This window comes from Pinus tabuliformis, chromosome 3_2 (genome assembly GCF_031772625.1).
Source record: "Pinus tabuliformis cultivar Carrire ecotype Pingquan chromosome 3_2, CPIR1, whole genome shotgun sequence".
Taxonomy (NCBI): Eukaryota; Viridiplantae; Streptophyta; class Pinopsida; order Pinales; family Pinaceae; genus Pinus; species Pinus tabuliformis.
This window is the reverse complement of record NC_142302.1, coordinates 853,938,521-854,010,609: the sequence shown is the minus strand read 5'-3', so window position 1 is coordinate 854,010,609 and position 72,089 is coordinate 853,938,521. Positions and strand designations below refer to the sequence as shown.

The 72,089-nt window shown below is 37.9% G+C and overlaps 2 protein-coding genes and 2 pseudogenes across 2 annotated transcripts; 2 read left to right on the top strand and 2 right to left on the bottom strand.

The window, feature by feature from the left end:
* Positions 1-30,354: 30,354 nt before the first annotated feature.
* Positions 30,355-31,311, bottom strand: LOC149183354 (triacylglycerol lipase 2 pseudogene; annotated as a pseudogene).
* A 692-nt stretch (positions 31,312-32,003) lies between these two features.
* Positions 32,004-32,780, bottom strand: LOC149183353 (sucrose synthase 3 pseudogene; annotated as a pseudogene).
* A 22,905-nt stretch (positions 32,781-55,685) lies between these two features.
* Positions 55,686-56,054, top strand: LOC149183352 (aspartic proteinase NANA, chloroplast-like). The gene has a single exon (XM_089414919.1). The coding sequence runs from the start codon at positions 55,686-55,688 to the stop codon at positions 56,052-56,054; it is 369 nt and encodes a 122-aa protein (XP_089271045.1).
* Positions 56,055-57,750: 1,696 nt separating this feature from the next.
* LOC149183351 (uncharacterized) lies at positions 57,751-62,130 on the top strand. The gene is made up of 2 exons (XM_089414918.1): positions 57,751-58,390; positions 58,847-62,130. Exons 1-2 carry the CDS (start codon positions 57,751-57,753, stop codon positions 62,128-62,130), a joined length of 3,924 nt encoding a protein of 1,307 aa, XP_089271044.1.
* The last annotated feature ends 9,959 nt before the right edge of the window (positions 62,131-72,089 follow it).

Here is a 72,089-nt window from a genome sequence, read left to right as displayed (position 1 = left end):
TCACTTTCAAGATGATGTCTGATGTGGGCAGAGCATGTATAATCTCAGTCTATTGGGATGTTGTCGCCTACTCATCTATAGGCTTGGACTACTCATCCATGGATTTGGACTACTCGTCTATAGACTTGGACTCTGTATTCTCCTGGATATGCAGAGGAGTTTGACACTCCATTATCTCTTCGATATCTATTGTTTTGGGAGTGTCTTGTAATTCTTGATTAAACTGATTCCACTCTTGATCCAAACTGCTATCTTTGACTTCTGAACTGATTTCTTTATGTGGGGTGCTCATTTCTCAGCTGACTTCCTGCTGGATTCTGCTATATTATCTGTCTCTTGGGCCTTCCCTGTATCTAGTGTTTTCTCAGTATTCACCTGAGACTTTATGCGACAACTAGGTTCTTCATTGTTAAGAGTCACACTTGGTGTAGGTTTACCATCGATCTTCAACAAGTGAATTGGGATTGCTTCTAAACTTGCATTTTTTAATTCCTGAAATGTTTCAAAAAATTTCAGGACTCAAGTTCTCTTCATCCCATTTGAACGCTTGTTCAAAGGACTCCACCGACTATAACTAGTCCTCAAAATCGTTATCCTCAAGGTTGTATGTCTTTAGCTTTACCGTAGTAGTGATGTTATGTGCTACCTTGTTTGGATCAAATTGCCTTTTCAACAATGTATGAAGCACAAGGGCTTCCATCTTTACTGACTCCTTAATGGCATGATTAAAATTTTCTAAAGAAAAAGAACTGTACTTGATAGGAAAATAGGGCCATAATAACTTCTTTTTTTATTTGAGGATTTTAGTTAGGTCTTTTCCCAAAGTCGGGTGGGCGATTTCCCTTGCTAACAATTTATCAGAAACATACAAAGGAAGGACATGTGGGTCGGTTGTGCTACCAGAAACCCTAATGTAGGTGAACCTTTCTTCAATAAAGTATTTTCCAACAGCTAGAAGGTCTATTGTGGCTTCTTGCGAAAACCTAGGGCTTTCTTATTGAAAATTATTTGATGCAGGGGAAAAATAACAAAATAACATGTTTTATAGAAATGGGGTATATAATGGGATTCCCATATTTTCTTATGACTGAGATGGATAGGGTAGGGGTCTTGTAAGGTCCATTTCCAACCCATGGTCGGAAATGTAGTGCTGAAAAAAATGGCCTCCATAATGTAGGCACTAAAATAGAACGGGGGAACGTTCTCTAGAGAGGAGGCTCTCTTCTTTCGATATTCAGTAATGATGGTGGCTAGGTTATCAGATAGGATGGTGGCCCAATTCATGATGTGGGAATTAACGCAAGCATCAACTAGAGGAATCCATTCTATGGGAAACTTAGAATTATTGGGCAACCCATATAATCTACATAACATAACAGCTACATAGTTGTAGGGGTTTGCCAAAGAGGCTATAGCATACATACCCGATTTGTCAAATTTGAATTTGGTGTCCAATACTCTCCAGCCCTGAATCATCTTGAAGGGGTCAAGGTTCTTCTTTGTGGAGATGGGCACATATGTCTTATCATATATATCCTGAGGATCAGGTATATGGTACATTTTCTTCTTGTCCTCTGCTCTGAATGATCCCATGAGTTCCATTCTTGAATTCCTGAATTGCCTATATTTAATGGTGAGGTTTTCGACCACCCACCTGATCATATCTGTGTATGGGAGGATTTTATCCCTCGCTGCTATCCTATGTAGGAAAGATCAGGCAGCATCCTTGATTTGAAGCCCTGAAGGTCTTGTTGAGTCCGTGGTTGCTCTTGTAACAGTAATCTTGGGATGCTCGTCCTCAATCCTATTGTATATGACCTCCCAAGCTGTTGCTCCTCCATAATAGCTGCAAACTATTTCAGAGAATATGGGAGCCATCTCTGTAAACTCGCATTCAGCAATGTTGTGCTTTTTCTATTTCTGCATCACCTTCCTCAATGACATGTCTTTTGTAGCTTACCTAAAATGGAAAAGATATATTAGGAAGGACAATATCAAGCAATTAAGATTGAAATATTTTTTGAAATGACTTTGGATCGTGAGAAAGGTTTAATGAGATACTCAATGTTAACTACCCATAACTTGGAAAATGATTAGCTCTCCTCGGGCTACTAAAAATTTATTAACATGTCAATTCGTTCATTTTTGTGTTTAAAAGACAATTATTTGACATGATTACCACTCTTATTTGCACATCGCAATCCTTAAACGGATACAATATAGCATTGTGCTTTCTATAAGGTGAAATGTGATTGCGATTGTCACAATATCACATTTCATAAATCGTTAATGGGTGTTGTAGTGGAATAGCTTAATTACTTGCGAAATTTGCGAAGTGTGATTTGTGAAATGACAAGGTGCTTATAATCGGGATATCGCAGCAGGAGGTTTGATTGCACATTGCAAATTTTTAAAGATGTTTTATGATAGTCACATCGAAAAGCGCGATTTGTGATTTGCGATGAGGATCTCATCCATGGGTTGTTTTGCAAGATTTTTCAAGGCAATTTCATATAGTTAGGTTTTATTATCCTAAGACTAAAAATTTAAGAAGGGTCCCCATTTATATCTCTAACATTAGCTATTGTTATTTATAAATGGGGGGGTTGTTTCATAGTACAACAACTCTCATGATGTCCCAGTGCTAAACCTATATACGAATGCCTAAATGCATAAACAATATGGTGCACTGTTGTGGGGTCTTTAATTTAAAAATAGTGGTGTGCCTCTTAAATTATATGCACTAGTGTCATTAAAGTTAAAGGCCTTGATGCTTAGTATGAAATGGTGCACCATTACAGACTTATTTTTTATACAAATAAAAACAATGGTGCACTACATATATAAGGTGAACTGGTGTGTATACTATTCGATAGCACTAGAAAAGGGTAAAATTTTAAAACAATGTCGGCCATAAAATTTATTTGCACCATTTTGGGGACACCATGGAAAGGATTTTAATTTAGAAAGAATTCGTACGCTACTCATATAATAAGCATCGATACCATTAATAGAACTATACGTCCTGGTGCTTAATAGACAATGGTGCACCATTCGAGGGTTATTTTTAAAAAAATAAAAAATGTTATCACACTAAGTAACTCTAGAGAACTAGTGTGTATACTACTCGATACCACTACACTAATGTTAAATTTCAAAAATGTTGGTCATAAAATTTATTTTCAATATTCTGATGCTATACTCCCGCAAAGCCTAAGCGCTATAACCTTTTCTGAATGCCCCGATGTGTATATAACATGGTGCACCATTGTATGGCTTTTAATTTAAAAATATCGGTGCACTAGGTGAATTTGGAGCACCGGTGTGTATGCTACTCGATAGCACTAGAGAAGGGTTAAATTTAAAAAAATGTCGGTGATAAAATTCATTTTCACCATTACATGTTATACTCCCATGAAGCATTAGTTTTATTCTTATTTTCAAATACCCCGGTGCATAAATAACATGGTGCACCATGATAGGGATTTTAATTTAAAAATTGGTGGTGTGCTTCGTACATAATTCACACTAGTGTGTCACATACTCAAGTGCATTGGAACAAGATTAAATAGAAAAGAACTTACCGACCATAAAATTTAGTTTTACCATTTGCACTGTTGTAGATCTCTTAAGAACCGGTGCTACTTTTTCCTTTGTGAAGAGCCCTACCATTAGTGCTTCCCTTGGTTTTAATCCTTTAGTGCTTTGATCACAACCTTCCTTTCGAATGTTGTAAAATGGTGACCAAATTTGATTTTTTCAATTACATGGAAACCATGCCTCCCTTACAAGAAAATGTCCAGGTAATGTCTATGTTTCTCACTAACTTAAATTTTTAGCGGAGTAGAATTGAAAATTATGTGAAGAAATTCATATTATTTTTATCTTCTTTTTCGCGCACTTCATTCGAAAGGTTTTACTCACACCATTCATGGTGCACCCTATAAATTTACATGGTGCACTACAAATCAATGTGTAAATTTAATGAACCATAATATTTTAATAGTATGTGGTGCATTTCGTAAATGACAATCCATCGAGTCGTGAAGTTCATGACACACTACTTTAAAACTTTTAATTTTTACGACAATGCTTCGGGTAACAAATTGAAAACACTGCTAACTAGTGTGTAAGAACAATGCACTGGGAAGTTACATTCGAGGATGAACCACTGTAATTTTTTATTTTTTTTAACAGTGCATATGTTAAAAGTAACTTCCCGATGCATTTATTTTTACCAAACACACTGCAAAATATTAAAAAACTATATCTCATTGCGTTCGTTAACCTGAATGATCTAGTTCAGTGGGTCGACGTAAAATTAAGAAAGCAGTGCGTCAAGTCAATGTATGAACCATGTATGGTGCATTCATGTCTTTTTGGCACACCATAGTTGACTTTTTTGTTTTTAATTGAAGGTTATATGTTCATATTTATAAACACATTTTTCATTTAATAAAAAAAGTATGTTTTATGTATGAGGCTAATGTAATTTATATGTCAATCATGTAGATACATCAACGGAGAGGGGAGTGACAACAACAGGAGCAAAGGGTTGACCAATACAATGAGGTACAATAGTGGGAGGCATAAGACAGGGAGAAATATTTGTATCTTGAACCTATTATAGCAGTGACCCAAGAACTCTTGAATAATGTAGGAATTGTTAAGTATTATGAGAAGGCTACATCCATGAAGGAGAACTCTGGGTTGTTGGTGCAGCTGATCCATCTGTGGAGTGTCCATCGATAGGATTTTCATTCCAGTTCTAGCATGTGGTACTATCCCACTGAGGAGGACATATATTTTATCATTGGCCTATCAAGGAGAGGGGAGAATTTCCCTAGTTCCCTAATTTCCTCCTTAGTGTTGTAGTAGATACTAAAATTATCTACTCTCAAAGATAAGCTGGGGATCATGTAGTTTCTCTAGTTAATTTTTAGGTGTCAGGTGGACAACTACGAATCTCTATTTTTGGTGCAGAGGAGGTAGGGTGTCTCTCACTATTAGTGGCTACCATTGCACACTCTAATCAAATATGGGTAACACATTAGTTGCCCTCTTTTATTTTATGGTGATTCTTTGGTGTATATGCCATGATGTATCAGATGGTCTATCATTTTTTTTTGGCAGCTTTGTATAGCTTTTGTTAGATACCATGCTGTGACACATGGGAGGTCGAAGTTCCCTTTTTCTTTAGAGTTGTTTTTTTATTTTTTGAGAGGTTTCTGAAGACAAGGCTTACTTTTTACTATTGCCCTACTAGGTCGATGATTGAACTACGGATACACATGTGGGGTGAGATTATACCCAAGAGGGGTCATATGAAGTATCTAGCCAGGACTTCCACTGATGCACACAGGCTACTAGCTAGTGAGGTCAACCACATGCTCATAATGGTGTCATGTCCTTAAGCGCAAACAGATTGGTGACAATTTCCCAACATCTTCTTCACACAGGATGAGCCAACAGATGATAGAGGTAATATTAGTGTTTTCTTTAAATTAATCTAGTGTCATCTTATTGTCTTAATTAATTAGAATACAATTTATTCTAGCACATTATTTAACATGTTTTATTAAATTATTTAATGAAATTTTCTAATTATTGTTGTGTACTATATATTTTGTTTATATTGGCACATGCATTGGAGACATGCATCCTCCCCCACTAGATGCAGATGTGAATATGGTCAAGGTCATGGTGGGTGAGGGACGTCCTCGAACGCAGACACCAATGGATAGGTGGCCATGCATGCTTGATATTAGATTTAGGATGGAGTTAGGAGGCCGACCCTATACACTTTCGGTTGAGGAGGGAATCCACCCTATGATGACTCAAGACATCAGGGAAGATCCTAGGCTCATGGAGCTCTAGGGGGACTTGCCACATGATATGATGAGTCTTGTGTGTAATATCATCAGAGCTACTAGGCTACTAGAAATGAGGAGGGATGGACATGCAAATACATAAACTTCACCGAGTACTACCCCATCGGATGATGATCCTTATGGTGTTACTACACCTCCTCCTCTTTCACCTCACCCACTGCCTATTTCTCCTCAGAGATCAAACTAGCCACCTTCTCCTCCACCTCCTAGTTCGAATCTTGAGGCAGTTAGTCATCCATCATCTTCTACTACATACCAGGTCTCCACCAGTATTGTTGTACCACATATTTTATGGCAGCTATTTAACTTGTTTGTGTGTGTGTGTGTATCTATCTATCTATCTATCTATCTATATATATATATATAGATATTGCATTTTTTCTATTCATTTTGATGTACTTAATTTATATGTTGGTGTTGATGTGAATATTGTTAGGTCATGTTAGATATGTTCATTTAATGTGCTTGCAGATAGATGTGTACGTTATAGAAATTATTTGACAAGAGATGTATATTTTAGGATGTGTGTGGTGATGACATTATACAATGCCTATGTTTTGTTAGATGCGGTCATGATAATTATGCCTTATTATATTATTAGATATGTGTGCTAGCTAATGACATTTAAATGTGCTAGAGGTGTATATAATCAGATCATGTTAGTGAATTTGAATCTGTAGTTTAGACGATGTTGATATTTGTTAGATGGTTATCATTGTGATGTTTATTTTTATGAAATGATATTTATTATAGATCATGTATTGGTGAACTTATGTGAAATTTTATGTATGGAATTACATGCAAAATGATTTGCTTTGAATAAAAAATGCAAATATATTTTTTATAATTTACGAAGTTTAATATGGTTGAAACTAAAACTGTAAAATTACTATAAATATTTTTCTATTGAATAGATAGTTCATATATATTCATTCTAACTAAATTCTTATTCAAATAAATGTTGCGAGCAACATAGTCCTTGCCTATAGAAAACATAGCATTAAAAAAAAAAAAAATTATAAAACATGTCTAAAAAGTAGTCATTACAAAACAAAATCAATTTTACACACGATTAAATTGTACAAAGCTCTAAAGAAAACTACCTTTATAATCATAGTCTAGCATAGAAATTAGAAATTTGTGACTTATAATTATAATACAAGAGTTAGATAATATGTTATTAACCTTTGCAATTAATTTTCAAAATGTATATTGGCACATGTAATCATTAAATAAAAATTTTAAAATATTTATAATAAAATTAAAATATATAACTAATTGGTCTATAAAATCAACTATAATTAAAAAAATGTTTTCATAAAATATTGGATTATAAAAATAACATTAACCCTTGCATAACAAAAAATGTAGTGCAAAAAATTTAAGCAATTGGATCGATAGATTGAAGTATATTTCCTAATTTAGTAGATCAAAGAAGATGAGGCCAAGATCTAGTTAGCATCTCTTCGACTAAGTGGCATCACTCTCATTTGGTGGGGAATAAAGCTTAACAAAGGTAGTAAAAATGTGGGTACATTTATTTCCTCTTGGTCTAAATTTGTTTCTTTGTTGAAAGACCAATTCTAACATTTGGGCTATGAGAAAAAGGACATGATGGAATGGCAATATTTGAGCTAAGGAAAGGGCCAACGTGTGTAAAGTTTCACAGAAGAATTTAGGAAACAAGCTTTAACATTTGTCATTCCTTTAGATTCACCTGAGAGTATAACGAAGTATATTGGTGCATTACATAGTTATATCATGGATTCTTTATTATTGTTTGAACCTACTACTATTGATGCATCTAGTGTGAATTCCATCCATCTTGAAAAAAAGTGTAAACATGAGAAGGAGGATCATCCTATGAAATCATCATCCAAACATAATAACATCAAATTCAAAGTAAAAGGCAAGGGAAAGGGCACGAAGACAGGTACAAGACATAAAGGAGAAGGAGGAAAGCCATCTTGTACACATTGCAAAACAGAAGGCCACAATGATGGACATTGTTGTAAGTTGCATCTAGAGTTGAAGCCAAGGAAATTTGGTGGAAAGGACAAGAAAATTATGGTGGAAATTGTGCAATAGACCTTAGATCTGACTCTGGTGACGAAATACAGATTACAGTTGTTGGCATACAAGATAAGTATTTTCTTCATGTTAATGAAAATTCTGAAATTCATGCAAGTTCAAGTTATTCGAACGAGTCTCTTGTTGATGAACGGAAGAGGAGTGAATTTTTCAATATTTGGGTTGTGGTGAAACATACTAAAGTGGAGATATTATTTGACCCGAGCTCTCAAGTAAACTTGATTTTTGAATCCTTATTTAAAAAGTTGTGATTGGAGACCAAGCCTCATCCAAAACCCTAACCTCTTAGCTGGGTATGTGACAAAGAAAAACTTGATGTAACCAAGCAATGTAGGGTTGGGTTTGTTAATGCAATCAAAACTTGTAGATGAGGTTGATTTGGATGTTATACCATTGGATATATGTGGCATTTTTTGGGATTCCGTATTTGTATGACAGGAAAGCAATCTTCTTTTAGCATGAAAACAAATACCATCTCATGAAACATGAGGTGGAGTATATTGTTAGAGCCCACCGTGCAAAGATCAGTGTAAATATTGTTAGTGTAGTTCAAATGAAGAGGCTTATTAACTCCAACAAAGGTTTCATTCTCATGGTTGTGAGAGAAAAGGATGTAGAAGCATTTGAAGCTTTCCAAGGTTGTGATCGTGCTCACAAGAAAGAATTGTATGATATTGTTTCTAACTATGGTGGGATTTTTCAGCAACTAATTTGTTTGCCTCCAAAAAAGGGGTCCAACATGAAATTCATCCACATCCAAATCCAAGCTGATTTCAACTTTCTTTCTCAAATTAGTGGCCATGAGATTCTTCTTATTATTATATTTCTTCTTGTTCTTCAAGTTTAGCTCTAGATGCAACTTCCAACACCTCTCCTCTGTATGGCTATCAATGTTGCAGTGGTTGTTAGGATCTTTACACTAGTGTGTTGTGGCTGTCATCTTTTTATCATTTCCCCCTTTTTGTTTCTTCATCCCCTCCTTAGAAGCATCTTGTTTCTCCTGTTTCTTCAATATACTTGATTGCGCTCTTTTCAGGCCTATGTTTTCCAAGTACAGTGCCTATACACAAGCCTTGTCCACCATTTTGGGCTTGAACAACATCACTTGCTCATGCAGATGGTGATGCAAACCCCCCAAATATGTGAGGAGTACATCTGGATTCTTTGGAGTGATACCCAAAATTATAGCCATCTTTCTAAATTATGTGGTGTACTCCTACATGCTTTTGCCTGGCTTTTTCCTAAAGTAATTCCATCGATATTGGTCTTCCACGTGGCCAATGGGATAAAACGCTGACTTAATGAGGTTTTTTAAGTCCTCCAACTTAGTCACTAGAGGTTCTCCCTCCAACCTTAGGGTATCTGTGTGGCTCTCCCACCAATTCAGTGCATGGCCCTCCAGTTTCAGCCGTGCGAATGAGATCTTCTACCCTTCCTCAATCTGATGGACACTAAAATGAACTTCCAGTTGCTGCAAACAATTATTTAGCCTCAAAGCGTCGATCTCGATGTGGTATGCCTTGATATAGACTTTTTCATCGAACAAGGGGAAGAATAAACAAAAATGGGAGAAAGATAAAAGGACGGAAGTCATAGCACACCAGTGCAAAGATCTTAACAATCATTGCAACATCGATGACCATACAGAGGAGAAGTGTTGGAAGTTGCATCCAGAGCTAAACCTAAACAACAAGAAGAAAGATAATAAGAAGAATGATCTCATGGCCACTGATTTGAGCAACCTGTAAGTTGAAAGCAACTCAGACGTGGATGAGAAGATTGTATGTATGTCAGTGCCGAAGGAGGTGAATCTGAGTAGCCTTTAGCAACAAGGAGAAAAAGAAGTGACCAAACTCTTCCATGTAAAGGTATAGGTCAAGAAGATGATGATTGATGCTCTGTTTGTCTCAGGATCAAAGGAAAATCTCATTACAGCAAATCTGGTCAAGAAGTTGGGCCTGGAAGTTCATGATCATCTAAACCCATATCCACTGCGATGGGTACATAAGGATGTAGAGATGAAGGTAAAAAAATAGTGTAAAATTAGATTTTATATCAGTGTTGACTTTATTGATAAAGTCGATCTAGATGTGGTTCCCCTTGATGTATGTGGAGTCATGTTTGGGAGTCCATACATGTACATGCATGATGCAATATTCATGACAAAAGCTAACTAGTACCATCTCATCAAGGTTGGAAAATCATTCATCATCAACGTGCACAAAGGAAAGTAGAAAATTTCGCTGGTAAGTGCCAATCAAGCTAAGAAATTGATCAGTTCCCGCAAGAAGTATGTTTTATTGTTTTTAAGAGAAAATTAGTTTGTAGAGGAGTTAATAACAGGAAAGGAATCCCTAGAGGGGTGTACTAAGAAAAAAAAAAAAAATTGGAGGAATTGTTACAGTTATACAAGGATGTGTTCCAAGAGCCTAAAGGGCTACCCCTAAGAGAGAAGTGGAGCACAATATCCATCTATTAGCAGACTCCCCATTGCCAAATATTGGGTTGTAATGACAGTCTATTATAGAAGCAAGTAGGGTGAAGAAACACTTGCAGCAGCTACTGGAATAAGGTGTCATTCGACCAAATACATCACCATGTGGGTCACCCATCATCATTGTGACAAAGAAGGATGGGGCTTGGCGGATGTGTATAGATTACAAGGCGTTGAATAAAATCACGCCTAAGAATAGATACCTCCTACCCAAGATAGAAGATCTACTAGATCACTTGCAACAAGCAAAATATTTCACCAAACAGGACTAGAAATCTAGATATCACTAGGTTTGAGTCAAATAAGAAGATACATGGGAGACCTCCTTCAAAACCAGGCAAGGTTTGTATGAGTGGTTAGTTATGCCATTTGGCCTATGTAATGCACCGGCTACATTTATGAGATTAATGAATGATGTACTATGCCCTTTTATAGATTCATTTGTTATTTTCTATTTGGATGATATATTGGTGTATAGTGCTACCTGGGAGGAGAATATTTCACGTTTGACACAGGTGTTGGAAACATTGAGGAAGCACCAGCTGCTAGAAAATCTCAATAAGTGCGACTTTGCACAGCAGTCCTTGGTGTATTTGGGATATGTGATTGGTGGAGGAGAATTGAAGATAGATTATTCTAGGATGGAGGACATCATGAAATGACTAGTTCTTGATAATGTTACTAAGGTTAGGATTTTCATTAGATCAACATAGCACCTGAGAAAATTCATAGCCTCGTTTTCAGCTGTAGTAGCACTACCCCATGCCATAACAACAAGTGGAAATGGTTTCCAGTGGGGAAAAGGGTAGTAGAAGGCTTTCGATGAGTTAAAGAAGAATATCAGTCAAGAACCATTAGTGGTATTACCAAATCTACAATGACCCATTGAAGTGGAGATAGATGCGAGTGGCTATGTTATTGGAGTTGTCCTGGTGCAAGGAGGAAGGCTCGTTTGCTACCATTCTGAATTATTTCATGGGGTAGTTCTTAACTACCCTACCTACGGTAAGGAGCTTGTTGAAGGAAATGTATTTAGGTTCGGTCTTCATAAATGTACTTTTGATATTTGTACTTATCCAAGAAAAGAAATATTATTTTTATAATATATGTCAATGCGTTTCTTGCTCATTGAAATAGTTCTAGCACTAGTTAAAGTGCTATAGGTGAGTCAAATAGTCAATAGGAAATGTTGAAGGCCTTAAGGGCATGTTATACCTTGTATGTGTATGTATTATGTTCAAGATAATACCTCCAAGAAAAGTCACAAGCATCCTCCAACAAATGACATCCTAAAAAGAAGAAATCTGAAGCATAAAAGTCAGGTCAACCTCAAGTTATCTAGTTGGCCTCAAGTTGTCCTAAAAGAAGGAGTAGACACCTATATATTAGGGTCATTACACCACTCAAATATAACACATTCATAGCTCTAAAATTAGCACAGAAAATGAGGAAGAAAAAGGGTGATCAAGTGACAAGAAAGGGAGCCTTTAGTGTAGCCTACGAGGAGTCTAGGCCGAAGTTAAGAGGACTGTTTTCTATGGTAGAAAACAATCACACATGTGTGAAATAGAGCCTCTTCTTGCGGTCATTGTAGCACTATCATCACAGTCACATAACATCATTGGTTGGGAAATCTAAGTAGGCCTATAAGGCCACTCACTCAAGCGTAGAAGGATCCCTCTCAGCTGAAGAAGGAAGATGTCTAAATCACAAATAAAACAGGCATATGTGTGAAGGTAAAGAGGTTGTCCCTGTTTTCATAAAATCCCTTCCATTAGAGTCATACAATTTCATTGATTGGTGAAGACAAGAAAGGAATCATCATAGGAAAATTATCTCATCAAAGGTATCTCCTACAGAGCAATTGCAATAAGGTTTAATAACAAGTTGAAAGAATAACGAAGTGTCAGAAGGAGGAGGATGAAGTCTTGGGTAGCAAAGTGTCAGAAGAAGGAAGCATGTGTGCTGGGGAACAAAGTGCAAAAAGGAGAAAGGGTTTGACTTGTGCTCGAAGGATATTCTAGTTAAGGGTCTAGGGTTTGGCATTAATCAATAGAAGCTTCAATAAGAGAAATTCACTAAAGGGTTTTCCTCTCAATAGAAGAGAGGTTTTGGCCCTATGAGAGAGCCAACATCTTGTTTTCTTGTATTTATGTTTTGGTAGCAATTTGATGAAGTACACACATATGCACTAATAAGAAGAAGAAAAAGAATATGTTAATAAGGAAAAGTAAAAATACTCTACAAATTGTTATCAAGTAACAAAGAATCACACTACGCTATTTTTCCTTAAGATTCTTCAACAAAGCTCTATGCCATGGTGTAAACTGTGAAGAAGTGGGAGCACTATCTAATGGAAAAGGAGACAATAATCCACACGCATCACCATTCATTATAGTACCTGCAGGCCCAGAATAAGCTACAACAAACCAGGCATTACAAGTGGATGGGGTTTTTACAACAGTTCCATTTGGGGATCAAGTATAAGAAGGACAACGCAAACAAGTTGGCCAATATGATTTCAAGGCCACCCAAATCAAAGATTACATCTTTTGGGACTCTTATGCACATGGATCCATTCACCCATGATGCATACAGAGAGTCATATTCAAAATATGAGGACTTCAAGGACGTGTATCAATAGTTGCGGAGTCAGAGTCATGTGCACGATGGCGGCAACACCATTGACTACCATGTCCAGGATGGGTTACTCTACATGCTTGAAAAGTTTTGTGTACCTAAAAGTGATCATTTTCAACTAATCAGGAAGGCTCACACCTCCAAGGTTGTAGGGCACTTTGGTGTAGGGAATACCATGGCTAACCTGTAGAGGTATGTGTATTGCACCAAGATGCAAGAACAAGTAGCTAGGTTCATAAGAGGATGCATGCTTTGTTGTACCATCAAGCCTAGAAACACAAAATAGGGTCTATATCATCCCTTACCTATACCTACTCATCCTTGGGAAAAAATTTCCATGGACTTTTTGGGAGGTTTACTAACAACAAAGAAGGGACAAGACTACCTGTTCTTGGTATTTGATAGGTTCAGAAAGATGTGTGTTCTGATGCCCTGTAAAAATACCATCAGTAGGTAAGAAGTAGCAAACTTGTTCTTTAGATAGGTCTGGTTACACTTTGGGATACCAAGAAGCATCATTTTAGACAGGGATACAAGATTTCTTAGTGCATTCTAGACTACATTGTGGGAGAAGATGCACATGAATTTGAAGAGATATACAACATTCCATCCATAGACATATGGGTAGATAGAAGTAGTCAATAGGAATTTGGTGCAACTTCTCATGGGTTACAACCAGAATCATTCGAATACCTGAGAATAAAATCTGGTATATATACAACATTCTTATAATAGAGTAGTCCACACTTCTATAGGAAAGTCCCCATTTGAAACTTGTTTTGGATATTTTCCACCTTCACCTTTGGATATTGCATATGGGCAAAAGGAAGGAGTGAATGAAGACATTACAGGAGATGATTTGAGGGCTAAAAATTTTATAGATAAGATCAGGAAAATCCATCTACAAGTACAGGAAACATTGCAGAAGTCACAGGTGAAGTATAAGGCCAGACATGATCAGTACAGAACAGAGAAATCATTCAAGGTGGGAGACAAAGTATGGCTACAGTTTAACAAGGAGAGGTTGCAAGGGCCTAGTAAGAAAATCAAGGCTCTATGGTGTGGTCCCTTTGAGATATTATAAAAGGTGGGTGATAATTCCTATCGACTCAGTTTACCAAAACATATGCGCATTTACTCAGTTGTAAATGTAGAGAATTTGAAACTCTATGAGATTTCCATGTTAGACCAGGAATAAGAATAGGTCCTACCTTCTGTGGAGGATTTGGCACCAAACGCTCAACCATAGTTGACAGAAGATACAATTTTGTAGAAGAGGTCTAGAACTACAAGGCAAAAGCAACAAAACCTTTGGCAGATTGGGTTGAAGGGAAAACTTCCAGGAAAATCAAAATGGTACACCAGAGAGAAGGTGGAGGAAAATTTTTCTCACCTCATTCAGTAAAACATTTTGGGGACTAAAAGCCTCCCAAAATGGGGAGGTGTGACCTACATTAGATCATTATATTGTTTTTCATCCATCTTAATGCATTTCGATTGGAAAAAATGGAGTAATCAGCTCACGAGACCATTTTTACCAATGGGACCCAGTTTAGTGAAATAGGGTCTGAAACCTTTCAGGAGAATTTTTAGGCTTAAAACGGAATTTTTTAGGGGTAAACGTTTTCCCAAAAAGGGGCATCTTTTCATGCTATAATACATAGAGAGAGATTTCCAACAGTGCAAGAATTGTGTCAATCAGAGTCTTTATGCAAAAGTTATGCCACTCAGAAGTTGAACTTCATGTTTTCACACCTATAGTTTAGGAGGATGCCGCATCAGCCCCCATTATGTATGGAAAATGGGCTAGCCACGTGTTTCTGATGTAAAATACTCTAGAAGAGTCTATTTTGTAACTCTAGTTAAGGGTTCCTATAGTCAAACTTAACCACTAGTAGGCTATTAGGTTGTGTTATAATCGGGCCACTAGGAGGAAGAGGCATTCCATTCTTTCGAAATAATTTTGTTCCAAAGTTGAGAAAATATAACTAGGAGAGATAGGAGGTAGAGAACACCAAGAGGATATGTGCAATGTATCATCTCATGGGCCACAAACATTACTTCTTTGTATCTACAGCCAGATTTCTAGACAGAGAGAGAGCAAAGCGGCCTCACCTTCCAATTTGGGTTTCTCCTGAAAGGGTTTCCCAGAGAGCATATATTTTGTGTTATGTGTGTGAGAGATTATTTTTTCATTCTCTACTTTTCTTCTTGATTTAATTTTACATGCATGAACTAATTACCGTTAATTTTATAGAACTAGAAATTAAATAAAATTGTAAGAGTGTAGAATCTCAAATTTTTAATATAATGTTATCAGATCTGTTGTGATGATTTGTCCGGTCGAATATCCACGGTATTTTACAGATCATTGTTCCTAAAAATGGTGGGGTTTTTTAGGAACTAAGTGGTTTTCCTCCAAAAATAAGGATCCAATATGAAATTCATCTCCAATAATATTATCCTTTACCTAATGTGGGTATGTATAGGTTATCGATTGTTGAAATGGAGGAGATCAAGAACCAGCTGAAGGAATTGTTAAACCTGGAGTGTTGGTTCCAAAGAAGGATGACACATGGAGGATGTGCATGGAATATCATGTACTCAACAAGATTACATTTAAAAAATTCTACCCTCTCCCATGCATAGATGATTTACTTGATTAGTTGAAAAATGAAATTTATTTCCCAAAATTTGATTTGTGCAATGGCTACCACCAAGTCAGAATTGTAGAACATGATGTGTGGTAGAATGCATTCAAGAAAATGCAGGGTTTGTTCAAGTGGTTGGTGATTCCATTTGGACTGTGAAATGCTCCAACCACATTTATGAGGGTGATGAATTATATTTTTTAAACTTTTCTTGATGATTTTGTGCTTGTGTATCTTGATGATATACTTGTTTTCAATAGATATTGAGAAGATCATGTGATTCATGTTAATAAGGTGTTTGATTTTTTGCAAAAAGAAAAACTATATGTAAAAATGTCCAAGTGTGAATTTGGTAAGACTTCTTTGGTTTACTTAGGTCATATTGTTGGAGGAGGACAGTTGAAAATTGACCCTTCAAAAGTTGATGTGATTGTTAAGTGGCCTAAGCCTACCAATGTAATAGAAGTCCACAATTGTTTGGGTGTAGTATAGTATTGGAAAGGGTTCATAGAAAACTTCTCCATCATAGCATCTCCCTTGCATGCTCTAACAAATGTGAAACACACCTTTCAGTGGGGAGGAAAGCAATAGAAGGCTTTCAATACCATGAAAGAGAATATTAGTACCACACCAATTTTGGCCTTGCCTAACCTCCAGTAGCCTTTTGAAATTAAGACAGATACCAATGGTTACACCATGGGTGTTTTGTTGAGGCAACAAAGGAAACATACAATGTTTCCATTCAAAGACTTTCTCCCAAGATGTTGTGAATTTTACCACCTATGGAAAGGATTTGTGTGCTTTGGTGCAAAGCGAAAAGAAATGGAAAAAATAATTGATTCGTAATGAGACAATTATTCATACTAATCACCATCCCTTACAATACCTACAATCTCAAACCAAGTTGCAATAGGCACGCTATTTTAGGTGGATGGGATTTCTTCAACAATTTCACTTGGTAATCAAATATAAAAAGGGCACTAGCAACAAAGTAGTAAATATGCTCTCTCGTCCTCCTATTTTTGCATCTGTTATTTTGCAAAATGCTTCTTTGTCTCATGAAAGTTATGTTGAAAAATATGTTGTTGATGAATATTTCAAGGAGATTTATGAGAAGCTAACCCATGGATCGCAGGTAGAAAATTACCATTTGCAGGGCAAACTCTTGTACCATCTTGGAAAAATTTGTATTCCCACCAATGAAATATTCCATGTAATTAGAGATGTACAACATCGTCTCTTGTGTTGAGTCATTTTGGTGTAGGGAAGACTATGTCTCATTTACATAGGTTTTTCTATTAGCCTTATATGAAATAAATTGTATCGAAATATGTAAAGGGATGTGTGATGTGTTCTAAGCCAAATAATAGAAAATTGGGGCTATACACACCACTCCATGTTCCTTGTCATCCTTGGGAAAGTGTGTCTATGGACTTTGTTGGGGGTTTTCCTTTGTCTAGGAAAGTTCAAGACTATTTTTACGTTGTAGTGGATAGATTTAGTAAGATCTGTATCTTAATTCCAGGTAAGAAGTAGATAACTGCAGAGCAAATTGCTCCACTCTTCTTTCAATATGTATGGGTCCACTTCGGGTTACCCACATCCATTGTATCTGATCAAGACTATTGGTTCCTTGGGGAGTTTTTGGATAATTTTGTGCATAATGATGGACATCAAACTGAAGAGGAGCATGGCATTCCATCTAGAGACCGATAGATAAAAATAGGTTGTTAACTACATAATGTTTCACTTGCTATGAGTCTATTGTGGGAAGCATCCCAAGTTGTAGGATGAGTAGCTTCCTTAGGTGCAAAATGCATACAACAGAGAAATGCATTCATCCACCCATAGCTCATTGTTCAAGACATGTTTTGGTTACATGCCGAAAGATCCCTTAGCATGATCTCTGGTAAAGATGATTATTCCCGCAAAGAAAGTGAAAAGGACAAATCATGCAAGTTCATTCAATGGATCCAAATGATTCATCAAATATTGCAGGAACACTTGGAAAATATTTAGGCTCGATACAAAGCTCAACATGAAAAACACTAATTTAATCACTAGTTCTAGGTTGGAGACAGGTTATGGCTCCATATTAGCAAGGACAACATGAAGGGGGAAGACAAGAAATTGAGACCAATTCAATATGGTCCTTTCACCATCTTGGAGAATATTGGAGACAATGATTTTCACCTTGACTTGCCAGCATATATGCAGATGTATTCCATTGTGATTTTTGAAAATTTGAAGCTCTAAAATAATCCTATGATCATGGATACAAAATAGATTGGACATGTTCCTTCATTGGATGACTTTGCATTAGATTACTCGGACAAACTTCTTGAAGATATCATTCTTAACAAGAGGACCAGAACTTCATGATAGGAAGATGTGTGGTACCTTTGTGTTAGTTTCAAGGGGATGGATCGAAGTAAGGATGGTTATATTGAAAATGAGAAAGCGAGGGAACAAATCCCTCAATTACCAGTTGATTGATAAGGCTTTTGGATGCCTAAAAGCTCATCAGTGGGGAGGAATGGTCCAGAGGATCCTAAAAGGCCAAATTTTACAGGTCTTCGAAATGAAATGAAACCTATCACAAATATAATATCTCATCATTTTGAATCCAATGGAACAAACAAAACCTCAGTCCGACACCATATGTGAAAGTTATGGCCCGCTAAAGTTTTTGACAAATAAAAAAAAAATTGCAGATAAGGCCCATAAGCTGCCATGTGGCAGCTGATATCAATAGTATAGTCAGTATTATGGTTAGAAAAATATGGAATATTCCTAGCCAATCTAAAGATAACACATCATAGGCTCATAATGGTCACGTGGTGCCCAATCTGCGGTCAACACTTGGCCCAATGGCACGGTGCCACGTGGAACCCCATAATTGGCCAGTCAACCCTTGATCGGGCCAATTCTAGCAAAGATGCTAGTGAAAACTAGTTTATTAGTTCCATTATTATTGGGCTAAATTTGGTGGCCATTTGGAGAAGAGCCAGATATGTTTGATGGGTCTCCAAGTTGTTAGACGTGTAAAACCTATGGTCAAATTGTCAAACAGAATTGTTGGGTGGTTAGGTCAAACTCGTCAAATTGTTACCATGTTTGTGTTTTTATTTGAAAATAAATGTGTTGTATGGTCACTAGGGGTCGAACTCGTGATCACCGCATGACCAAAAAAACCACATGGACCCCGTTTCCAACGGGCCAAATGACACTACATTGTTAGGTCTGCCAAAAAAAGATATATTTAAACCACTTATTTGCACACCGACGGGGAGAGGCTGCATGACACAATGCAAGAGGGTTGAGGCCATGTTGTAGAGGAGTTGTTGGCTGTGTTGTGCCTGACCCAGGTTCATAGTTAGTTAGCCAAAAAAATCCCTACACTACTGGCCCTTTTGGCATCAGCCCGTGGAGCGCAGACCGAAGCCTCACCTGAAGCAATATGGGGGGATGTTGGAACCAGGTTTCTACACCTTGAGATGGTCGTGATGTTAGTTTATATCCTCTAGTCCTACTTTCGCGCAAGTCACTAAGTTTTAGGGCTCTGTTAGTCTAGCCCTTTATTCCACCCTTCAGTACCTCTGCAAAGGTGTACGATTGACCTTCACGCAGCCCTAACCTGCGATCTAGATACTTTCGTGCTGATATGACATCGTATTATGTAGGTTCCCAAGTTATCTTAAGTGTTTTAATTATCTTACTAAACAATCACAGTTAGCGCTGCGTAAACTGATATTCTTACTTATTTTCAATTAACCAATATAATCACATATATTCGTGCATCCCATAAGAATTGTAAATTAAACCCGAAATGCAATATAACCAGATGTAGTAACAGGAAATAAATACACAGAATTTGTAGAATACTTCTCTTTATTGATATCTCTAGTTTAATATAGACTCTACCTGCCCTGCACACATAGCTACAGGGTTCCATGCACTCAGCTGCAGACTTCCACCCTAGGCCTCTGTGCACTTAGCTATAGAGCCTCTACCTACGATAAGACCCGAAACACTTAGACTTCTCTACCAAGACTCCAGGAATTTTTTTCTTACCAAAAACTACTTAGAGATGACTTACTTAGCTCCTTTTATATAATCCCATGGTCCGGGGACCATGGGTGGATCTTTACAATCGACTTTACACTTTACAAAATAAGGGCGAACAATGCTTTATGACTCATGACACCTTCGTGCTCCGCAACAATAAAATGCAGAGATTGTATAACTTTATTACAAAACTTGTCCCAAAACATGGGCTTTTAGCCCAAAAATGTCCTTGGGGGATCCCGTTGCCAACACGAACCAAGAGTCAGAAATATGCATGGGCAAGCATGATTTTTGAGAGAATCTCTAGGGAATATTTTGTACCAATATTCTTAAGATATTCCTGTAGGAAATATTGCAAGTAATTGATCCGAATTGGATCCTAAAACAATTCCATGATTGTTAAGAATGAATGACAGACTTCAAGAAATCTTATAGCTATCAGAAATAACCTCTGAATGATGGTAATTTGCAACCAGCATGGAACAACGAGGACCTTCGGTCAAAGCGCATTGAACGTTGGCCTATGGAAACCGGGCATGGCGTAAAAATGGCAATTGGGAAGCTCAGATCTAGAAATGGAGGCTGTTTCTGATATGTGATTAGCACAATTGCGTATCATTGCGCAAAACCCCTCGAAGAGGAAAAGCCCCAAGCACTTGGTCACAAGGGAAACCGAAAAACCATGGGAAAACGCTAAAACCAACAAGGTGAGTCCTATGCTCAAAACTGGTACAATATCGAAGGCATTTCGAGCGGTAAGTGGGTTTGGCTAAGGACCAAGCGATTCCATACACCGAGTGATGCATGTCCTGTGGATGAGAGAGAAAAATCGCTTACATTGCGGAGTAACGATCCAGCAACTCAACCATGCGATATGAGCGAAGACCGTGGGATCTGGAGGCTCCAAATCAACGACAGAGGTTCAACCCGATGGATGACTGGACTTGAGGGTGAAATAAACTATGATGCATAAGATTTGGAGTCCGATTTGACCGATGAGTTGACGAAAGTATCCATTTCGCAGGCATCTAGGAAATAACTGAAAAACGACTGTTCAGGAAGAACTGACACTCAGTTTGCAAAGAGACAGGTGGCCACCTCTCTGCGAAGTGTTACACAGCGATGATGATGCAGGGCAGAGGAGTCCCAGTGGACAGAGGTAGGCGATCCTGAGAGATGGGAAGTAGAAACAAACAATCAGGGGAATGAACTAGCTTTAAATCCACGAGCTGATAGAGACAGTGAGGCAGAGAAGCAGTGAAGAAGCCGAAGGCCGAGAGACATAGAAAGAGAGGAAAAGTTGTAGATGACAGAGAAGCCAAGCTGATCGTCATAGTAAGGGTAGCATCAAGTAGATAGAGACTAATTGAGGTTGAAATTCGATAAGGGGAGTTTGTGAACTCTAAGGACTTGGGAATTCCAAGTGCCATTCTACTGATCATCCTCTGTCAAGTGAGACTCAGCTTGAGCTCCTTATTGTAAGACTCTACCTTAAAAACATAATAAAAATGCCACCACTAAAGGCTAGACCAAGAGACATAGCCCAAGAGGATTGGGTGAACTCCTTATTAAATTTTTTGGTTGTTTATGTTTTGCTTACTATGATCTCTTACTGTTTTAAGTTTCTGTGTTTTTCACAATCTTATCGATCCGTTGCACAAGATAACATAGACACACACACTAGCACATGAGTCTATAATACCTTCATTAATTTCCTGAGGTCACCTAGGGGTGATTTCAGATCAGTAATCTTTATATTCCCTAGAGCCCTAGAGGTCCCCAAGACATAAAATAATCAACTTTATACTCAAATTTTATGAAATTTCGCCAAGAATCCAATGATGCAGCTTTTTTCATATTTGAGTAGCCCATTTTTAGATTGTCCCCAGAACCAAAGGTATAAAGTGTAATTCTACCATGTATGCATTTTTTTTTTGCTGAGTTTGATAAACAAGCCTCCCAACTTTGAGCAGGGTCCAGAGACGTAGTCCACCTTGGATGAAATTCATTATCAAATTGTGTGTGTTCTCCTTATCTTTATCATTACCTTTTATTTTCCTCTTCTGTAAAGTGTATACACATGTGGTTTTCATTCTATTTTATATGCAATTTGAAATACATATATGAAGTAAAACTATATGGATCAATCACTACCGAGCACTAGAGTTGCTGCATGAGTGCACATTTGATTTTTCTGAGTGCAAGGAACTAAAGGGATAGATGTCATGTCAACTGGGTTCAATCAACTCTAATATAACTAAGGCAGATAGTAAAACTAGGAAGGATGAGAATAAGGCATGATGGCTAATGGACATAGAGGAAGGTGTTGAGGAAGAGGAGGATTTGGCTGAGGACAATGAACCATTGTTTGTTACAATTGTGGTAAGCAAGGACACTTACCTTAGGACTGCACTAATCCTTGTTGTACTTGTATCTATTACAAATCCTTAGATTTCCCGATGAAAAATTTCCCACAACTAATCACAAAATGGGAGGAGAAGAAGGGACCCAATGTACACATGATCGTTTTTTAACCTAATTGGACTCAACAATGAGTAGGTACAGTGACGTGTGGGGGATTCAAGACAAGAGAAGATGTTGTGAAGGCTTATACACCGTAGCCACACTGGGTAAGGAGAGCCCCTAAACCTCCTCTAAAGTTTGACCCTATACAAGAAATGGTTGCAGTAGAATGGGATAGGTCAGAGGCTATGCCTAAAATGACCATGCCAAAGGTATATGAAAACACCACGGGTGAGGAGACAAGGTTAGAAGAAGATCCTGTTCAAATCCTACTATGAACTTATTTGGAATTAGTAAAAGATCCTTAGGCCCTAAATAAATTTAGGAGGATGGTGGAGCAGTGTGCTAAGGAACGCAAGGTAAACACTATGTGGATTACGTCATATGAAGTGAACTAGGTGGCACGCAGGAAGAGAACCAATAAAGAATTTTGATTCAATACACAGGTCAAGGAGTATGAGATGGATAAATTTAGCTCAGACTTGAGATCGGATATAAATATTCTACCAAAAAGAACTTGGGAGATGATAGGGAAGTCAAAGCTCACTTGGTCTCCAATTCCACTTAGATTGGAAAACTAACATTGGATTTTTCCTATTGGAAAGTTTTCAGGAGTACTAGGGGACATCGACGAGGTGACAAACACTATTGATTTCAAGGTGATCAAGATTGTGGATAATATCAATCCCTATCCGTCTCTTTTGGAGATTGACTAGGATTTTGATAACCTAGTATTTATTAATTTAAAGAAAAGACATTTGTTTTTTGAAGGTAGAGATATCTGAGTGACAAGACCATTGGATTCCACATTAAGTAGATCGATATGATGAGCCAGTAAAAGGCAATCTTTTTAAGGAGGAACTAGAGAACACATATAATGTCACAACTTGGTTGGATAATTATATAAATCCTATAGCTGGCGAAGTGATGAGCTGGTGCAGTATTGGATCTTGTGCCTTTGTTTTGGAAGAACACTTGGAGAATTGAGAGAATCGAATACATGACATCAATACCCATAGATGTGCACATGTTATGAGGATGGTTTGTTGGATAGGGAGAGAGGTGAATAATCCATCTTGCTTTGATGGATTGCCAAAAGAAGATATTTTTGTTTGAGAGTATAAGGATCAGATATTGGACTATCAAAGGATTCTTGCATTGTACAATGCGTTACGTGCCACCTCAACCAAATGGTGGACCACACATAAGGAACACATCATGCAATGGATACCATGTAAACAATTGATGAAAATTAGATTCAGGACCAACTCTGGGGTCCCTAGAGAGAAATATTCAGGCATGGAATGCCCTAGAACTCTCTTGAATCAGTGTGTCATAGCATGGAGCAAGGGATGAGTGCCACCGCAAGAATGGGTACATCGATTTATACATACCTTGGAAATCATTATAGCTAGTTGTTATATTGAGTTGGAAGTGTGTAGAGGAACACAAGATTAGGATGAAATGGTGCAAAATTTATGGACTACATTTAGCTTTGAAGTAAAAGAGTCATTGTTGGATGAATCTTTGAAGGTGTTGTGATGGAAGATATTCACTGCTAACAAACCAATAATGAGCAAGAGTGAAACATTGTGTTCAATACATCAAAAATTAAAGTGGGTTCAGGAACTCTTGGAGTTCTACAATGTAGCAGAGAGGGGAGAGGACGATGATGATCCCTGAAAAATTCAAATTATAGAAGTAGAAGGTGAGCATGCAGTAGAAGGACCACCATTGTAGTTTGCGGAGTATTCACAACCAATTAATACTCAAAAGGTGAACATTAGGACTGAAAAAATTCCCAAGATGGCGGACATTGGAGATTATTGGGATGAAAACACCATCAAGAAGGTTGTGGACTTATTGAGTGAGTACTAGGACCATGCTCTTGATGTTTCTAAGGACGTGGGAAGCACTATCAAAGGAAAGGTCAAATTTGTAAGGGGAAAAGGGATGGTTATGCATTGCAAGAAGGTCGGTATGATCCCTAACTACACCAACTTCCAAGAAGTGGAATATTTAATCAAGCAATAATGGGAAGGGGTGGCATCCCCTATGTATATATGTAAAATTTGATGTAGATAAGTTCAAATATAGTAATAGTTAGGATGATGTTTGGAGATATTACAAAGGAGAGGTGAAAACAAATTCAGCATGTCGGTAGGAAAAGGGTCAGGCTAGAGTTAGGTCCGTAAACGTGTATGGTAAAAATAGACAACACGTTGTGTTTCGGGCGGCACCACCAAGGAGTAATAATGTGAAGAGTTCATGATTAGAGATGAGAGCCCCAATTCTATATACCAGGGACATCAGTGACGACGTATCTTGACATGTGAGGGTTCAGAGATTTAAGTGAGAGGTAGGACCACATGATAAAACTGCACTAGAATGGCCATTCCCTTTAGGAAAATCTTTGTTGAAATGCAAGAAAGCAGTTGAGTAGGTACAGGAATTGCATGACCAAATTCACCACATTGATCAAGAAGTGGGAAATATGAGCCCCAATGATAGAAGAAAAGTAATGCATGATAAGTTGTGACTCAGGGAATAAGTGGACAAACTTCAAGAAGAACAAAACCCCTAGATACATCTCCAAGATTACAAATTGATGAAAAATGTGCAGACAATAAACAATGAGGATGTCAACATTATCACTAGGGAAATGACTACCAGAACAAAGCCCCTGAAATCTAAGGTTGAAGCATAGGCAGAAGTGTGAAAAAATTGTTGAAGGCCAAAAATGAATATATCTCTTCAATGAAGAAGGACTGAGTGGCTCATGATGAGCCACATTTTTGTGTTGGGGGCTTGTTGGGGCCCAAAAAAAAATTGGTAAAATTTATAAGTATAGTACCACATAGTAGGGATGAGGAGCACGAGAGGTTGAGTGGAGCACAATATAGGGTTAGTGCAAGGAACATGGCATGGTGCAGTTGGACACCACACAACAAGGATAAGGATGGCCCCAAAGATAGGAGGCACATACAAAGGCAATATTGGTAGTTAGTATTTTTTAGAGGATGGAGCCTAACAAGGATATCTTGGAAAGTAGGAGGATGGAGATATTTTGCAGGAGGAGGAGGAAGGGCAGAGTGGAGTCGACTGGCATGAAGGATATTTTGAATGGTCGGTATTGCACATGGGATAACTTAAGAAGGGATGAGGAAATATCTTAACAAGCTTCAGAACAACTAGAGAATTCAGGAAAAAGACAGGAGGGTTCAGGAGGTTTCTAGATGAAGATAAGAAGGGTTGGTAAGGAAATAGCACAGGTTTAATGTTGGTTGTTGTATGTTGAACATTAGATGAGAAAGAAAAGGACATAAGAAACCTATGGATTATTTGTCTGGTCATTTGATGTCTATGTCTATCCATTTTGTATCTTAGGCATATGTTTGAGTCTGCAGATGTAGGGCAATATTTTTGTAAATAAATGTTCTTTATTTGAGTTTGGTCCCTATGATTCGGGTTTATGGTTTGTTCCTATTAGTATATGGTGTCTATTTGGAAGGCCAATCATCTCATCAGTCTAGTGAATGTAACTTTGGGCACAACTCCTCTTTCATTAATATTAATGTAACCTAATGGACAGACGAGTTTCTCCATATCTCGTACAAAATTTTATGTGTTATATGTTGTTTAGATGCATCAATTTCTTGTATGATTTATGATATTCATAATGTTCATGGGAGTGTTTAATAATATGAATGCTCATGATACTGATGCAGTGTTGGATTATTGTATGCAGACTGGATATTTTTTTTCTGAATAATTATGAATATGTTTGAAGGGTCGGATAGCTATTAGAGGGTTGAAGTAATAACTAATGTTGTCCGTTGGTAAGCAAATTAATCTAGTTTCAGTGTCAAGTTAACCTTTAATTACTAAATCTTCCACGTGTTTTCATCTACTACATGTGTTTATCTTAGACTCATGTGTTCTCTAATGAGCCAAGGTGCTTAACACCTTACGCAATGTGCGGTAATGGGTAGAAAGTGAAGGATGTATATTCTAGTAGTTGTACGTCGTGAGTCATAAGATAGACCTATCACATTATGGAAACATGGTCCAATAGTCAATCATTAGCATCTCTGGTGAGGCTTCATTCACTTAGCGGGTGTTTCCGAAATGGTTGATGCAAAGTGGGTATTTATTGGCCACTCCATAACAAATCTCAGGTCTGTCAGAATCCTACGTGCCAACAATTCCAAAGCTTGAGATGGAGTTCTTTCAAAGGGAAACCCCAACCAAAACAACAGATGAAAGAGGATGTCTCAAGGCCATTCTTCCTTCATCCACCAACTACATAAGCTTCCACTAAGTCCTCTCACACTTTCATACACAACAGACATCCAGGTCATGATATCACTTTAGAAAGAGTTCAACTCACTTTCAAGAGAAGAGAGTCCACAATAATGAAGGTTAATCATTGAATAATCTATTGATAGGTGGAATAAATAACCCCTCTAAGTGGTTCATCAGTGAGACAAACACAAGAGCTTCAACCCCCTAGGAAACTCTTGGTGGTTCACTATCCTCACATGCACCTGAGTGATTCTTCCCAATATAGTAGGTTCTTCAATCCCAAGATTTTGATGGGTTCCTTATCCCTTACGAAAGCCTCTTATCTTTGTAATATTTCACCCACCAATCCTCTCTCATAGGATTCCCTAGTTGTTACTCTTTTATAGTGTTTGATTTCTATTCTACTCTCTGTTAGCGCTCGAATCTGCCTCAGGCTGAAGGAAGGCAAGGTTCAAGGCAACACCAAACCAAGCTCATCCTTGTAGCTAGCCCTACGAGGACAGGAGAGGGCTCTCTCCGGGTCTATCTTGATAAAATGATCAATAGAGTCCGAGATGACTTAAATGGTAACTGATTTTAGGCTAGTAAATGAATTTGAATGAGGGATATTTGATTTAATGACTAAGTTGTTGGGCTGTATGGGACAAGGACAGCATGAGCAGAGATTTAACCAAAGGCATAGGATATTTCATAAGGCGAGATAAGCATGAGCTTTTAGCAATAGAATTGAATTTAAATGGGGTGAAAAGGCTGCTTAAGAAAGCTGAAAAGGGCATTAATGTATGAATCCTTTCCAGGCAGAAGAAAACACATAAACACTGAACACTTCCTCAAGGCAGAGCAATGACTAAATTCTACCTTTCTCACTTAAAAGTATTCAGCTGGAAACGATCATGAATGAATTGCAAAACATCACAAGATACATATGAAACAGAGAGAAAAAACACATGCCTAAACTCATACCGCAAGAATCTTATAAATCAGAGCTGCACCATTTAATTATTTCTCTGTCAAAACTATACAGTGATAGTGCTGGGTTTTTTCTTCCCACACTTTTTCTTAGAACTTAGAACCCTTGACACATAATTTTTCATACAATAAATAGACTCAGGAATGGGAAAATAGATCGATTGAGAATAGGGGCCGTTTCACCTAAAATCATGAGAATAGGAAAAGTCTGCTATAAAAAGGAGCAGTGTTACATTTTGTTTGTTGATGGCCAATTAAAAGACAAAATTTGGAGCGTGGACCCTTTGAATTGCAACTGCAGTTAAAAAATAGACCATCGTTTCCTATCTTTCTGCTGCGGTGACTCTTCACCTTACGCTGGCCCTTTGAATCAAAAACTAATTTTTCAATAAAAATGGTTTTCCACTAAAATTTTGCCTTTAATGAATGCACCCAACTACAATTTTCTAAGCTCGACACGAGTCTCTATTTTGCAGAAATTACTTATATCATTGGTCTGAGAGAGCTGGTCTAATGAAAGCGTAACAATGATCACCCTACACACCTCCACTATGAACCAAAACACTATGAAGAGTATATAAATTGCGCACACTTCTATCTGCATCTGGAGAGAGATATTTTCCATTGTCTCTGTCTAAGTCAAGTGAAGTAGAAATTCATATCGATCATTTATCTTGACCATTGTGTCTCGCATGAAATCATATTCAACGCTTCAACTGAATTTGTAGTACAGGAGGAAAACCACGAAAAAGAACACCTTCTCTTGCCTTTTGAAGTCCATACTGCTCTGCATGATATTTTTATCACCATCAAGTTTTTCAATTGCAAGATACTTATCAAATGAAGCATAGACATCTCGGCAGCCTTTAACATCAAGCTGTAGATCATAAAATGATTCCTTCCTTGTAGATTTATAAACCACATTTATGCACTCGATGTAGTTCATATGATGTCCTTCAAATAGATGCTTTATTGTATCCTCAACAGCTGTGCCCTTCATTTTATCTTCTAACTTCTCGCAGAGTACTTGGTTTAGCTCCTGCAAATCCTCTGTTGTAGCTTGCTCCACTTCCATGCTACAGAGAAGCATAGAGAAGCTTACATCATGCTTCTTTAGAAAAGCTCGAAGCCCACGAATGGATCTTGTGAGATATGCAGCACATGTATTCTCCATTTTCACATTTAAACTACCTCCCACAAACATGACTATAAATTGTTGAATGCAAAAATAAAAGATATCACATGTCATTTTCCTAAACTTGTAATATATATGGAACGAAATGAATCTTCCCAAACTGATTGTCATTTTGATAGGAACTCACTCTCTGCAACACTGACATGAGTAGCAGATAATGCCATAGTAGAAATAAGAGATGATGGTAACATAGATTGTGGGTACACCCACGAGTGCAACGCTTTCCAAAAGGAAATCTCCTTCTGTTGGGAGAACTGTGAGAAATAATTATAGTTTGCATGTACTTTATCATGTGAACAATCAAACCGAAACATGAATTCTTTCATCCCATGTACTTACAAGTATTATTCAACATATGGCACCAGTTAAGTGAAGAGGAAGAAATTAGGCGCATATTAACTTTCAAGCTCAAATCCAAAGGTACTCTACCTCCAGCTATTGGCAAATCATGTCCAAAACTGTTAGCATGCTAGGATGATCCTAAATTTCCCAATAAACCTGGAGGGTCATGAGGTTGAGTGACAATAGTTGAGGCCTTATTATTTTCCAATCCCTTAAACCCCTTGGCCATATCAACAGTCGTTCTTGAAGACAAAGTAGGAGAACTCGAAAAGAGCTCAGCGACATTACGAAAGTTGTTATATTCTTGACACTCAGCCTTTAGTTCAGCATTCTTATTTGTATATGCACTATTTATGGAGGTATCTGGATTACCAGATGAAGTGTGATTTCCATTCCTTCTCTAAATAAATTTTGATGAAAGCTTCACATCAGATGGTGTGGAACATTGGTTGGTATCTTTTATCTGTTTCTAAAACAAAGGAGCATCCTTAAACTTGTCTTTAGAGCTAAGTATTTTAAGCCTATCACTAGGCTTTGTAATAGGATAAATATGAGCAACACGAGTATCGATGTATCTAGGCAGCTTGGGCAACTCAACTTTCTTAGGCCCAGAAACCATTACATCATTGGACTTCTCTCCTTGTGATTTCATAAACCAGTAACGCTCCAGCTGCTCCTCTGTAACACTCCAGCTGCATCCTCGAAATGACACCTGTTCAGTCGTGTCCCAAATTTGAAGTTTTATTTGATTTGTTATCAATGGTAAACATGCGAGCATCATACTCCATGCCAATTGTCAAGTCATGGATAGGCTGGAATCTCTTATCAGTGAACTGGAGGAGAAGAAGTGCCCACTCCTGAGTATTTGGTAGCCACTTGTACAGCTGCAGTTCCATCTAATTCGAAAAACCTTTTTGGAGTAGAAGGAATGAGATTATTTTGATTTTTATTTGAAGCCGTGGTGAATTTATGGTCTTTGACTGTTTCATTTTCCTTTTGCCGTTGCGTTGTTTTGATAGTATGGTGCCTTGTGATTAGATAAAGAGGCATCGTACCATGCTCATCAAGGTAATCGATACGTTAAAATCTCGTACCCTCTTTCCCATGTAAACATCCTTATTAAAGTAATCAAAACGTTACTTTTAGTTGGAAAAATTATTATGCATCAATCTAGAAGATCTAGTTCTAAAAAAAAATGATGACGCTATAATAGAGCTTCTCCTTGCCATTGATGGAAAAGATGAAGTCCAAATGGGAAAATTTGGGTTTGAAAACATATTTGTATCCCGCTCTCAACTCGCACTTTGGTTTTTCCACATCTCGTAGGTTTGCAAGAGCATCTGCACCTCCAGAAGCGAGGAACAAGTTTTGGGTGGGCACTCTGGACAGATCATATGCCGGAGGATACATGGAATTATACCTCTGATTGTTCTCTGCAGCTCCATAATCATATTTCCGAAACTTGTTTGCTCTATACAATTGAGCTAAATGAATTAAGTTCTTAGCTGAGGTATCCTCTGAAGTCTCATACATCCCACTTCTAGAAATGTTAAGGCAGTAGTTTATTCTGCATAGATTCTGAAGTCTTCAAGTAGATTTAGAACGTTTCCAGCAACTGCTATCGGCGAAAACATATGAGAGTCATAAGCAACTGGAGCCAATAATGCCACTTTGTCCACAATATCCACTAAAAGCCCTTCACTTAAAGCAGCCAGGGTGCATTGAGCTCCCTGAGAGTGGCCGATGAGATGAACTTTTCGATTTGTAATGTTGTGCACAGGTACATCATGCCGGGAAGGTCAAAGGCTGCCAATTCATCCGAGATCCAATCCCAGTATTCCTTATCTAGTTTGTCAAGTATTCATGGCCATAACTGTAACTCGTGGTGCGACCATTCCCAATCCAAACATCATAACCTGCATCTGCCAGAACAAACGCAGGGGACACATCGGCTTGATCAGGGGGATTCACCACCCATGAGATTCCACCAGTTAAAACGTCGTGGTTAAAGAAAATGGGACTCTTTCAATTGGATTTAGATGGGAATGCCCGAGAATAGATCCTCTGAACTCCCAACCGAAAGCCATCTACAGTTGTAGTCTTGTATTCCTGGCAACCATATTTAGAATAATAAGGTTGCATGAGTGTGGCGCAGAAATGGCCTGGCTCCTACGCTCCCCTGATAAAGAGGGTATTTGAATTGAAACCAATACAGAAAAGTAAACCAAATATCATTTTCCACGCTTCCATGAATGCCCGCCCACCAGAAGAATAGTGAAAGGCTATACTTCTCACAGATGCTCTCATATCTGTCGATTTGAGGGGTTTCAAAGGTGACTTGATGCAATTTGGAACAAGTTTCGGGCCTTTGTGGGTGTGCGCCGTGCGCAAAACCTAGTGCGCCGCGCCCTGGGTGTGCGTCGCGCCCGTTGAACAAATGAACTAAGGGTTGGCTCTGTGTGCGCCGCGCCCTGGGTGTGCGCCATGCCCCTGAGTATATGTGCCGCGCTGCTTGCAAACACCCATTCTACTCTTCTAAAATGCATTTCCATCCCTCCAGACTTCAACTCGGCTTTTCTTTTGGGCGTTTTGACAATTTCTTGCTTGATAATTGTGAGAAGTGCTCGAGGTCTGCAAACATTGCCTCTGAACCAGTGATGCACAATTTTATCAAGGTGTTCAACCATCCTAATTTAACAAAATTGGCCCCCACCTCTATGGAAAATAGAAATGCATAAGAAATATCACATATTCTAAATCGTGAATGATAAAACAGCCTTCTCTGGCAACTTATGGTGGCACGAAACATGTATTAAGCAGAGGAGAGGTGTCACTCAATGTTTATGAGAAGATCCATTGGGCAGCACATCTCCCCCCAACATTTCATCTTCAATCCCATCAACATTTTCTTCAACAGCTAAGGGCACAGTTTTAACCAGATTTCTATACTTTAGGCTGTAAAACATCTCCAGATAACGGCGTGTCTCTCGTCTTTCAAGTTTTGATACATACTTCCAAAATCCATAAACCCCAGACAGCGTCATTAATCTGTCAGCATAAATCTGCCATGTATATTTTTCATAGATACGCTGTAGACCAGCATCAGAGATCTTGTTCCAGTAGGTGGGATCTGTCTGGCACCTCTCAAAAAGGTCAGCAATCTGTTCACTTGTAGAATTCCCATCCACAATGATTTCAACAGGACCTCCATTACATGTTGCAAATGTGGGAAGACCACGTGTCATTGCCTCAACAACTGTAAGCCCAAAAGCTTCATAAAGTGCAGGCTGTATGAAGGCACCTCTTGTGTCACAAATGTAGCGGTACAGCTTTGCATTCCGTACTCTATTCTTTTGTGTACATATCCACCGGAACTGACCATTCAGGTTATACTCTTTGATAAGTCTATGCATTTTTTCAATTTCGGCCACTTCTTCTCTATCTTTGGACTTTGATGGGTCAATATCACCAGCAACCACAACAAGGTTAACCAGCTCCCTCAGGTGTTTGTTCTTTGCAAACCATTCAACCAATCCTGTCATATTTTTCACTCGGTCGAGTCTTGCCATAGAAAATATAATGGGTTTTTTATGGTCATTCAAGGCACACATATGTTCAGTTGTCTGCTCAGGATTAAACAAGAGTTCCTCAATTGAATCATGTAAAGCAGTAAGGCGGCGCTGCTTTTCTGTGTAAGGGAAATAAATCTGCATGTCTGCTCCAGGAGAAACAATGTTGAATTTTGGATCAAAAACATTAATTCCATTAACCACACGGTAGAGACCAGGAAGGGTGAAAGCAATGTGGCTTTCATACTGTCCAACAATATCCTTACTTCCTGCAATCTCTTGATATGTTAGTGATAATGAAATCTGCGTGATTCATTGCAATTAGATCTGCAGTAAACTTGCAAGAAAAGTAGTATTTTTCCTCAAAATCCCTCCAATATATGTCTGAATCTGGTTATTTCGTCCTCTCCAAAGCATGAGCAATGTTGCACTGAGTAATTCCTTGTTTATGTGCCATCAAAGATGCAACTAAATTCCCATCACTGTAATTTCCAATAATCAGATCAGGTTGACCTTTCAGCTCTGCACTTACTTCATTTGATACATCCTGTGCATTTGACAATGTTTCAGTTGTCAGTGAACTTGGTCTCAGATTTCAAATTGTCCAACTTCATTCTTGTATAAGGCACTTCTGGATAGCTACAAGCCACACAGGGTTCACTTTCAAGATAATAACCATCAAACTCCACCAAACTGTTGAGCGTGTTGTATATTCGACAATTAGGATGATTTTCCAAGAGTTCGTTTTGTGAATGGAGCGTATCATAAAACAAATTTGACAATTTCTTCTTCAAAACAGAGTTTTGAAGAAGAAATATCTTTGAGCATTAATGATGATGAAACTCTTGAAATAAGAAACTTATTGAACCTCCCTCTGGCCTGCAAGCGTTATTTCACACTTCTGGAGACAAAACCCTGGACTCAAGAATTAAAATGACTCTTTTTGACCAAATTGGCATTTGATGACTGCAAATGATGAGAAATGAACCTTGGTGAATTTGATTATGACAGAGGACTGACAAGACAGAGTCTAACACTCTCTATGACACCTCTAATCTTTGGAGGAATTTTCACAGTGCTCTTGCCCTGTTCTCTTCCACTACACATACACACCATAATCTTTGTATGTTCCCCCTCACTCACTTACCTATTTTTGTTCCTTCTAACAGACCAATCATCTGTCATTTCCCAAGGTTCTATGTAGTTAGCTACTGGACAACATAGCCCATGGTTGTCTTTAAATTTTTTCCTTTTGTTGCTTATGGTTGGAGCTAAAATGACAGCTTGGATTGTCCTTTTATTTTATTTTAATTTATGACACAATCAACCCCATTTAAAGCCACTCATTCAACCAAATACTGATATTTCAAACAACATTCCCCTCAAGTAATCTCCTTCCTCAAAAAATGGAATTTTTGTCCATCTCCCATCCATTTAATAATTACAATTACTTAATATGAGATAAATATTAACCAAGGGATATCACAGTCTCCTCCCCAATGAGAGAATTATTAACTAGGGGATGTCACAAATAGCCAGTTTCATATGTCAAAGATAAATTATTGCTATAAGATGTGCCATTGTTATACCTAGAGAAGTTTGTTGATGCAAGATGCCTTTAAATCTAGTGATGCCAATACTATACTAGAGGATGCAACACTGATCTGATGTATATTGGTTTACATTCATTGCCCTTATATTTGTTACATATAGCATCCACTACTGAGTGATTAGTTAGGGTTTTATATTTTCATTGAAGGTTTTAGCTAATCGTAATTCTCAAACAAGACCTAAAAAGAATAACTTCTTGATAACTCTCATATAAATCCTAATTCTGAACATAAAACATTAGACCATACCTCTATTTGCAACAACAATTATATCTTAAAAATGTTTCTTCAAAATTACAATAAGAGGCCTTCTGAAAAATGTAGATACTACCTTCAGTCCACTGATCCTCAAGTGAATAATGTAGTGATGCAGTAATAGATGTCCATTGAATGCCATTGATTATAAATATAGTGATGTAGTCTTCAACATCCTTCAAAGCCTACAAACTCAGCGAAATTTTTGTCATCAAATGGAGCCACATGAAGACACTAATGCAATTCCCAGATACATCGAGGTTGGCTTCGAGAAAACAATGAATTTAGGCTTTAAATGATGCCACAAAATAAGCTACAAAGCTTCCCTAATACACACAACAAAATTCAAATGTGCTCTAACAATAATACTTAGAAATGGTCGAGTCATAAATATGTCACCGCACTTCAATGCATGGTGAAAAAATACCAAGCCAACCTCAAATTTTGAATCGAATTTGTCAAACCCTCGTCATAAGAAATATCCTTAAAGATACTTCAAAATATGCTCTATAAGATGTAGATAGATAGTCCACATTGAATAAGAGTGATACAAAATTTGGTCCTATATCGATATGATTGCTAGGCTTTCATAAACAAACTTTAGAAAACTATCATAGTCATCTGCTAATAGGCCTGAGTAGGTCTTAGAGGTTCACCACAATGAATAAAAAATATGTCACAATTTGCTTCAGAATTTCACAAAGAATAAGTATAGATTTCTCTTAGAAGAGGTTGATTAACCTTTGAAAATCCTCAATGGCTAACAGATAACCATGACCAAGAGATAAACTTTAAATTCCCAAAAATAAATCTCAAACATTGAATTTCTCCTTTAGATATTCAAGACAAATCTAGGCCCCAAAGATCATCGTTAAGGATTCAAATATATGCATCCAATTTTTTTTTGTTTGAGGGTAGAAATTCCTTGAATTTATAGATGTTGAAGTTGCTTCTAGGAGCCAGCTTGAAAACGAAGGGAGGTCAACTTTTGAATTTCAAAATTTAAACAATCCTTGGAGCCAAAAGTATGTAGGTTGACTTGAGAAAACAATTTTCCTATGAAATTTTCCTTTTATTAAGAAAAAATTGGTTAAGATAGAACAATTATTAAATTAATTCTTGAAACACAAATAAACTATTGAACCTCACAATTACCTTCCCCTTAACATTTGTTCTCACCTTTTTCTCTTGATTTCTCAGAAGACTACAGATCCAATCAATGATAAATGCTAGATTTTGTCTTAGGAAAGCATTAAAATGATCACCATATTGTATTTTAATGTTCTTGGTATTTTAATGGATTTTTACAAATTAGCTATAGAACGCAGCCTATTCTACAGCTAACTGTGGGTTTCGCAGCTACTCTCATGGTTTGGTAGGTTAAAGGTGTCAAATGAAGAACTGGGCCACATGGGCATCTCCAGAATAATCTCTACATGGATTCTATCCTACTCACTCGATCCAGATCGATAGAAAAGCATGCCTAAATTCATGGTCAAAGATGGAGTCAAATATGTTATGTAGTAGCAGTAGGAATCTTGATATTTCATAGTTAATTAGGAGTCTAACAGTTTTGTTGAAGAGTTAATGCGTATTAACCCACTTTCAGTTGATCAGAAGTGGAGGAGTTAATGCAGATCAGGCCACCTATAGCTGCTCAAAAGATTAACAGTCTCATTACAATTTGAATTAAGTCATTTGTAGCATGTCTTTCTATAAACAATCATGGTAGATTCGGATCAAGCCACCTGTAACAAGATTTTCTCTTAGATAGTTATGTTGTTTTTCTATAAATGTCGGTTAAATGAGACCAAGAAGCAGTTAGAAGCTAGTAGGAATTACAGGCTTTTTGTTAAAAAATCTATTCAGACTTTGTTTTGTTGATAATACAGACTATGTATTGCCAATGGTGGTTTAAAAGTGCATCTTTAATTAGCTGGTATCTAGCCACATCAGTTGTAGAGGGCCCCTGCACTGAAGGAGGTTTTTCACTCGTTTTCATTTTAATTTCTACTACTCTGTTTTCTGCAAGTCCATTTTCTCTAGTTTTGTTTCATTTCAGTTGGTAACCAATAGTGTAAGGATAAAAATCACAACTGTGAAAGTATTATTCTTCTAAGATATTGTATGAGAAATGACTGAATGAAAAATGGAGAAATGAGAATACACAGTTGCTTAGCTTCTTACTATTTTGATTACTCATTTTCCTAGCATAGAACAATCAATTATCTGTATTAATAGATGTTCTCAAAACCATTTCGAAATAATGACAATTCTAAATTAATTGGTTGAATATCTAATTCATCCAGTGATTGAGCTTACTCAACATATTGTCAGTTTTACAATCTATCATCTTTTCTTTTCTGTTTTCAGGTCATTACTTAGTTGCATCACTTGACATTCCAAGAAATCATTTCAAGGAGTTTGATTCTATCATGTTCCAAAATTGAATGGTTGAACGGTTAAATAAATGCAATTATTTAGTTACCTTCTACGTTAGTATTACTTTTGGTTGTAAGAATTAGATCCATGGATTAGGACTAAATGGTAGATAATTTGTTTATCTTATTAGGTCCTAACTTGTTAAAAATGATTCTTGGTTCATTTTTAGGAGATTAGACTAACTTAGGAACCTACCCTTCCCCCAAAAACTCATTAGATCCATGTAAATCTCTCATAGATTGTATATTCTTAGACATCAAAGAACAGAAACCCCCAAAATAAACATAAAAAAATACAAAACAACGAACTAAGAGAAAAGTTAACTAAGAACATATAGTGCATCACTCTTCATCAGTCTACAAACCTCAGTTGATAATTCATGCAAGCAATATAGGACACTAAATTGACTAAAAATTTTGGCGCCGCTGCTGAGGAAGCGTAATTAGGTAACCTTATCTCTTAGATTGAAAAAAAAAAAATTTGATATGCATAGAGAAAAAGACTCTAGGGGTAGATTTATAGCTAGAGGCAGGAGTTTAATTCCTACAACACCACCTACTCCACCAAGACTAAGAAGAGATACACCTCCATCTCAAGCTCATATTCCTATCCATAGACCTCTTGAAGTTTTAAGGTCAAAAATTCAATATAGAGGATCTCCTACTTCATCTACTGAGGCAGTCCTAGAGGAGGAAAATCTTGGATCTCCAACAGAAGGAATAGATTTTTTCACCTCCACAGGGGAACATATTTTAGTTGAAGAATTAAGAATACCTAATAGAGAAGAAGAAGTAGAACCTCTCTTCCACATACCATTAATAAAGGAACCAGAGGAAGAGAAATTAACCTTGTAGGTCGAATCTTATATTGATTCTGAAGAAACTATAATGGTAGAAGAAGGAGAGGATGGATAATTCTCACTATTTGGAGGAGGAGGAGGCAAAGGAAGAGGTAGAGGAAATATTGAAGAAGGTAGAGGAAATAATGGAAGAGGTAGAGGAAATAGGGAAGTTGATAATTATTTTGGATTCCCTATAGTTGATGAAGAAACAGATGTCACAATGAAAAATAGGCCACCTTCTGTCCTCCAAAACTTTCATGGATTAAAAATTGAAGACACTGAAACCTTATTATTTGAATTTGAAGTCTTGTGCAAAACTTATGATTATTTACAAGACTCTCAAAAACTCAAATTTTTCCCTTCAACGTCGAAAGGAGTTGCTTTAAAATGGTTCATGGGGTTGGTCACTCAGTCCATTAGAACATGGAATGACATGAAGAAAGTGTTTTTGGACAGGTATTTGGATTATTGCATGGCTATTAATCAAAAGGATGAAGTGTTCAAAATGATGCAAAGAGAGGATGAAATTTTAGAGGATTTAATTGAGAGATTGAACTATAACTTAAAAAGAGCAAAAATGGATAACTTAGATCAAGACACTTTAAAAGATCTTTTATTAAAAACCATTAGAGATGAGTGGATAGATATCCTTAACATGATCGGGAAGGGAGATATCTCTCAACTCCCATTAAGTGACATAGGAGAATTATGTGTTTATCTCTCCAGAGGAAAATCCAAAACTGGGAAAGGTCCAAGAGATACTTCTCTTGTTAGGGTGAATAAATCTGCAACTGGATTAGTGAGTAGGGCAGAAATTGGAAACATGCTTGATGAATTTAAAATAGATATCCTAGGGAGCCTTAGTGAATAAATAGACACCCTTAAGTTACAAAACAAGCAGAAAACTAAGACTGATGCTCTTTCTATTTTCTGTCCCAAATGTAGAAAGAAGCACGCTTTCAGAGAATGCCCTTTAGATGCAAAAGTCATAGAGACTTGTGTGATTTGTTCAGAAAACCATGAGACCAAATGTTGTCCTTCAATCCCTAGTCTTAAGGCCGTTTTTCAAGAAGAAACAATTTCAAATCCAACAGAGTCCCTTTGCTTTATCTCTAGAAGACCTTGGCAAGGGCGGAAAAATGAGGGTTTCAACAACGAAATGTATATGCAATCCCCTCCAAATTGGAATTCTTGGCAACAACCTCGCCCTCAATCTCAATCCCAAAATAAACCTTGGGCTCAAGGAATGAAGAATCCTTATGGAAGATTCTCTCCATACTATCAATATCCTCTAGCATATCCAACCTATCCTCCCCAACAAATTCCTCAACAAAATCAACAGCTCCAACTTCAAAACCAAAACCCTCAAATTTCACTGCCATTTCCACAAAAACCAAATAAGTTACTTGCCCAACCATTACCTAACCCCAACAATAAAAATCCTCAGAATACCTTATGGTGGAAGGACAACAATTTCCAGCTTACATGATCACTCCATTAGATCTCAATGATGTCCAATTGAGATCCAGTAGGATATTAGAAAAGAAAAAACCTTTTGTGGTTATTCAAGAACAAGATTCTGAGGAAGATTCTCTACAGCTCAAAACTAGAACACTGAAAATGAAAAACAAAAAGAACCAATAAACTCAACTCCTATCATAGAGAAACAACCAATATCTACTTCTACACCTTCTTTTCTAGAAAGATTACAAGTTGATAGTGGGGTAAAAAATAATATTATGGTGCCTAATTATGATTTTCTAGATGAATTGAAAAATGTCTATATCAAAATCCCTTTGTTACAAGCCACTAAGGAGATTCCAATTCTAGCTAAAACAATAAAATAGTTGAGCATGAAGAAACCAGGAAGAAAAACAAAAGAAGTAAAAAGAATTCACCTAGCAGGAAAAATAGCAGACATAATGATGGGAAAAATTGTCATACAAAAATATGTAGATCTAGGAAGTCCAATTGTAAAGACAAATATCAATGGAGTTGAAATCCCAAATACATTGATTGACTTAGGAGTAACAATAAACATCATGAGCAAACAAACCATGGAACAACTCAAACTTCCCAATCTTCTTTATACACCTACATTACTACAATTGGGAGATAGATTTGTAATCAAACCATATGGTGTGTTAGAAGATATTTCAGTGTCCTTAGACTCTTGGGAGTACCTTTTTTATTTTATGATCCTAACCCCAAAGAGCAATCTAGGAGGACATCCACTTATATTAGGAAGACCTTAGCTGGCTACAGCTGATGCTTTCATTAGCTCTAGATCTGGTGATATGTATATCTTTGATGGTAATTCAACTAAGAAATTCACTTTATATCCTCCAACAAGAACAATCATAGAGATAGATGACAAAGAATGGATTTATGATGAAAATGATATTCAGCCTCTCTTTATTATTTCAACCATTAGTGAAGATAGTCAAATCTTGAATACAATGGAAAATTTTGAATCATCTCCAGAATATGAACATGATCAATTTCAATAAAAAACTAATATTGAATATTTGTCATCTAGGCAGATGTCTCTTTATTCTATGGAAGAATTTGGTAGCTCTAGAGTTGAAATCTTTCTATGGAAAACATTGAACATGAATAATAACTTGGAAAAATTACAACAGGAAAAGTTAATCAAAACTTTACAACAGCATTCTTCTGCATATGCATGGGAATACACTGACATAAAAGGAATTAGTCCTAAGACTTGTATACATCATATCTACATTGAGGAAAATTTTAAACCTATTAGACAACATCAAAGAAGGATGAATCCAAATCTTAGGGAAATTGTGAAAGAAGAGTTGCAAAAATTGTTGAATGTAAATTTGATCTACCCAATTTCAGATAGCCAGTGGGTTTCTCCTCTAGTGATTGTGCCTAAAAAGAATTGTAAATGGAGGGTATGTATTGATTATCAATAATTGAATAAAGCTACCCTGAAAGATCATTTTCCTTTGCCCTTTATAGATCAAGTGTTAGATGCATTAGCAAGTAAGAAGTAATTCTCATTCTTGGTGTTATGAAACCAGCTCACAAAAAGATAGAAAAGATAGATGAATGCTTTCGAAATAAGCCTCTTCAAAGGGGCAACCTCCTTTACATTACACAAATGAAAAATTCTTCAATGATACAAATGACAAGACCTCTTTTCTATATATAGGAGTCTAAGGGGTCATAACATAATCAGAGCCGACATAACAATAATAATGTAAGGGCACAATAATAATAATAGTGGGCTTCTACGGGGCACAATAATAACAATATGGGGACTACATGGGCATGACAATATAATAAGGGGGTTGTACTAATAACAATAAGGGGTTACACTAGTAGTATAGGGACCTAACATGCCCCTCCCCTTCAAAAAGTGTTGTTCTCAACGCTTGAGTAGTTCTTTATGCTTCTGTATAAAATTCTTGTCCTCCCATGTGGAATCTTCAGCGGGTAAGTTCTTCCAATTGATGAGATACTTTGAAATTGATTGATTTCGTAGCTACCATGTTCTTGTTTTTGTGACTGATCCAGGTTCCAATATGATTTTTCCTTCCTCATCAAGTTCTAGCAATATTGTTTGAACTAGGATCTTCTGCAACTTTTGAATGAGTGGCCACACTTCTTCATCCTTCTTCCATTCATCCCTTTCTTCGTTTATCCAATCTGGTTGGATAATAGAAATAGAACAAAACAATGCTTCAACATCCTCATCCTTTCTTGAGAGTGCATCTGCAACACCATTTTGATTCCCTTTTTTGTAGATGATTTCAAAGTCATAACCCAAGATATTTGTGACCCATTTTTTCTGTTCTTCTAAAGATAATCTTTATTCTAAAAAGTATTTAAGACTATCATGATCCATTTTTACCTTGAAATGTCTTCCCACTAGGTAAGGTTTCCATTTCTTAAGTGCATGTAGTATTGCCAATATTTCCTTCTCATAAATAGCTTGCTTGAGATGTAGCCATAAAAATACCCAATTGCCTACATCAAAAATTCTTTCACTGCGATGTTGATCTGCCTGTTGTTTCATTCGATTCTGCACCAAAGTGGTGTTATCCTTTCAAAGTTGGAGAACTTTTTGTTGATGCTCGATGCGATCTTTCACTGCTTGAATTTTCTTCTTGATATGTCCTTCTATCTTAAGAGTTTGAGGAGTGGTAATTTCTTCCAATGCATTACAAGATATGGTCAGATTCATTTCTTGATGCTCGATGTAATATTTCACTTCTTGAACATTTTTCTTCTTGATATGTCCTTCTATCCTGATAGTTTGAGGAGTGATAATTTCGGCCAATGAATTACAAGATGTGGTCAGATTCATTTCTTCTTCTTCGATGTGATATTTCACTTCTTGAACCTTTTTCTTCTTAATATGTCCTTCTGTCTTGAGAGTTTGAGGAGTGGTAATTCCTACCATTGGAGTACAAGATATGGTCGGATTCATTTGTTCTTTCTCTAGGGTTGGTTCGCAGTGTATATCCTCTTCTTTTGATGTTTCTTGATCATTTTCATCATTAGGAGGCCTTTATTGTAGCATCTTTGTCCCACCTTCCTTCAAACCTTCCATGTCTTTCTTCAAATCTTCCATGCCTTTCTTCCAATATGCTTTCATACAATCGATATCAGCTTTCATGGCATAAATAAAACTATTTATCTTTCGCTTCTCTAGAATATCATTTACCCTTATATTCAATTTTTGAAAGTCCTCAATATGCTCTACCATTGAACCCTTTTGTTTGACATTTATCTATTGGATAAAGAAGGTGTTTGTCTTTGTATCCTCATAATGTGCTGTTATTTCTTCCATGAAAATTGACCACATAACAAGTGGTTTATGAGAACAAATCCCTTTATACCATAAAAATTGATTTGGTTCTAAATATGAAAACGAAATGCATACCTTTTGTAACAATGGTACACCATGTAGATCAAAATATTTCTCCATCTGTAGTATCCAATTTACCGGATCCTTGCCATCAAACTTCCTCATCTCGCTTTTTCTTGATTTTACGAGCTCTATATTGAAATGACTGTAACTCTGTACATTCAGATCTTTAAGTTCTGAAATCACAACTTGTAATAATCCTCTGCATCCTCTTTCCAATGCCACCAATATTATCTAAATTGGATTCTCCAAGAAAGAGTTATGCACAATCTCTCATGATGACCTGATTATATACCTTTTCAGAAGAGTGAACTTGTATGAAGTTCCTTGTGTCACATTTTTGACCTTCAGATCTGAAAACTATACACAAAAGACCACAATCTTTCCTCTTTATGCAAATTCTTACAAAATTTCAATCTGATGCTCAGAGAGAAAGTTATGACGATTTTCCCAAGGTCACCTGTTTAAAATGTAATTCGGGAGTCTGCAAAAATCCTAAATTCCTTAGAACATATATCCGAAAATATAGCGAGACAAGATCTGAAATTGAGACCCAGGGTTCAAACCGCTTTCTTCTCAAATGGGTTTTTCGTTTACATTCTGAAACTTCATAGCGCAAAAGTTATAGCAAAAATTCCACGATGAACTGTTTTAGATGAAATTTTGGAGCTTGCAAAAACCCTAATTTCTTCAAATCATATATCCAAAAATATAGCAATTCAAGCTCTGAAATTTCGACTGGAGGTTTAGCGTGATTTATTCTCAAATGTTTTTTTTTTAGCTTCTGAAACGTCGCAGAAAAACAGTTATAGCGAAAATTCCACAATGACTTGTTTTGAGCAGCGAAACCCTAGAATCCAAAGCTCTGATACCAAATGTTATGAAACCAACTCACAAAAAGATAGAAAATATAGATGAACGCCTTACAAATAAGCCTCTTTGAGGGGACAACCTCCTTTACATTACACAAATGAACAATTATTCGATGATACGAATGACAAGACCTCCTTGCTATATATAGGAGTCTAAGGGGTCATAATATAATCAGAGCCGATATAACAATAATAACGTAAGGGCACAATAATAACAATATTGGGCTTCTATGGGGCACAATAATAACAATATGGGGACTACATGGGCACGACAATATAATAAGGGGGTTGTACTAATAACAATAAAGGGTTACACTAGTAGTATAGGGACCTAACACTTGGATGGTTTTAATGGTTACAATCAGATTCAGGTAGCACATGAAGATCAAGATAAAACCACACTCACCTACCCATGGGGAAATTATGCCTACAAAGTACTCCCTTTTGGATTATGCAATGCACCCGCAACATTTCAAGAGCACTACTAGGAATTTTTTCTGATATGATACATGATCGTGTAGAGGCATATATGGATGACTTTACAGTTTATGGGAATACATTTGAGGAAGCATTAGAAACTTTGGAAAAAGTTCTTAAAAGATGTAAGGAAGAAAACCTTTCACTAAGACATGAAAAATGTTTTATGATGTTTATAGAAGGGATTGTTTTAGGACATCACATTTCAAGAGATGGAATTAAAGTTGATAAATCTAAAGTTGAAGTCATCTCTAAATTATCAATTCCAAGTTGTCAAAAGGATGTTAGAAGTTTTCTAGGATTCACAGGGTATTATAGAAGGTTTATAGAAAATTTCACTAAACTAGCATCACCACACTTCAAATTACTCACCAAATATTGTGAATCCAATTGGAATCCTGATTGCCAATTGGCATTTGAGACTTTAAAAGCAAAAATTTCTGAAGCACCCATCTTAAGAGGTCCAAATTGGAAACTACCTTTTCATATTTCAACAGATGATTTAGATACAGCTATGGGAGATGTATTACGACAAAAAGATTTGATCCCTTATGCCATCTACTACACAAGCAAGAAATTGACTCCCATTGAGTTAAATTACAATGTAACTGAAAATGAATTCTTAGTCGTTTTTCATGCTATCAAGAAGTTCAGACTCTATATAAAAGGCTATGAAACCTTTGTTCATATAGATCACTTTGAAATTAGATACTTAATTAATAAACCGATTACTAATGGCAAAGTTACAAGATGGTTATTACTCCTACAAGAGTTCAACATCACTATTTTAGATAGACCTGGAAAACAAAATACAATTGTTGATTTCTTGTCTAGAATTCAAAATATCTAAGATAACACTCCAGTTGAAGATAAATTTCCTATTAAATATCTTTTTGCAGTAACTACTCAAACTCCTTGGTTTTAAGATATTGCTAATTACTTAGTCATAGGAAAATTACCTTCACATCTGTTTCCTAAGGAGAAAAGAAAAATCATTCAAACAAGTGAAAATTACTCATGGATTACTAATGAATTGTAACGGGTCTAAATCTCATGATAAGAATATGTGTTCGAGAAGATGAAATGCCTGAAATTCTTAAGGCATGCCATGATGAACCTTGTGGTGGACACTTTGCTGACAAAAGGACAGCCTATAAAATCCTTCATTTAGGATATTATTGGCCCTCTATCTTCAGAAATGGCAAAGAGTATGTCAAAAGGTGTGACAGTTGTCAAAGGGTAGGGAAACCTACTCCTTCAGATGAAATGCCACTACAAACTCAGGTACTCATTGAACCTTTTAAAAAATGGGTCTTGGATTTTGTTGGACCAATTACTCCTCCATCTAATAAGAAAAGGTATATTTTGGTATGCACTGATTTTTTCACTAAATGGGTAGAAGCTAAGCATTACCTTTTGCTAATGAGAAATATGTAGTTAATTTTATTTTTAAAGACATCTTCACTCGTTTCGGTGTTCCAAGAGAAATAGTGACAGATCAAGGATCTCAATTTACATCTAAAATGGTGGAAAGACTTGTAGAAGAATACAAGATAAAACATAGGAAGTCTACTCCTTACCATCCACAAGAAAACGGTCAAGTTGAATCTACCAATAAGGTGATTGAAGGAATTCTCACTAAGACTGTACATCTACATAGAAGAGATTGGGTACAAAGGCTTCCTGAAGCCTTATTGGCCTACAGAACTACATGGAGGAACACAACAGGACATACTCCCTATTAGCTTGTTTATGGAAAACAAGTCCTGTTCCCTATAGAGTTTCAAATCAGAACCTTCAAGATGGCAGTCCAATTGGGACTGGATTTATCAGAAGCACAGAAACATAGATTGGAGCAAATCAATGAGCTTGATGAAATCAGACAAGATGCAGTTCAAATAACTAGTTTAGTCCAACAACAAAGAGCTAAGTGGCATGATAAGTATATCAAGGAGAAGAAGTTTCAAGCAAGAGATTGGGCACTTTTGTTCGATTCAAAATTCAAAGATTCTCAAGGAAAATTTCAGACTCATTGGCTTGGGCTATATGAGATTGAAGAATTATTTAATAATGGAGTAGTGAGAATAAGGAAAATAGATAAGAGAAAGGTACCTCTTATTGTAAATGGTCATCGGTTAAAGATATATCATAAGCCAATTTCAAGGGAGGATTTTGTCATAATTTTCCAAGATAACATTCAGATGAAGATGGTGAAGAAGAATTCTTCTTATTCACTAACTTAGTTTTCCTGTATATATATATATATATATATATATATATATATATATATATATATATATATAGAGAGAGAGAGAGAGAGATAAGTCTGAAAACCAATTGTTCATTGGCTTACATATGCAGGAAATACAGGGTGGAAATCAGAGATTTCTTACACCCTATATTTCCTAGTTTCTTTCTGTAATAAGTAGTGACATAAAGCTACATTCATTTGCAGAGCCTAATCTGCAAATTCATTACATTCATTTCATCTCACTTCACTTTCATCCCCTTTCATTGTTATATTAAATTTTCCTTTCATTACACTCCATTTTCATTTTATTTCACATCCATGTTCCATATCCATATGTCATCTTTGTCATGTTCTGCAACTAAGTCCATTCTGTAGCCAGTTTGATTCTGCAGCCATAATTCCATTCTGCAGCTCAGTTCCAAATAAGTGTTGATTACAGGGAATTGAAGAATCTTTTTTTTTTTGAAGACTGATATGCTAAGAAGGGTATCTATGGATCAACATCAAAGAAAAACAAAAACAAGAAGGTTAAGTTCCAAGAGGTAAAAGTGCAAAAATTGATTTTAAAATAGCAAGGTTAGAACATAAAATATGTATAATATGGGCATTCATATGTCTCCATGACAAATCATCATTTGATTTGATTCCATCTCTATCATACTGCATATCTGCCACACCATCTGTCTTCTGTCACATAACAGTCCATAATTAACTCCCTCATTGTTTTTAACAGTCATGACTACGACATGACATATTTGTCCACGTCTCTCCAAAACCCTTACCATCTACTTATTTCACACAAACCTGCAGTTCTTTTCACCATACTTGCAGTCAATCCATTTCATAAACTGGGAAGGGTAATTTTGAAGGTTAAGGAATTTTGTGAAGCAGAAGGTACAAGACTCATTGTCAGGTCAGAACCGATAGGAGAAAAATATATGGAAGGATACCCACAGCTCAAGGAAATGCTGCAAAAGGCTGGATGGCTCAAATTCATCGAAAAAGTTGACGGTTTTCATAAAGAGATCACAAAATCTTTTGCTAGACCTTTTGATGGTACAGAGGTAGAAATTGGAGATATTAAGTTTGCAGTAACAAAATCGTTCATAGAAGAGACTATAGAACTTCCAAGACATGGTGAAAGATGGTTCAAAAACAAGGAATTCCACAGTGAACCATGGAAAGTGATCCTCAGGAACCTAGGTATGGATGTCTCTGTTTTTAGAAAACGAATTCCCATTTCAGCTCTTAAAAGTAAATGGAAGAGAATTCTTTTGATATTACAGAAATTTATCACCTATGAGGGGATATTTGGGTGCATGTATGTCTACCATATACATTTATTGATAAATTTCGTAGAAAATGGAGAAATCAATCTTCCTCTCTTCCTCCTAAATATTTTAAGAAGGATGGCCTCAAATGTGTAGAAGAAAATAGAGTTCATAGACACAGCCATGTACCATCATGGGTTGATAAAGATACTTATATAGTTTCATTTAAAAGGCATAGGAGATACCTAGGAGGATTTCCTCATTAGAAATCATTTTCAAGAAGCACCAGAGTCACCCAAAGAAGACAATGTTAGAAAAAGCAGAAGAAAGAATATTGGTATAACCGTTAAAAACAAATGTGAGTCTTCATCATAGAAAGATGATGAAAACTTAATATCTGAAGAACTGACAAAAATCAGGAAACAAATCAGAGTAAGAGGAAAGATAAGAAAAGAGAAAAATATCACAAAGAAAGAGAATGTAAGTCATGCACAACCTAGAAGAAGCTCTAGACTCAAAGGGTTGGCAAAGAAAACAATGTCAAAAGGGACAGAGTTCATAAACTTAGAAGAGGAAACCACAGGAACTTCTCCTGTTAACATCTCTTCTACACACAGTCCTCAAAATTCTCTTGACCATCATTTTGAAGGTAGCCCAAGCAGAAGATCTCCAGGCATAGACACTACACAGCAACAAATATATGATTATATAGAATCAATGGAGAAGAAAAGTGCCAAAATGAATCCAGAACCCTCTGTCAATCCACAAGAACCTCTAATTGACTCTCTCAAACAAGAAGTTTATGAATTAGAGATATTGAGCAAACATATCAAAAAGGAGAATGAAACCTTGAGGGAACAAAGTAAATTGGACAAGGCTATTCATGATAATACCATTCTGCATCTAGGACTATGGTATAAGAAAAATAGGAAGTTGAAAAGAAAGAATAGAAGTCTGAACAGAACAGTCATCAACCTCAAATACAGGCTTCTTATGAGGAAACCTAGAATGACAAAAGAGAAAAAGAAGAAAATTAGATGTACTAGCAGAAGTATCTAAGCAAATGCATTAGAAGAGAAGAACTCACATTTTTGGCGAATTGCATGAGGACATGCAATGATTTTGCAGTGGGGGTATGTTGAACCTTAGAATTACCTTCCCCTTGACATTTGTTCTCACCTTTTTCTGTTGATTTCTCACAAAACTACAGAGCCAATCAATGATAAATGCTATATTTTGTCTTAGGAAAGCATTAAAATGATCACCATATTATATTTTCATGTTCTTTCTATTTTAATAGATTTTGCAAATTAGCTACATAATGCATCCTATTTTGTAGCTAACTGTGGGTTTCGTAGCTACTCTCATGGTTTTCCAGGTTACAGGTGTCAAATGAAGAACTAGGCCACATGGGCATCTCCATAATCATCTCCACATGGATTCTATCCTACTCACTCGATCTAGATCGATAGAAAATCATGCCTAAAGTCATGGTCAAAGATGGAGTTGAATATGTTATCTAGTAGCAGTAGGACTCTTGATATTTCGTAGTTAATCAGGAGTCTAACAGTTCTGTTGAAGAGTTAATGCGTATTAACCCACTTTCAGCTGATCAGAAGTGGAGGAATTAATGTAGATCAGGCCACCTATAGCTGCTCAGAAGATTAACAGTCTCATTACAATTCGAATTAAGCCATTTGTAGCATGTCTTTCTATAAGCAATCATGATAGATTCAGATAAAGCCACCTGTAACAAGATTTTCTCTTAGACAGTTATGTTGTTTTTCTATAAATATCAGTTAAATGAGACCGAGAGGCAATTAAAAGCTAGTATGGATTACAAGCTTTTTGTTAAAAACTCTGTTCAGACTTCGTTTTGTTGATAATACAAACTTTTTTTTGTCAATGGTGGTTTAAAAGTGCATCTTTAATTAGCTATTATCTAGCCACATCAGTTGCAGAGGGCCCCTGCACTGAAGGATGTTTTTCACTTTTTGTTTTCATTTTAATTTCCACTACTATGTTTTCTACAAGTAGATTTTCTCTAGTTTTGTTTCATTTTAGTTTGTAACCAATAGTGTAAGGATAAAAATCACAACTATGCAAGTCTTACTCTTCTGAGATATTGTATGAGAAATGACTGAATGAAAGATGGAGAAATGAGAATGCACAGTTTCTTAGCTTCTTACTATTTTGATTACTCATTTTCTTAGCATAGAACTATCAATTATCTATATTAATAGATGTTCTCAAAACCATTTCGAAATAATGAAAATTCAAACTTAATTTTTTGAATATCTAATTCATGTAGTGACTGGGCTTACTCATCATATTGTCAGTTTTACAATCTGTCATCTTTTCTTTTCTGTTTTCAGGTCATTACTTAGTTGCATCACTTGACATTCCAAGAAATCATTTCAAGGAGTTTGATTCCATCATGTTCCAAAATTGAATGGTTGAATGGTTAAATGAATGCAATTATTGAGTTACCTTCTGCATCAGTATTACTTTTGGTTGTAAGAATTAGATCCATGGGTTAGGACTAAATGGTAGATAAGATAGATACCCTGTTTCTCTTATTAGATCCTAACTAGTTAAAAATGATTCTTGGTTCATTTTTAGGAGATTAGACTAAATTAGGAACCTATCCTTCCTTCAAAATCTCATTAGATCCATGTAAATCTCTCATAGATTGTATATTCTTAGACATAAAAGAACAGAAACCCCCAAAACAAACATAAAAAAATACAAAACAACGAAGTAAGAAAAAATTTAACTAAGCACATATAGAGCATCGCACTTCATAAGTCTACAAACCTCAGTTGATAATTCATGCAAGGAATTTAGGACACTAAATTGACAAAACATAAACCAAACTATGAGTTTCTTGTAGCATCTTCTTAGGGCTTTTTATGACAAGAATGGGGCTTCAACCTTCAAAGAGGCATATCTCCTCATCCATGAGGAGTTGTGAGATGTGCCACCTATCATTACAATTGGATTGACGATGGCCATCAAATTAAGGTGATATTCAGCCCAATAAACTCAATATTCCTTGTCATTTGGTTCAATGAAAGCAGTGCTTCTTATGCCATTACATGGGATGACATCAGTGACAACCAATTTTCAAAAATCTCCCCTTTTTTCATTGATGGAAGCACACATACTCCCCCTATGATTAATGCTCCCCTTACTCCATGACTTTGAACCTATTCCCTTGATTTATCTCCCCCTTAGACATCAATGGAATAGGGTAGATAGTCTCCCCCTGGCGAGATATTTCTTCCTACAAAATGCTTATCTCCCATAGTTTTGTCGGTTGGTTGGAATGTATATCAATGTGAGCTTGATAGAATCCCAAGCTTTTGTCGAATATACTCAAAGGTCTCTCAAGGTATAAGTTTAGTGAATATGTCATCTATATGTTCCTTTGTCCCAATGTACTCTACCTCGATATTCTTCTCTACAACTTACTCCTGAAGAAAATGGTACTTAATTTAGGAATGTGTCTTGTTTTTTAATGCATTACAAGATTCTTAGAGAGACTTATGGAACTGGTGTTGTCACAGAAGATGGGAATTAGATTATCAAACTTTATTTGTATATATGTGGAGTAGGTAAATTCTCGATGCAGAGAAAGATGATTCCTCTAGCTTGAGATAGTGGGTCTAGCCACAAAAAAACAATCTAGTGAAAACTTCATTAGGATAGAATCAGAGAAGAGGGCCTACCTCTTAGAACGCTATTCTTCTTGGTGATGATCCTGCTTCCTTATTCTAGCTACCTTTTGTTTCCTTCCTTCAAATACCTGAAACAAGAAAACAAACAACAACAACAAATGTGATAGCATACAAATTTCATTCAGCCTACTTAAAAGGTAAAGGAATCTTAAGTCATCAAATTTAACATAACATTAAATGTAGGAAATCAATCAATATTTGTATTCATATAAGTTCAGAAAGAGATTACAATGAAAGCCTTGATGTTGCGGGTCTCCTCCGACATATCCGGATTCCCACACCTCTGCTAGCATCTCATGGATAGCCCCAATAATGGAAGTTTTAAGGCTTATTCCCTTTAGTTCCAAACCAAAAAAAACACACTATTCTCCCTCCACAAACATAAACTAGAAGGCTACAGGCTATAGATATCTTACTGGTTATTCAAGCTCCAAAAAAGACTAGTTCAGCTTGGAAGAGAAGGAGTTTATCTAGCCTTGATGGAGGGGAGATGGTTCCTCTTATGATGGGAAAGGGATTATATCTTTGGTTTGTTCCATCTTAATAGGGGAAAGAGCCAAATTGACTTCCTCAGCTCCATCTAGCCAAACAATTTACCAGACTTCTGTTATGAAGCTTCTAGACCTAGAAGCTTCAACCCCATATTTAAAAACTTGCCGAAAGAGGATCAGCGTGACTGAGAAAACGATCGTTTGTGAGGTACGGGGCTAGGCCGAGTTTTAAACTCTACAAATCAATGTGAGGAGGAAATGGATCATTAGATTCGGTCTTTTAAACTAGGGTAAAAGGAAGATTCTTGGGAAATGATGCAAAAGGGAAATGTTCTCCTCATAAAGAGGGATATAATGGGAGTCTCTTCATGGTGGAAACACGTGTAGGGTTCACTGTAAAGGACCCCCATGATCGAGGAATAGGGAGTACAACATCAACATTGGTTTCTTATTGCTTTATTTGGAATCCAAGAACTTTCATGGATTGTATATGAGGCAGTAAATTGGACATGAGAAGAAATTCAAAGCTACAACACGTCCAAAGTCTCTATATCCCTCGTGGCTTATGAACTTCATTCTGAATACAATATTCTTGATCTCTACAATCATCAGGTTCATGTCCACAACTCCTAATCCATATAGTATTCTCCCTCTTGATGACCTTTTTGCATCGATAATTTTCCCTACCCATGGAGTTTTGTTGGAATTAGCGCTCAAAGGGACTACAAGAATCACTAGTGTTGCAGAAAAATAAAAATAAAAATTACATGAACCTATTCTCGATGGTAGAACTTGAAATTTTGGAACTGAAAAGAATTAATAAACCCTTATTCTATAGCAGGTATTTTGTCGAGGGTTACATGGTTATAGTTGAATCCTGCATTGAACAATGGTTACAAAAATGCTTTGCAATTGACAGATGTTCTTGCACTGGCACCTGGTGATAGCGCTGAAAATATGTTTGAACTTTTTAAATCAAACTGGTCTAACGACATGGTGTAACACCAACACCCTGCACACCTTACATTGCTTTGATGATTTTGGCCAAATCTTGCACTTACTACATCCCTGGCGATTACAAAATTGTGTGTGATGTATATTGGCCCAGTTTTGATACAAAAATTTGTTGATTTTACATCTGGAGATCAGAGCTTTCCTTATGAAGGCTTTGTCCTTGTATTGATAATATTTCAAAAAAATCATTGAGGTTCTTTTTTCCCATCAATATAACTTTCAATGTCAGAAGCTAGGCATGCTAAAAAGGTCTAATCTAATCACAACTTTATATAGAAAGGGTTTAAGATTGTCAAGCTTCACTAGGAAAGCTCATGGTGTTGGCCTGATTGTAAATTACATGGTCATGGATGATCAACAACTTTCAGATGCGATGTTGTATCTTCATTACATCTGGATGATGCCTCTACAAGTTGGGGCTGCTTTATCAATCCTGTTTGAGGTTTTGGGAATTTCTATGTTGTCTAGTTTTGTTTACATGGAACTAATAATGGGAATTGTAGCTTGGGGATCCAAGAGAAATAGGGGATATGAGTTACAATTAGTGAAAATGTGTGATCTTCATACAACTAATGAGTTTTTGTTTTATATGAGGGTTATCAAACTTCAAGCATGGGAAGATATGGTATCTTTATCTACAATCATTATATTCTCCTATTCAAAGATCCTATGAGATTAAGGAAAATAGCACATTCTGCAGGAAAGAAAGTGTGCATTGCCATAGAGCTCTCCCAAAATCCATCTATCTTCAATATTGTGAGCTCAAAATCATTGCAAATTGTGAACCAAAGAGCCTCCAAAATTATAGAAGAATGTCCACAAAAGTTTTCAAAAGCGACAGAATCGCCTCTATTTGGCGCAGAACCTGGAAGGTGGAGAGGGGTGAATAAAGATTTAATTAAATATTGTGAGGCATATTTGTAAATGTTCTCGAATGTAGGAGAACATGAGTGATTAGTAAGGATTGAGAGATTCTGAAATATTGATTATAAATCTTAGATTAGAAGTTGGTTTATGATTTTGTGGAGTTGAGAGGATCCTTAGGAATTAGTTGAGTCAAAAGTGGATTTAGAATATTTTTAGGATATGGTTGAGCAAATTATTGATTTGAACCAGAATTGGTTGCAGAATCCTTTTGTATAGATATTTGTAAGCCTCAAAGGCATTAGAGAGGCCAATTAAAAAAATATAGAAGATATTTGGTAGGAATAGGGGAATACTCAGTAGAGTTAAAGAGGCCACTAATACAGAAAATCAGGCCGAGAAAAGATTCATTACTGTAAATATTGCTTGTGAATATAAAACTCAATTCTGAGTTTATGTGGGATGCTTGGGTTGATTTGTGTATTTATCGAATTAGTTTCTTGAGTAACAATATTGTGTGGTTAAATTGTTAATTTGTGTATTTATCGAATTAGTTTCTTGAGTAACAATATTGTGTGGTTAAATTGTTAGGAGTGGATCCTAGTTAGAATCTTGATAAAAGTGTATAATGTTTGTGTGAATGTGACATTGTGTTGAGATCTACAGATATCCAAGAATGGAGCCATAGTTACAGTTTTCGAGTGTTGGAAGAGGCCGACTGTCAATCATAGGAGAAATCGACAATGAATCCGAGGAGAATCAGATCGATAAGCATGAGTAGGATAGGATGATCCATATAGAAGCTTTGAGGCAGAAATAAAATGTCAAGTTGAGTAGAGAAAGCGAATTGAGGTCGCAGGAGCTCTCACTGCCTCAAGAGATAGAGCACTAATTTCCTTTCTCCAAAAAGTTACAGGTCAGAGACTGCATAGTTTCCTGTTAATTCGCAGCCTCTCTCCCTACTGCTGCCTTAGCAAATTCATACATGGATTGGAGGAGAACAATTAGACTTCTTTGAAGACAGAAACAATGATTTTCCCCAAATTTCAAAGAATTTTGAATGAGGCATTTAGGAAATCTCGGGATTGAGCAGACTCAGTCTTAGGTCTGCATTAATTTGGGTTCTGCGGCCATATAGCTGCATCAATTTTTAAAAATGTTACTTAAATGTACAAGATTTAACAACCTTATTTATTAATATACTGTTACGAATCTTATTCATTAATATATTCTTTATATATTATTTGTAAATTAAAATATTAATAAGTATCAAAATTACTTACCAAAATTTCACACAGACATTTTAAATAATATTCATGCTAATATTAAAAATTCAATCTATATAAGAAATAACTATGAAATTTGTTCACAAGGCAATGATCAAAGAGAATTAGAAGTCGAAAAAAATTCCTATTTACTATTAAACATCATCCACATGCACACATTTGTGCCTTTCCACATAGGGAATTTGAATTTTGTTCCCTTTTTCTCCCACCATTTCCATTTTGAAAATTCTCACAAGATGTTCACTCCTTTTTCTCCCACCATTTCCATTTTGAAAATTCTCACAATATGTTCACTCGCACATTCTTCAAACTATCCCAATACTATTTCTCTATTTCTCCGAGATCCACAGTACATGAAAGTGTTCGAGATTGTGGACAAGCAACATTGATCTGCAGAAGGTTATAACACTCTGAGAGAGCCAGCAATGGAGCAAAGTAAGCCATATCACTATTCTGAAAGGAGGCACACCCAGTTATTATGTTGGAGTTGAAGGAATGGTGATTAATGGAAAGAGTCTTCCCATATCCAGCAATGCTTGGAAGATGGATAATAATTCTGGTAATGGAGGGACCATTGTAGACTCTGGGACTTCTCTGACATATTTCAAAAAATAGGCATATGATGTAATAATGAAGGCCCTTGGTGCGGCCATTGCATATCCGAGGGCTACAACACAAGATCCCGCGCAGTTTGATCTGTGCTTTAATACATCTGGAGTGAAGAATCTGAAATTGCCCACTTTGTCAATTGATTTTGGCGGCGGGAAAATGTTTAGTCCGCCTTCTGGCAACTACGTATTGGAGGTGGAGGAAGGAGTGGGATGCGTAGGGTTCAAACCCATTACGGATGGGTCCCCAAATATTATTGGGAGTCTTTTGCAGCAAAATTTCTTAGAGAGCTGGATTGTGGGCTGCTCTGGACTGCTAGGGTTTGCTAGCGATCTGAACGTTTCTGCGACGGCGCCGACAGCGTCTCAGCCAAGCTCTTCTGCGCAGTAACAGATTCAGTCCAGGTGTTCAGAACTGCGACGCACCAGGACCTTACAATGGCTCATCCGCTGGGGGGGGCGTCAGGGCCCTCCCCGTCGCAGCTCGATCCGGCGCACAGGGTTGTCTTCGGATCCGTGGATAGTGAGATTCTGAACAACGGGAATACTCCCCAAACTGGCACCAAGGGTAACGAAAATGATGGAAGGGAGGAAGGTATTGCCCAGAATGGTTCTGACATGCCTGAAAAAGGTCAGAAGGTAACCTCATCTACTTGTAGACCAGTGGCCAAGGAAAGACCACGCATAGAATTGCCAGGAGACAAAATAGATGCAAGAATTGAGTTCATGCGCGACCATGCCATCATAGGGAAGTTCATAGGGTTTTGGCCCACTGAGAAGGCCCTATACGGATGGATAACGGCGAAATGGAAACCGAAAGGGGATGTCATGCTCCAGCTTGGACCGAAGGGTTTCTTCACAGCCATCTTCTATTGCCTGGAGGACAAGCACCGAATACTAGTGGGAGGGCCATACTTCTTCAACTCGGCTGGGCTCTATCTGAGAGATTGGATCCCTAGATTCAACCCAGACAAGGAGGACCTAACCCTGGCGCCTGTCTGGATCAGGTTATACTCCCTCCCAGATGAATATTGGGAGGAGGATGCTCTCAAAAGGATAGGAAATGGGGTGGGAGAATATATCAGATCATCCGATGAAACCAAGACCCGTAAGTACATTTCCTATGCCCGAATCTGTGTGTTTATTCGCCTCAATGAAGCCCTTCCTGATTCAGTCACTCTTTCCCACCGGGATGAGGAATGGATCCAGCCTCTTGATTACGAGCATGTTCCTTTCCGATGTCGAAAATGCCACACCCTCGGGCATTTATTCAGAGACTGTCCCCAAAATGCCCAATCTAGTATCCCAAACTCCTCTGTTTCCCCTGCTCAGGACGGCTTTACCAAAGTCACCAGCAGGAGGCGCTCTCACAAAAAAACCCCTAATGGGTCTCACCCCCAGGTCTCCAAGCCTCATGGCCCAGTAACCAAGAACAGTTTTGACATTCTGGGCAAAGATCCAGAGACCACTCTGCATGCATCTATGGCCCCATCGGATCATCCGTCCTCCTCGTCTTCTCCTACTCGATCTCACCCCCCCATTTCTCCCACGCCAGTCCTATCCCCCTCCACTCACCATCGGAGTCGGAAAGAAGCTCCTGAGATCAGCAAAGAAATGGAAGGTGAAGGGTTACGGGAGAGCCCTCAGAACCCAGAGAACTTTTCGGAAGAAGGAGATCAAGTGCAAAATATGGAAGAGGAACCCGAGAGTATTGATCTGCACGGATTAGACATCATAGAGCTGGAAATAGCGTGTAATAAACAAGCTTTTGACAAGATACCAGAACTTGCGCTCAACAAGCTCGAAATGGTCATCTCCCGAGCCTACTACCAAAGTCAACTGGGAATACAACCTGACAGCCAATGGGACGGAAGTCAGCACTCGAAGAATCCAAAGAAAAGAGGCAGAAAGACAGATCTGCAAAGGACAATAGAGATAGGTAAAATCCTGGTGGATTCAGGCAGATGTGCTCAGCTTACAAAGTACTACAAACCCTCCATCAATAGTCAATGATGAAGCTAGTTTCATGGAATATAAGAGGGCTTAACAGCCCCGGAAAACTTAGGATGTTAAAACATATGATCAGAATGGAAAAACCACAAATGTGCTTTCTCCAAGAAACAAAGTGCAACAGTGAAACGCTAGGCAGCATTCTCTCAAAAGCTTGGCCTGGATGCAGATCGGTAGCTGTAGACGCCTCAGGTGCTTCTGGGGGTTTGGCGATTGCTTGGAATGCGCAAGCGGTATCCCTCTCCGACTTCCACGCATCGCATCACCTCATTCAGGCGACCTTTCACATCTTGGGTACCAATGTCTATGGTAATCTGTCAAATGTCTACTTCCCACAAGAAGCGGGAAGCAAGATAGCGCTTCTTGATACAATAGAAGCCCTCAGTAACAGCAGAAGATACCCGCTTTGGATGGTGGCAGGGGACTTCAACATGATAACGAAGACTGACGAGAAGCTAGGAGGCAGGCGCAGATTGGAGCATGAAGACTGCCACTTCCGGGACTTCATTCAAGCTACCTCCCTCATAGACATGCCCTTCTGTAACGGTACCTTCACATGGAGTAATCGAAGATCAGGCAAATACCAAATCGCCTCAAAATTGGACCGCTTCCTCCTCTCGGACAATGCAGTCCACCTGGGAGGGGATTTCTCTGCAGCTGTCCTTGCCCACTCGGGATCGGACCATTGGCCAATAACACTTCAATGGCAACGGCCAGGTAACACACACAAACGTCCCTTTCGTTTTGAAGGTTTTTGGCTCACGCATCCCACTTTCAAAAATTTTGTGAAATCCATCTGGGACGCCTTCATTCCCCCCGAAGGATCTAAGATGTTTCAATTCCAGCAAAAGCTTCGCTTTCTTAAAAATCACCTGAAATGATGGAACAAGGAAATCTTCGGCAACATTTTTCAGGAGCAGCAAAAGCTTACTCAGGACCTGGAGACTCTTCACCAAAAGGTTATAATGGAGGGGCACACTGAAGCCAGCTTGGAACAGGAACGCCATATACACAGTCAGCTGGACAACAGGAGAAAGCAGGAAGAGATTTATTGGAAACAAAAGTCAAGGGTCAGATGGCTGAAGGAGGGGGAGCGTAACACTAAATTCTTTCACAGAACTACGGTGCAAAGGAGAATCCACAACAATATCCCTTTCATCCAAAAACAGTCAGGAGAAAGAGTGGAAACCCATGAGGGGGTTGAAGAGGAACTCCTAAACCATTTCAAGCAGATTCATCAGGACGAAAAAGAAGATCGGCGACAGGCCATTCGAAAAATTACGAGTAACATTCCAAAACTCATTTCGGCGGAACAAAACGAGAACCTTATGCGGCCCATTCTGCCTCAGGAAGTGGATGACGCAATGAAGCAGCTAAAGGAAGGCAAGGCCCCAGGGCCAGACGGCTTTTCTACCACCTTCTTCCACTCCTTCTGGGATATGTTAAGGGAGGAGGTCTGGCAGATAGTTGAAGAATCCAGGGCAACACGCTGGCTCTTGCCCTCTCTCAATGCTACCTTTTTAACTCTCATTCCCAAGGAGGAGGACTCCATCACCCCGGACAAATTCAGGCCCATTGCGCTTTGTAATGTAATATACAAAGTAATTTCAAAAGTAATAGCAAATCGCCTGAAACCACTTCTCCCTGGGCTCATCTCCCCGGAACAGTCAGGGTATGTGGAAGGGCGGCACATTATGGACGGCATCCTGCTTTCTCACGAAATCATTCACTCCCTCAAGCACTCAAAGCAATCAGGTATGCTTCTCAAACTCGACCTCTCCAAGGCATTTGACAAATTAAGCTGGAATTACATACAGGAGATGCTAAAAGCCTATGGTTTCTGCGCTCCCTGGATTCGTTGGATCCTGAACATGATCACCTCCACTCATTTCTCTATTCTCGTCAACGGCATCCCCTCCCGTCCCTTCAATCCTTCTAGAGGTATTCGCCAAGGAGATCCCCTCTCCCCCTTTCTCTTCGTCCTTATGGCGGAAGGACTAGGGAGGCTCATCAAGCATGCTCTCCATTCGCATCAGATAAAAGGCATCTCTGTTCATAATTCCCCAGCCACCTCCCACCATCAGTTTGTCGACGATACGATGCTTTTTGGGTACCCCTCTGCCCAAGAAGCCCGCCGCCTTAAATCCCTCCTTCGAGACTTCTCGGAGGCCTCTGGCATGTGTATCAACAGTGTTAAATCACAGATTTTTTTCTTCCATACGCCGCCCTCAGTCAAAATTGTCGTCTCTCGCATTTTGGGATTCCCTGTAGCCTCTCTGCCCTCCAAATACTTGGGTGCTCCCCTCTCGGCTTCCGCCCTCAAGCTACCTGCTTGGCGATCCCTGCTCGAGAAGCTGGAAAATCGTCTCAATCAATGGACTTACAGATCCCTTAACTTAGCAAGCCGAATTGTCCTCATCAAATCGGTCTTGCAGGCTATGCCACTGTACTTGTTTTCTATTTTAGCAGCGCCTAAATGGGTGTTAAAAAGCATCAGAAACCTACAGCGCAATTTTCTATGGAGCAGCGCAGCCACAAATCGCAAATGGGCATTAGTGAAATGGTCTAATGCTTGCATGCCCAAAGAAAAGGGCGGTATTGGATTACGGGATCCTGAACACAGTAACTCTATAATGAATGCCAAGATCTGGTGGCAATGGATCACCAGCCCAGAAAAGCCATGGGGGAAAGTCTGGACAGCTAAGTACGCAGGAGGTCGTCCCCAAGAGGAGCTCATCCATTTCATCCCCACTGAAAAAGGCTCCACAATATGGAATGCGGCTAAGCAACATCATCAGCTAATTCAGAAGCACAGCTTCTGGGAAATTAGGAATGGGCGCACAGCAAGATTTTGGACTGATGCCTGGAACCAGCAGCCCAAACTTCAAGACAAACTGCACCCGGAGCTCATACCTGATGAACCAAACCAACAGCATAAAACAGTTCATCAATTCTGGGCCTCAGAGATGGAGCACAATTTTCGGAAATGGAAAAGGAGTGACCTGATCCTCCACCATACCGGCGCTCAGCAGCAAGAGGAACTCATGACTGAACTTAAAAAAAGAAGGATAAGGCAAGATAATGGCAGGGATATTCTTAGATGGGGCTACCTGCCTAAGGGGGCATACACCACTTCAGAAGCATACAGGTTGTTGTGTAATTTTCCCTCTCCCCCTGACCCTGTGTGGAGCAAGATCTGGAAGCTAGGACCTTGGCCAAAAATTGCCTGCTTTCTGTGGCTGGTAAGTCACAAAAAAATTCTCACCTGGGACAAGCTTCGGAAGCGGAAATTTAGTGGCCCCTCAATATGTATGAATTGCTCTCAAAATGAAGAAACTCTCAATCATCTCCTGGACACTTGCCCTTTGGCCAAGCTTCTATGGGACAAGGCCAGTTTCCGATGTCAAAAAAGCTGTAAGGGAGAGGGCGACATCGTCAATTCCTTAAGACTCTGGCCAATGCAGCCCTTCAACTGCAAGATCCTCAACCATCTATGGAACATAATCCCGGGTATAATCCTCTGGAACATCTGGAAGGAACGCAACCAGCGAATCTTCAGAAATAAGCATTCACCAATAGAAGAAATCTGGAGCAGAATTCATAAAAACATTCAAGAAACCATGGCGCTACAGGGTTGGACCAAGGAAGACCTCCCTTCCACTGACAACGAGCACAACATATTAGGCAACTGGCAGCTGCAGCTCTCCCCTGACTCTCTCAACCGCAACACTCCCACCCCAATCAACAGGAACGACAGTCAGTGGGAAGCCCCTCCCAAAAACTCCTTCAAGATAAATTTCGATGGGGCCTCCAAAGGAAACCCCGGGGTAGCAGGCTATGGAGGATTAATTAGGGACTCTGAAGGCCAAGCCATACGGATCTATTTTGGAAACTTAGGGTGGGATACCAATAACTCTGCAGAGTTGGAAGGTCTATGGCAAGGCCTAGTGCAAGCAGAGACTCTTAATCTTCAATCCCTAATTGTCGAAGGGGACTCTCAGATTCTGATCAACTTAGCCACCAGACTACAGAATGGCTCGAATGCAAGAAAAGTGGCACCCAGTTGGAGACTTGAGGCAAGGTTGAATGATGTAGCACAGAGGATCAACAATTTTAGAGCCATCTCCTTCACTCACACTAAACGGGAGGGCAACAAAGTTGCGGATCTCCTTGCCAACATAGGAACAGAGACTGATCATTCACTCCTATCAGGAGACACAAATATCATAATTAACAGACAACAACTTCAGGATTGCCAAAACCTCATCTTTGCAGAGGCTATGATCCTGGATGCGGGTGTCTCAGAGGTAAACGGAGCGGTGCCACATGACAAGCACACGCTGCCACGTGAAGAGGACTGGGCTATTAATGCCCCAAGCCGTCGAAATTCAGGTTTAAGGGAGCCGCTTCAGAGCATCCTTAATGGATCCGCTGAAGATGATGGCAGGCCTGCGTAAGGCATTCAATGCGGATCACTTCTCAAGAATTGGACATGAGAATAAAGGCAAATGTTGGCCGGCGAAGGCAGTGCACTGTGGTTCAGGGAATGTTCATAGTCTTTGTTTTATTTGGGTGGTGGAGAGCTGGGGTGAGGACAGTTTCCCCCCTGAGCATCTCGGCCTGTGTTTACGCTCTTTGGATCTCCGTCTGGCTGTATCTAGAAGACGGCAAGAGGCGGAAGGGGCTTGCATACCGTTTCGGGGAGCCGGTGTTCAACTCAAATGACGGGAGGTTACGATGGTGCGTGATAGAATGCCTTGCAGGAGGGGTTCTGGGAGTGGACAATTCCCCTGCCCACCTGCAGCAGACATACATCATCATTGTTGTTGTGTTTATTGCTATCGCAGAGTGGGAGCTAACCCAATTCCTGCAAGTCAAGTCATGGAAGTTGGCAGTTCCGTTGAGGGGGCACCCAGGCTTCCAGCTTTTGGTTCGGTTATTTTCTCACTGGGCAGCTCTGAGGGCAATGAAGGGATTAACGCACATATCTCTGTGCTCTTCACCAAAACTCCTGCGGTGGATGATAATGGGTCATCGCTGGTTCTGGCGGAGGACGGCACAGAGCAGGGGAAGGGGAAACTCCCAATGGGGGAGCAGTCAAATTTGGTGGCCTGCTTCGAGAGAGGCAAAGGTAAGGTTCTGTTGGGGGAGTCGTCCACTGCTGCGGGCACTTCTGAAGGTGCAAGTCTTCAGCCTCACCCCCAATGTCGAGGCCATGCACAGTCATCCCCTTCGCAAAGTCCATTGGCTACGGGAGAAAGCGCGTCTGAAGGTGAAGGCGGAAGCAGAAGCATGGAGGAAGAGTCTGAGGACTAGCTCTCACCAACGCTCTCATGCTTTAGTCTTCTTTTCTCAGGTCGGGTCCTTTCATGTTGGGTTCAGGGGTCTGGTTAATTGTCAATTCCATGTTTTTGTTATGATGGTTAAGTATCTCGGAACTAAGTCCTGCGCGCGGTCTTCACGGACGCAGCAGGCGCGAAGTAGAGTGTCTGGTATATGTCAATTTTTGTCTTTTGTAATTGCCTGGCTAGGCCTTCAGGCCATGCAGATCTGGCTCTTGTCACAGTTTGTCTCGTGTTATAAATATGTTTCAAGATGCCCCTGCGCGGGCTATCATAGTGTGAGTAGTATAGTTCTCAGTGTCAAGCATTTTGCTTCTTTTGCTAACATTGCCCTGCGTGGCAATTTCATGAAACGGTCAATGTCACCCATGGAGACTCCTTTGGCCATGGGCAGCCAGCTTCCTTGGATGTAAAGTATTTGTTGTACATATTAATATATCAGTAGTTAGTATTGCCGATAAAAAAAAAAAAAAATTCTTAGAGAGCTAGCAACGAAGCAAAGAAAGCCAACCGGGGAGATTAGGAAGCTCGAGCACTAGCACGCAAGATACTAGACAAGCTCATGAACGACTTGCCAAATTGGAAGAAGTAATGAAAATAGAAATTCCTTTGGATCATTATTTGATCTTGGGTGTTGAGGCTTCTGTTACTACGGCTAAGATCAAGAAGGCTTATCGAAAAGCTTCTCTTAGACACCATCGAGATAAGGCTAGGCAGTTTTCAGTATGAAGTGACAGTGGGGATGATGGCCATTGGACTGAAGTCGGTGAGGAGGTCTGAAGAGATGCAGAGAGGCTTTTCAAAATGATTAGAGAAGCATATGCAATCCTTTCAAAACCTACCAAGAAAATGCGCTATGATGCTGAAGAACAAGCGAGGAAACTTCTGACAAGAGGAAGCTTCTATTATAGGCTTTTCTTTATTACAGAGGTATGTACCATCTTAATAACTCCATGAGGGGTCTAGATCATTCTCCATGATGAAATTTGTTCCAAGGAGCTTGGATCACAAGACTTTTACAAAGATACCAATAAATGACTAACAACATTTGAGGCCTCACCTATCTGGCTCTCGACCTCTGTCAGTGATGAAAAATCAGCAAAACTTCACACCTACAGTTGAAATTCTGCAAATCTACAGGCTGATGGAGTATAGCTTCGAGCATCATCTGCAATGGTCGACATAATATACCATGCCTCTCACTGACACAATCTCGCTTGGAACAAAATGAATAAATAATTTAGCGTGTTGAATGTGTGGATTGCGCATGCTCCATTAACTAAATATCATTAACACTGTGACAGATCAAGCTTTCAGGTGGCTGGATAATGCCTCTAAATAATGAGACAACAACAATAGACAGATGTGGTTAGCCAGGGTGAAAAACCACCACCAGATCTTGCCCTTCAATTTTAGATTGTCATTCAGGATTCTGATAATCAGTTGCATGAGGAGACAAAAGAGTCCACAACCTGTTCGCAAGAAGTTGTTGTTCTTATTGCCATCCATAACCCAGAAAACAATATAATACCCTAAATTAAAAGCTACAAACGCCATAGTTAATAGATGTATTATAAATTGGTGCTCTTGTTCACCATCAACTTCATCATCTCCTACACCACCTCTGCCATTGCGATCATCATCACCATCACTACCTTTACCACCTTCTGTTGGCCTGCTAGTGCTCTCTCTCATCCTTTCCGCAAGGTCATTCAACATACTCTTGGACTGGGGACTATACAGAGCTTGGTTTCAAACATTAAATTCTTGCTTCTCTTTCTAAGGGACCGCCTATAAAGGGGCAATTTTCATCCCAAAAGAAAACAGTACAAGATGAATCTGCTAATATTTCCCAAGGCCTAACCCTAGCCTTGCAATATCGACATTAGGACTCAATCCGTGGTTAATCTCATCCCAAGTGGATTGGTATAGAAAAGGTTGCAGTGCCATACTAGAGAAACTAGGGTTTGCAAAATGGGTATGGACATTTTTGCACCACCAGTAAATGCTTCCACTGCTATACTGAGCCATTGTTGTCACTAGCTTATCCTCAAGTCGATTCAGACGTTCTATCTCATGGTGTGATATTTAGATTGTGGAGAATTTGACCGCACCAGACATGTATGTATTCTATTTTGTTGTCATATATATGTACATCATCTAAGGCATGTCTGGAAACTATGTGACAACTCTTCTAATATAGAGTAATATTATTGCAATGACCCCTTTCCTTTGCCTTCGATTTTTGATATTTGTGGTGCTAAAACCAAATCGAAGTTGAGGAGACTGCATAAAACCATGCCCTTGGGATTGAAAATTGTAATGAATTAATATTTATTGTGCCACACAACTGATGCTACGACTCCCTTCAAATTGACTATGGAGAATGATCATTATCACCTCACACCTGTTCCAGAATAAGATAAAATAAAAATTCAAAAGCAGTTGTGTATAATAATGATGCTAGAGCCAATGGATCTTTACCTAATGCACACTTGAATTCTCAGATCTGCAGATAATCTAGTTCTAGGAAACATACACAGATTTGTTTGATGCAAGATCATTCCACCAAGACACACTCCATTGCCTGATCTCACTTCTCTAATACCATGTTGAAAAACCTTTTCTGATCTAGAGATAGTTACTTTTGATATTATTTACCATTAGTTTATCTTATTCAATTTTCACCAAGTAATTATACATAAAAAATTTAACAAATACTAATATAGCTATAGTCTAAGAGATTTTATTTGTTTGATGCAAGATCATTCCACCAAGACACACTCCACTACCTGATCTCATTTCTTTGATACCATGTTGAAAAAACTTTTCTGATCCACAGATAATTACTTGTGATATTATTTACCATTAGTTTAGCTTATTCAATTTTCATCAAGTAATTATACATCAGAAATTTAAGCAATATGATTATAGCTATAGTCTAAGAGATTTTACTTGAAACATAGGAACAAGTATATGGGAACAAAGGAAAATTTGGTTGTAGCTGCTGCAACTAGAGCTTTCACAGCTGTGATAACATTGGTACAACTTCTTTTCTTGCTACTATGTCCTAGTGATTTGCATTTTCTAGCCAAATTTTGGTATTTTGACTTGTACATTTCTTGCTCAAGTTTATACATAAACACTATGTTATGTGGTGGTTTATTTTGTTTTGGAAAGCCACTGGACATAGCTTCTGCTCGGATGTAAACTAGCACATTTGGGAAATCAAAGGGACTTTGGCAAAATCTTACTGAGGGTTATTGGAAAGAGGCATTCGATGGACTTGGTGTGTCTTTACTTCTGATATCAAATCCTTCTATATAGGTACTATTAACACTACACTGTCTATTCAATTTCTGAGTTAAAACTTTTCATTCTTCATTTGTATATCCTTTATCCATTCTATTTTACATGTTTAGCTGTGATTGATATGTTCTTTGTCCACTAATGGTTTGTTTTATTTCTTACTTGGTATGGAAAAATGCATAACTGAAACTAAACTATGAAAAATATATAAATCCATAAAAAACCCTTTAACTACATTTCACCATGATCAAAGCCTATGGCTTTGCTAAAATAGGCCTGCAACTTTAACAACAGAAAGGATAGAGACTCATTGTAGGTTGAACATGGCTTTACGAATTATATAGCATCAAATCAACACCTCTAAGTAAATTCAAATGCAACTTAAAAAAATACTAACATTTTGTTGTACATTAAGTCAATTTCCTTTCAATCTTGGGGTTTGAAACAATTTATTTTCCCATTGAGATGAATTTTCTTTAAACCATGCAGTAAATTTTGTCTTATCTATGGCAAATATTTGTACTTTTTTTGACTTAATTTTGTGTCTTCCCATGCTATTCGCTCTTTTAAGGATTCAATTTATGAGTGATAATATTTTTTTGATTAGTTGGTTCATATCCTTTGTTAGATTTTCTACCTTGTTTAACTCTGACTGTCTTCTCCACACTACCAGAGTGCACTTAATTAGCAGGTACAATAGTAGTAAGGGTGTACTTTTTGCAGGTCCATATAGCAGTAATAATGGCAACATTTTGTCATGGTTCCTATGCACATTATAGTATGAGGAAGGTATTTTAATGTAAGAGAGTAGACGGTATATTCCCAGTTTTGCTACCCACAACTAATTTCAGTTTGCATGTTGCTTAAGATTAAGCAATTCCATTTTTTCTTTAGTTCAGTTCTGCATGCATGATCTAATATTTGGAGGGCACAAAACCCTAGATAATGAGAGTTCTTTTGCATGATAAGGTTCTAGTGTAGGTAGGGGGCATAATTCTCAAGGAAGGGGTTGCATGCTTCTTTTTGTCTTCCACTTCTAGTTGAGATGCACTTACCTCGCACACTCATCCATGCAGTAAGGGTACACTAGATGATTAAACTTGGGCTAGCGTTTGACTGAGTCACCTTGAGTGCTTCATGCATGTGACGAGATACTTTGTATCTTTTCTCATCTTCCTATTCTATAAAGGAGATGTAGTGAACACTTCTTTGTTGGTTAGCAAGCTTTTGGTTTTGAGGTATTGCATTGTATTTTCTTTTCTCTGCATTCAATAGAAGATAGATGTGATTGAGAGTTCATATTTGTGTACATGCTCTTATTATTTTTCTGCAGTGTATTTTTGTAGATTCTAGTATACCCATCAAGGGCTTTAAATTACCTAAGATCTTAGGAATATTATTTTAGTGCTAAATTTACTTACTATTTTCTGGATTACATGGTATCAGAGCACTTTCACTGAAACTATTAGGAAGTTGTGCATGGATAGGATTGCAACTTATTAGAGGGAGTTGTTCAAGGGTTTCAAGGGTGGGATGCCCGAGTTTCAACAAGTGAGGCAGATTTCGATTGGTTAAAGTTTGCGGCGCATGGGGTGTGATGTCCCAATTTCTACAGGGATTGGAGTGTTATTTTGCATGTTTGTGAAAGGTGACCTCCAACTATAAGAGGTTGCAGGTTTGATTCTTAGTTCACGATATGTTTTCATGTTTGTTTAAATAGTTGTAATCACAAGTAGTTAGGGTCTTTAGGATTGTCACATGTCGGAGGGCACTTCCAATTAGTTCAGGATGGAGCATCTCTTGGAAGAGTTTGAATTGTGGTACCTCGTGGAGAAGGAGATTTTACTTTTATCAAATACCAAAGAGTTGGCTAAGCATGATTAGAAATTGGTCAAACTGGAATGAATAGTTTTGGATTTGGTGAAGAATCATCTAACCCCTTTCATTGTACAGAAAAAGATTGATATGGAAATGCATATTACCTTGATTACATTGTATTGGAGCGATAACATGCCTAGGAGAATGCTCTTAATGAAGAAATTGTCCATTAATTGCATGAGAAACACTACTACAGTAGTTATCTATCTGATAAAGATCAAGGGTTGAGAGATAAATGAGCTAGACTTGATGACAAGGTAGAAGAGAATGGACTAATTTGGATCATTTTGAATGGCTTTGGTCCATCTTGGCACCATTTTGTATAGTTTGTATGTGCTTGTGAGAAGCTACCCTCAATAAAAAGTTTGTGGGATGCAATTACTGAGGAGGAAATGAGATTGGAGATGGTTTCAACAAGTGATGAGGATGTACCAGAGCTAGCCCTCATTGGGAGGGTGAGGACAGGAGGAAATAAAATAGGATTTGTGAACAGTTAGAAGAAGAAGGAAGGTTCAAGCTCTTCTAACCAGCAGAAGAATAATTTGAGTCATATCAAGTGGAAGAGGCATGGCCAATATGCTTCTTAGTATCTTTAGAAGTAGGGGAAGGGTGAGCAACAATAACAGTAAAAGAGTTTGCAAGAATTGTAGAAGCTTTGAGTATGGATGGCCACTATGCTTCTTAGTGTTCTAAAAACAAAGGGAAAGGTAAGCAACAACTTCAATAAAAATAGTTTCTAGGAATTCCAGAAGCTTCAGGTTCATACAAGTTCATTGACAGGTGTCGTACAACCTTTTCCATGGTGTCATGCCTTTCCACCAACATTGGTTCAAGTGTTTGTGGTATGTTGAGAAGTGGAGCCTCAAGACATGACAATAAACAAAATACCTTTTTTCAATTGTCTAGATAAGTATACCTCACCACCTATAGTCAATGTTATCTGCCTTTGGGAAAAAGTAAACAAAGCACTACACATGAGGTACATGATGCTATCTTCCTTTAGGAAAATGTAAATAGAGCACTACACACCAGAGCTAGGTATATTTTAATTTTACAACACTTTCACACATAGTTAACTTGCATGATTTGGACATTACCCCATAAATGATCCTTAATAACTTGCAAGCTATTTCTTAGAAGCATATATTTGGATGTGAGTGGAATTAATCTTACATATACATTTAGTGAAGGCAACATGATTATCCTTCCCAGATCTTGCACAAATTATTAAATTAATATCGTTTAAACAAGATAAGTCTAAAGGTGGCCAAGGTTCCACCTAAAATTATAACATAAGATTACCTATTATGCAGGTGCAATTCAAGAAGCATAATAAGCTCAACATCAACAAAATCATGATAAAAAATATGTCATGTTTATCTTTCCCCTAAATCTTGTGAGAAGAAAACAACTACGACTACTCAACAGTCGCTATATTCAAACTTGGCCAAAAGATGATCTGTATAGGATGGAGACACCAACATGCAAGAACCTCCTGTATTCCAAATCTGCATAGTCATGCCATCACAACTGATAAGTAATGCTATGTCAAGCCTTACACCATCTCTTGCTAAATCCTTCCAAGGAGAGCTCCTTTGACATATGATTGCTATGCCACTATTTCCTGTTGTAGTAAGCCATTCCTTAAAATCATGTTGCAGTTCCTAATCTAGATTCTATATACATCCAACTAACACCTCTACCATCCATTGTAATCATTGAAATGTTGGAATTATGCTCTATCATACATCTCTGTACTACACACCATATCTAACTTGTATATGACAATGCACGCTCAACTAAGTGAGTATAAGAGTATGTGAGGGATTTCTTCAATTCTTCAAGTTGTATATATATATATATATATATATATGTATGTATTTCTTAATCCTGGGAATATTTTATAAAGCTTCTATTATAAACAACAATGGTATCTAACCACAAGAATTCAAATTGATATCCCATAGAGCAATGATGATATCTTAGCTTTGTTTTTTATGAAACTAGCTCACAAAAAGATAGAAAATATAGATGATGCCTTAGAATTCAGCCTCTTCGAGGGGGGAACCTCCTTTACATTACAAAAATGAACAATTCTTGGATGATACAAATGACAAGACTTCCTTTCTATATATAAGAGTCTAATGGGTCATAATATAATCAGAATTGAAATAACAATATTAATGTAAGGGCACAATAATAACAATAGTGAGCTTCTATGGGGCACAATAATAACAATATGGGGACTACATCGGCACAACAATATAATAAGGGGGTTGTATTAATAACAATAAGGGGTTACACTAGTAGTATAGGGACCTAACATGCCCCTCCCCTTCAAAAGTGTTGTCCTCAATGCTTGAGTAGTTCTTGATGCTTCTGTATAAATTCTTGTCCTCCCATGTGGAATATTCAATGGGTAAGTTCTTCCACTTGATGAGATACTCTGAAATTGATCTATTTCGTAGTTGTTTTTCTCGGATCTGTGACTGCTTTAGGTTCCAATATGATTTTTCCTTCCTTGTCAAGTTCTCGCAATACTATTTGAACTGGGATCTTCTGCAACTTTTGAATGACTTCCCACTCCTTTGGGCATGTGGATATATGTAAGGCCTGATGTTTGGAGGAAGGTTTCCTGGAATCAAATGAATACCATGATCATCATCATGAATAGGTGGTAGGCCTTTGGGAGTCTCAAATACCTTGGAATGATTGTCCAAAACGTTTTGGAGATCTGGAGAAATACACGATTTCGATGTGGGATCTTCTAGTGAATATAATTGTGCAATAACACCACGTTTTTCTTTATTTAGAAGCTTTGTCATGCTATTATAGTTGATTATCTTTCCAGGTTTCCCTTCGATACGCCTCAATTCAACTTCCTTTCCTTCCCAGAAAAATTTCAAGAAAAGTTCTTGAAAATTAAAATCTATCATACCCAAAGATTGTAGCCATTAGACTCCTAGTAAAACGTTAGCACCACCCATTGGAATGGAAAGAACTGGACTATTCAATACATAATATCCCATGGATAGCTTGATATTATGGCACTTTCTAGAGCAATTTATGGTTCCTCCACTTGCAACCATCACTTGACACTCTGATGCTGGATATAGGAAGCAATTCAATTCCTTGGCTATCTTATAATGAATAAAATTATGGGTACTACCCTAATCAATCAACACTATTACCTTTTTCTTCTTGATATGTCCTTCTATCTTAATAGTTTGAGGAGTGGTAATTTCTTCCAATGCATTACAAGATATGGTCAGATTCATTTCTTGATGCTCAATGTGATCTTTCAATTCTTGAACATTTTTCTTCTTGATATGTCCTTCTATATTGATAGTTTGAGGAGTGGTAATTCCGGCCAATGCATTACAAGATATACTCAGATTCATTTCTTATTTCTCGATGTGATCTTTCACTTCTTGAACCTTTTTCTTCTTGATATGTCCTTCTATCTTGAGAGTTTGAGGAGTGGTAATTCTTTCTAATGCTTTACAAGATATGGTTAGATTCATTTCTTCTTTCTCTGGGGTGGGTTCCTGGTGTACATCCTCTTCTTTTGATGCTTCTTGATCCTTTTCTTCCTCCTCTTCATAATCTATGTAAAATAATTTCTTCTCAACATAATTATGACCTTTAGTGTACTTTCTATCACAATTGTAACAAAGCCCTTTTCTCTTTTTTCTTCCAATTGTTGTGGTGTAAACCTTGTAGGTTGTGGAAGGTTAGGAGAAAAAACACTTCCATAATTATAGTCATGAGTGTTGGGATTCCTTGTTTCCATAATTTCAATTTCAACTTTTCTTGCCAACCTGAATGCCTTCTCCAATTAATCAGGTTCCCAAAGACGAACCTCGTGTTGAATTTTATCCTTTAAA

Excerpts from the sequence above, each read along its gene's own strand:
- LOC149183352 (XM_089414919.1), top strand. The coding sequence starts at position 55,686 with ATGAAGGCCCTTGGTGCGGCCATTGCATATCCGAGGGCTACAACACAA.
- LOC149183351 (XM_089414918.1), top strand. The coding sequence starts at position 57,751 with ATGGAAAAACCACAAATGTGCTTTCTCCAAGAAACAAAGTGCAACAGT. Across the intron at positions 58,391-58,846 it reads ACTTCAATGGCAACGGCCAG|GAGAAAGAGTGGAAACCCAT; the intron begins GTAACACACACA and ends AAAAACAGTCAG.